This window comes from Hemiscyllium ocellatum, chromosome 11 (assembly GCF_020745735.1).
Source record: "Hemiscyllium ocellatum isolate sHemOce1 chromosome 11, sHemOce1.pat.X.cur, whole genome shotgun sequence".
Taxonomy (NCBI): domain Eukaryota; kingdom Metazoa; phylum Chordata; class Chondrichthyes; order Orectolobiformes; family Hemiscylliidae; genus Hemiscyllium; species Hemiscyllium ocellatum.
In genome coordinates this window covers 71,629,473-71,701,561 of record NC_083411.1, presented here as the reverse complement: position 1 = coordinate 71,701,561, position 72,089 = coordinate 71,629,473, and the positions used below count along the sequence as shown (strand labels likewise).

General features: G+C 43.6%; 1 protein-coding gene and 1 long non-coding RNA gene across 2 annotated transcripts; both read right to left on the bottom strand.

The window, feature by feature from the left end:
- Positions 1-21,115: 21,115 nt before the first annotated feature.
- On the bottom strand, positions 21,116-24,817 carry LOC132820207 (uncharacterized). The gene is made up of 2 exons (XR_009645181.1): positions 24,776-24,817; positions 21,116-21,713 (listed from the first exon to the last, which is right to left on the bottom strand). It is a non-coding gene; the product is annotated as an uncharacterized LOC132820207 (long non-coding RNA).
- Positions 24,818-34,364: 9,547 nt separating this feature from the next.
- chmp1b (charged multivesicular body protein 1B) lies at positions 34,365-62,155 on the bottom strand. The gene is made up of 8 exons (XM_060832606.1): positions 62,047-62,155; positions 58,904-59,001; positions 56,311-56,457; positions 52,243-52,311; positions 48,702-48,809; positions 47,245-47,288; positions 39,644-39,716; positions 34,365-35,173 (listed from the first exon to the last, which is right to left on the bottom strand). The coding sequence occupies exons 1-8, from the start codon at positions 62,063-62,065 to the stop codon at positions 35,129-35,131; spliced, it is 603 nt and encodes a 200-aa protein (XP_060688589.1). The 5' UTR covers positions 62,066-62,155; the 3' UTR covers positions 34,365-35,128.
- Between the last annotated feature and the right edge of the window lie 9,934 nt (positions 62,156-72,089).

Here is a 72,089-nt window from a genome sequence, read left to right as displayed (position 1 = left end):
ACTGTTTCCTAGGTTAGTTCACATTCCATATACCACAGAGAGTCAAGTTCTCCTTGAGTAAAAAATGAGGTCTGCAGATGCTGGAGATCACAGCTGAAAATGTGTTGCTGGTCAAAGCACAGCAGGTCAGGCAGCATCTCAGGAATAGGGAATTCGATGTTTCGAGCATAAGCCCTTCATCAGGAAGTTTATTAATAACTATTTGCATGGCTGCCATATCCTAGATGTACACACATAGTCGCGGCTTTTGATGTTATTGTATTTTACTTATGCACAGCTGACTGACTACCCTGTTTCCATTATATACAGAATGTGACTGAAGGCAAGGCAGGTACCAAAACATCACATGTCATGATGTCATATCTTAAAGGTCCAGTTCCTGTGTATCCGCAGTGTATGCCATAATCAAACAGTCTATGGGACTCATGCATTCCAATTATTCATTTGTGAGCTTTAATAAGTGTTAACAAGCATTTTGATTGTAGAACATTTCATAAGAATCCTTTATCCCATCCTTAACCGGAAGTTGCCACTCAACTTAAATGCCCATTCAATTTCAATGATAGTTACAGAGTCATAGAGTCATAGAAATGTACAGCATGGAAACAGACTCCTCGATCAAACTCATCCATGCTGATTAGATATCCTAAATTAATCTAGTTTCATTTGGCCTCTATCTCTTCTAAACCCTTCCTAATCATATACCCATCCAGATGCCTTTTAAATGTTGTCATTGTACCTGCCTCTACTACTTCCTCTGGCAGCTCATTCTATACATGCATTATCCTCTGCGTGAAAAAGTTGCCGCTTAGGTCCCTTTTAAAGTTTTCCCCCCTCACCTTAAATCTAGGTTTTGGACTCCCCTACCCTGGGGAAAAGATCTTGCCTATTCACCCCATCCATTTCTCTCATGATTTTATAAACCTCTATAGGGTCACCTCAGCCTTCAATGCACCAAGGAAAATAGCCCCAGCTTCTCCCTATATCTCAAACCCTTCAAACCCGGCAACATCCTTGTGAATCTTTTCTGAACCCTTTCAAGTTTCACAACATCTTTCCTACAGCAGGGAGACCAGAATTGAATGCAAAATCCAAAAGTGGCCTAACCAATGTCCTGTACAGCCACAACATGATCTCTGACCTCCTATACTCAATGCACTGAACAATAAAGGCAAGTGTACTAAACACTTTCTTCATAATGTTTGTCTATCTGCGACTCCACTTTCAAGGAACTATGAACCTGCACTTGAAGGTCTCTTTGTTCAGCAACACCCCCCCCAGGACCCTACCATTAAGTGTATAAGTCCTGCCCTGATTTGCCTTTCCAAAATGCAGCACCTCACATTTATCAAAATTAAACTCCATCTGCCATTCCTCAGCCCATCTTATCAAAATCCAATAGTACTTCAAGGTTGCTGGGCATTATGGAGTAACAAGGTTCTGCCAACTGTTCCCCTTTGTCAGCAAAGAACCACTTTTGATGCTGTTACCTTCTGAGATTTATACCACAAATAAAGAATTAAAATTAGCTGTTTCCTGATCTGATAGTTGAGCAACATGCCTCTTAAAATCCTCTTGCCCAATGGAAACATTTGACAATCATTTTGTTTTGAATACAGCACTCACTTTTCAGTGGAGTACAATTTAAGATTTCACACGAGCTTAACTCTTCCAGGTTCAGCAGGTAATAATTCAATTTTCAGTCAAAGACTAAGTCTAAGTAAAAGCAGTAGACGTAATACACTCTCCGGTAGTTTTTTTGGTCTCATTACAAATCAATTTCTAATTTGATTTGAATAGTTAGTTAGATTATTAAAAGTAAATGGTCTAGCATTAAAGTTGATGCATAAGGCTGACAGGCAGCTAGCCCTTTACACTTATGCCAAAAAACAATGGTACAATTGGCACATCAAATTGGTTACAGATTGCAGAGATGGGTCTTTTCCTCTATTGAAATGGTAATGACAGGAAGGTATGCAAGTGAAGAGAGTTGCTTCCGACACAGGTGAGACTTTTGACCTCCTGCATATTTTATTGAAAATATTTTGGTCACAAACAGCTTCAGCATGGCAACATCCTGACATACCAAGAAATCCCCAGCATAATCTTAAATCTATTATTTTTACCCAAAGTCATTTTACATAAAGGTATGGAGGATGAAATCTATGATATTGGGAACTCAAGTGAAATGAAATTTTCAATAACTTTGTCACCAACTACAGCAGATTGCACCGGGAAAATGGTGACTGGTGTTATTGAAAGGAAGTTATTTTGCACCACAGTAGTTTGGACAGAATGAGTTTACTCTTGGCAAATTTTGACAATTAAAATGAGCTTCAGCCCTCTGTAATCAGTTGAAGAGATTTGCAATAATTGCAGTTCACTTTACCTTGCTGTCCAGCTGCTCAGGATTCCTGAAAGATAAACCTTCAAATCACAGCTGACAGCATGAAGTGGACAAATGAGTAACTGACTTGTGCCACATTCCACTTTCCATTATTCTATCACAGAAATGAAGCTGCCTATGTTAAACAGTTAAATGCACCACTGAATTGAGCACATAATAATAAACAGTTTAAGTTACCATCCACAAATATCCCAAAAATATTAACATGTGGTATGGAATACTGGTCTATGGAAATCAGTTCAGAATAATGATGTGTGACATATCTTGCTTATTCATTTTAAAATAGTCAATGGCTCCAAATATATTCTTTGCAAATATAATTGTTTGCAGTTTGCCATTTTTTTTAACATAAGATTCCAGTAATTAGCAAAAGAACATTGTTAAGATATAAAATGCCTGAAAGACCAGGAAAAGGAGACTCAACAGTAACTTTCAAAAGATAGTTAACAGAAAAGGGTAAGGTCAGTGCGGAGCTGTGGAATGGGACTAATTGGATAACTCCATCAAAACATCAGCACAAACATAATGAGCTGAATAACAACCTCTGTGATGTCAAATTGCATGAATGAATAATTCAGAACCCATTAACTATCAACATGCACTCTGACTCCAACTTTAACATACTAACTGCTGAAACATTGACCATAAAATGTATCAAGTGTAAAACACATATAGAATGGGCGGCAGTACGGTGGCTCAGTGGTTAGCACTGCAGTCTCACAGCACTAGGGTCCCATATTTGATTCCAGCCTCAGGCGACTGTCCATGTGGAGTTTGCACATTCTCCCCGAGTCTGCGTGGGTTTCCTCCAGTTTCCTCCTATACCCCAAAGATGGGCAGGTTAGGTGAATTAGCCATGCTAAATTGCCAGTAGTGTTAGGTGCATTAGTCAGGGTAAATGGAGGGAATGGGTCGGGGTGGGTAACTCTTCCGAGGGTCGGTGTGGACTTGTTGGGCCAAAGGGCCTGTTTCCACACGTAGGGAATCTAATCTAAAAAAAATTGTTAATAAAGGAAACAATATTTGAAATTAATACATTGTTTGCAACTTATTGTTATAGAAATCAGAAGTACTAAGATTACCAAACTGGGAGACAAAACAAACAGTTGGGATTTCTTTGACACTGATCTTTATTTTTGTTAGTGTTTTATATGTCTTGAAAATGAAAAAAAATCCAATTAGCAATTAGAATCATAAGTCATAGAGATGAACAGCATGGAAACAGACCTTTCAGTCCAACCTGTCCATGCCGACCAGATATCCCAACCCAATCTAGTCCCACCTGCCTGCACCCAGCCCATATCCCTCCAAACCCTTCCTATTCACATACCCATCCAAATGCCTTTTAAATGTTGCAATTGTACTAACCTCGACCACTTTCTCTGGCAGCTCATTCCATATACATAGCACCCTCTGTGTGAAACAATTGCCCCTGAGGTCTCTTTTATATCTTTCCCCTCTCACCCTAAACCTATGCTCTCTAGTTCTGGAACTCCCCAACCCCAGGGAAAAGACTTTGCCTATTTACCCTATCCATGCCCCTCATAACTTTGTAAACCTCTGTAAGGTCACCCCTCAGCCTCCGACACTCCAAGGAAAGCAGCCCCAGCCTTTTCAACATGTCCCTGTAGCTCAAATCCTCCAATATTCTTATAAATCTTTTTTTTGAACCCTTTCAAGTTTCACAACATCCTTCTGAAATAATTAAGAGCTTTCTGCAATCAACACCCTTCAGATTTTGAGATCCTGCACATGAGTTAAACATTATTTCCTGTAATGTTACTTATACTTTTAGGTACTACTATCTATCTTCAGTATTGTAAACGTTGGCTATTCCAAAATAAAAATAAAGCAATCCAAACGGTGCAATAATAATGAAACCAAATAAAAAGTTTAAAATCCTCTTGTGGTGCAGTGGTAATGTCCTTACCTTTGAGACAGAGGGCCTGGGTTCAAGAAGTATGTTAAAGCAACTCTGAACAGGTTGATTTAAAGTATTTGGAAACAGGATGGCTGAGTGCTTTAAAGTGCCAAGCTCAAGGAATTTCATTCCTTGATGACTGTTGAATTTGCTTTTCTTTTAGGGCTGCACATTTAAATCAAACATCTAGTGGCATTGACTCCAGCTCGAGACATGAAGGTCTGGTTTATCGTCCTTCCTGCCCTGGGGATGTGTTTTAATTTCTGTGAACAAACTGATGAATAATTTTTGAAAGATGATCATTGCAGGATTCAAACCTGCAATCTTCTGAAAACATTATAATCGACACCAAAGACCTTGTCCATTGGATTCAAACCCGCCTGAACCTTGCTTATAGCAAATGGTTTTAATGATTCCATTTACAGCGGCCAATAGGTTTGCTGGAAATCTGTCCTACCACTTAAAAAGAATTGATCTGGTTTGATTTGATACAATGGTAGAATTCAGCGTGTGGGTAATTGGAACTGCAGAATGAATTAAGTGTAATGTGTGAATTGTTTCCTGATACAATAGTTCATCATTTCCACACACAGTGTTACAGTGCACCGGGTGCAAGGGCACATATGGAACTGAGGTTATGAGTTTACATTAGCAATCAAGAGGTTCATATACTGAATTTGTTTGGGGAAAAATCTGAAATTTTCCTTTTAATTTCAGTGGTAGTGCCTTCTAGAATTATTGTACGGTGTATAGAATCCCTACAGTGTGAAAAAAGGCCTTCAGTCCAACAAATCCACACCAACCCTCCAAAGAGTAACCCACCCAGAGCCGTTCCCCCTATCCTATATTTACCTCTGACTAATGCACCTAACCTACACATCCTTAAATACCATGGACAATTTAGCATAGCCAATTCACCTAACCTGCATTTCTTTGGACTGTGGGAGGAAACCCATGCAGACAGGGGTAGAACATGCAAACTCCTCACAGACAGTTGCCCGAAGCTGGAATCAAACCGAGTCTCTGGTGCTGTGAGGCAGCAATGCTAACCACTGAGTCACTGTGCCACCCACCCCAGGTTGTAGCAGTCTGGGCTCAGTTGGTAGCACTCTCCCTTCTAGGGTTTAGATTCAAGTCCCCACTCTGAAGCCCAAGTATCGAATCTGTGATGAAATCTTCCAGTCAATTTCCTTTGTCTTTGTCCTGAGCAAGCCCATCTTCTTTGTGAGATGAAACTCTCCAGAGTACTCTCAGTTCCAAAAGTTGCCAAATGGCCACAATCAATTCCACTCAGCAGTCGTGGACACGTCCTTTGCAAGGCATTCAATTGGTCACTTAGGAAGCACTGGCAAGCAGTTCCATGGTTACGGTTAGTTAGAGAAAGAGCCAGCAACAGGAACAGTCTCTATATGAGGAGTGCAAACATTTAGCTGTGCTGCAGAGAAGGCAATTGAAACAGTGGGTCTGTGTAGGAAATTCAGTAAAAAAACGTTAAAGCAGGTGAGTATTCCTGTGCTGTTGAAATGAACATCAATAAGTGGTGAGAAGCACAGAGAGTAGTCTCAATGGTATAAATGCAGATTTTGAACGGTTTTTGCAGGGAAGACAACTGAACTAAAAAAAAGATTCTGGGTAATTCAAGATGGAGGGTGGGAAAAATTTCTGGTTGTGAGAGCTGCTCCTTTTTTTGAGGTATTTAGGTGTTGGAGGTGATTTCCTCGAATTCCAGGAGCAGCGATTACTGTTTTATGTGCGGTTGCGCTGTTTTGGAACTTTGGAAAAAAAAAGTCAAAACAACAGCAGTTTTAAAAGGGAGAAGAGCAGACAAAGGAAGCACATGGTGAGGACAGTGCAGGAGAGAAAGAGAGAGAGAGAGAGAAAGAAAATGAAAGAGAAAGAAAATGAGAATCTGCACAGTTACTGGCTTTGCTGTTTGAATTTGTGTATCGCTGGACCTCGGAGTGCATCTGGGAAAATTACCAAACAGTGAATTTCACAACTAATCTTGAAGGAACTGTTGGGCGAAGTTCACAGCACAGAATCAGATAAATTAATTGTTATTTTAAGTCTGTCCAAGAGAAAGGCTGCAGTAGTGGGTATAGTGGATTCTTTCTTGATTATATGTTTTTGGAGATAAGTCTCTTGATTAAATTTAAAATGTAAGCCATAACTCTTAATTTAACCTGGGGCAGTGTTTGTCGAGGAATAAGACGGTGTTATTTTCTGGGTCTGTAGATTGTGAAGGAGCAAAAATGGCCTTTGCAGTGATATGTACTTCTTGTCAGATGTGGGAGTTTAAGGAGAGTTTAAGGGTTACTGCGGATTATATCTGTCATAAATGCTGTTGGATGTGAATCTTATCAGATCGAATGGATCGGTTGGAGAGACAGTTAGAAGCAATGAGGAATTTGCAACAGCAACTGTATGTGATGGATGGCAGTTATAGGAAGGGGGGAAAGTCTCAGATACAGTCACATAGATGGGTTAACTCCAGGAAGAGTAAGAGAGGTAGGCAGCTAGTGCAGGAGTCTTTTGTGGATATACCCATTTCAAACAGTTATGCTGTTTTGGAAAATGTAGGGGCTGATGGATTCTCAGGGGCTGATGGATTCTCAGGGGAATGTAGCACAAACAGCCAAGTTTCTGGTATTGAGACTGGCTCTAATGCAACGAGGGGTACGTCGGCTTCCAAGAGATCAAATGTGTTAGGGGATTCTGTAGTCAGAGGTACAGATAGACGTTTCTGTGGCCAGCAGAGAAAAAGCAGAATGATGTGTTGTTTCCCTGGTGCCATATCAAGGATATCTCAGAGGGGGTGCAGAATGTTCTCACGAGGGAGAGGGGACAGCAGGAGGTCATTGTCCACATTGGAACCAATGACATTGGAAGGGAAAAGGTTGAGACTCTGAAGGGGGATTACAGAGAGTCAGGCAGAAATTTAAAAAGGAGGTCCTCAAAGGTAGTAGTATCTGGATTACTCCCAGTGCTATGAGCTAGTGAGCGCAGGAATAGGAGGATAGAGTAAATGAATGCATGGCTGAGGAGCTGGTGTATGGGAGAAGGACTCACATTTTTGGATCATTGGAATCTCTTTTGGGGTAGAAGTGACCTGTACAAGAAGGACAGATTGCACCTAAATTGGAAGGGAACTAATATACTGGTAGGGAATTTTGCTAGAAGTGCTTGGGAGGATTTAAACTAGTAAGGTGTGAGGGTGGGACCCAGGGAGATAGTGAGGAAAGAGATCGATCTGAGAGGGGTACAGCTGAGAACAGAAGTGAGTCAAACAGTCAGGGCAGGCAGGGACAAGGTAGGACTAATAAATTAAACTGCATTTATTTCAATGCAAGGGGCCTAATAGGCAAGGCAGATGAACTCAGGGCATGGTTAGGAATATGGGACTGGGATATCATAGCAATTACGGAAACATGGCTCAGGTATGGACTGGACTGGCAGCTTAATGGAGGTGGGGGTGGGGTGGGGGGGTTGGCATTTTTGATAAGGAATAGCATTACAGCTGTGCTGAGGGAGGACTGAGGGAGGATATTCCTGGAAATACATCCAGGGAAGTTATTTGGGTGGAACTGAGAAATAAGAAAGGGATGACAACTTATTGGGATTGTTATAGACCCCCCAATAGTCAGAGGGAAATTGAGAAACAAACTTGTAAGGAGATCTCAACCATCTGTAAGAATAATAGGGTAGTTATGGTAGGGGATTTTAACTTTCCAAACATTGACTGGGACTGCCATAGTGTTAAAGATTTAGATGGAGAGGAATTTCTTAAGTGTGTACGAAACAATTTTCTGATTCAGTATGTGGATGTACCTACTAGAGAAGGTGCAAAACTTGACCTACTCTTGGGAAATAAGGCAGGCGGGTGACTTAGGTGTCAGTGGGGGAGCACTTTGGGGCCAGTGACTATAATTCTATTAGATTTAAAATAGTGATGGAAAAAGATAGGCCAGATCTAAAAGTTGAATTTCTAAATTGAAGAAAGGCCAATTTTGATGGATTGAGGCAAGAACTTTCAAAAACTGATTAGAGGAAGATGTTCGCAGGTAAAGGGACGGCTGGAAAATGGGAAGCCTTCAGAAATGAGATAACAAGAATCCAGAGAAAGTATATTCCTGTCAGGGTGAAAGGGAAGGCTGGTAAGTATAGGGAATGCTGGATAACTAAAGAAATTGAGGGTTTGGTTAAAAAAAAGGAAGCATATGTCAGGATAGATCGAGTGAATACTTAGAAGAGTATAAAGAAAGTAGGAGTATACTTAAGAGGGAATTCAGGAGGGAAAAACGGGGACATGAGATAGCTTTGGCAAATAGAATTAAGGAGAATCCAAAGGGTTTTTACAAATATATTAAGGACAAAAGGGTAACTAGGGAGAGAATAGGACCCCTCAAAGATCAGCAAGGTGGCCTTTGTGTGGAGCCACAGAAAATGTGCAGATACTAAATGAATATTTTGCATAAGTATTTACTGTGGAAAAGGATATGGAAGATATAGACTGTAGGGAACTAGATGGTGACATCTTGCAAAATGTTCAGATTACAGAGGAGGAAGTGCTAGATGTCTTGAAACGGTTAAAGGTGGATAAATCCCCAGGACCCTATCAGGTGTACCCGAGAACTCTGTGGGAAGCTAGAGAAGTGATTGCTGGGCCTCTTGCTGAGATATTTGCACCATCGATAGCCACAGGTGAGGTGCCGAAGACTGGAGGTTGGCAAACGAGGTACTACTGTTTAAGAAGGGCAGTAAAGCCAAGCCAGGGAATTATAGACCAGTGAGCCTGACCTCAGTGGTGGGCAAGTTGTTGGAAGGAATCCTGAGGGACAGGATGTACATGTATTTGGAAAGGCAAGGACTGGTTTGGGATAGTCAATATGACTTTGTGCATGGGAAATCATGTCTCACAAACTTGATTGAGTTTTTTTAAGAAGTAACAAAGATGATTGATGAGGACAGAGCAGTAGATGTGATCGAAATGGACTTTAGTAAGGCATTTGACAAGGTTCCCCATGGGAGACTGATTAGCAAGGTTAGATCTCATAGAATACAGGGAGAACTAGCCATTTGGATACAGAACTGGCTCAAAGGTAGAAGAAAGAGGGTGGTGGTGGTGGAGGGTTGTTTTTCAGACTGGAGGCCTGTGACCAGTGGTCCTCTACTTTTTGTTCATTTACATAAATTTGGATGCGAGCATAAGAGCTACAGTTAGTAAGTTTGCAGATTACACCAAAATTGGAGGTGTAGTGGACGGCGAAGAGGGTTACCTCAGATTACAACAGGATCTGGACCAGATGGGCCAATGGGCTGAGAAGTGGCAGATGGAGTTTAATTCACATAAATGCGAGGTGCTGCATTTTGGGAAAGCAAATCTTAGCAGGACTTATACATTTAATGGTAAGGTCCTAGGGAGTGTTGCTGAACAAAGAGACCTTGGAGCGCAGGTTCATAGCTCCTTGAAAGTGGAGTCGCAGGTAGATAGGATAGTGAAGAAGGCATTTGCTTTGCTTTCTTTTATTGGTCAGAGTATTGAGTACAGGAGTTGGTAGATCATGTTGCAGCTGTACAAGACATTGGTTAGGCCACTGTTGGAATATTGAGTGCAATTCTAGTCTCCTTCCTATTGGAAAGATGCTGTAAAACTTGAAAGGGTTCAGAAAAGATTTACAAGGATGTTCCAGGGTTGGAGGATCTAAGCAACAGCTGAACGGGCTGGGGCTGTTTTCCCTGGAGCGTCGGAGGCTTAGGGGTGACCTTATAGAGGTTTACAAAATTATCAGGGACATGGATAGGATAAATAGACAAAGTCTTTTCCCTGGGGTCGGGGAGTCCAGAACTAGAGGGCAGAGGTTTAGGGTGAGAGGGGAAAGTTATAAAAGAGACCTAAGCGACAATGTTTTCACACAGAGGGTGGTACGTGTATGGAATGAGCTGCCAGAGGATGTGGTGGAGGCTGGTACAATTGCAACATTTAAGAGGCATTTGGATGGGTATGTGAATAGAAAGGGTTTGGAGGGATATGGGCAAGTGCTGGCAGGTGGGACTAGATTGGGTTGGGATATCTGGTCAGCATGAATGAGTTGGACTGAAGGGTCTGTTTCCATGTTGTACATCTCTATGATTCTATGACTCTATAACTACATGGATTCTGTATAGTAAAATAAGTCCCAACAGCAGTTGGATATCTCTTTGATGTTAGAACTCAGCAAAGTTATAGACAACAAGGTGTTCTAGGTGAGCAATTTTAAAGCTCAGGGAAAACACAGGAAAAATCTAGTTTGGTGAAGCTTGCTGTCTGCGAAAATCTGGAGTAATGCCTGTTTTCAGGACAGTTTTCAGAGTATAGAGGAGCAAGGGCCCAGGAAGGGATGGTGATTGCCATAATAGGTGAAGTCATTGACATATTCCATGACAGATTGTATATTAAGAGAGAACTTCAAGGCTACACTAGTAAATGTGAAAAATTGTGATTCTTCGTGACATTTAATGAGATTTGATGATTCACTCTGACATTAATATCTCAGGCTGTTGCTGAGAAATCTGTCAGACCAACACTAATCACATCTGCTTTTGCACAATATTCATTTTAACATTTGATCATAGTGTAGTACCCTTGCTTACTATATTTATTCTGGTGTTAGATCATGGACTGCATGAACATAGAATAGGATTACTATTCTACTTGGTAAAGTATTCTTGTTTGTAAAATTATTTAATTCACGTGGCTTTATTATTTTAGTAAGTCCTCTAGATTGCATCTTTTATCTACTTTAAAAACAAAGGTAACTGCTTCATAACAGATCACAAGATAATCTAGTGATTTCATCCAGGATCATAATATAATATTAGAAATCTCATTTGGGCTCATAACATAATTTGGAGGCTCGTTCAGGCTCATAGAGTCATCCAGTCATAAAGCACGGAAACAGACCCTTCTGTACAACTTGCGCATGTGAACCAAATATCCTAAACAGATCTAGTTTCATTTGCCAGCATTTGGCCCATATCCCTAAAACCCTTCCTATTCATATACCCATCCCGATGCCTTTTAAATGTTCTAATTGTACCCACCTACACCACTTCTTCTAACAGCTTGCTCCACACAAGCACCACTGTGTTTCCTGAAAACGTTCCCCTTTAGGTCCCTTTTAAATCTTTCTCCTCTCACCTTAAACCTACCTTCTCTAGCTTTGAACTCCTCTATGATAGGAGAAAGACCTTGACTATTCACCATATCCATGCTCCTCATGATTTTATAAACCTCTATAAAGTTCAGCCTCAGTCTCCAGTGCTCCAGGGAAGAAAGCCCCAGCTTATTCAGCTTCTCTCTATAGCTAACAATAAATTTGACAGCATTTTCTGGGACTGTAACCTATCTGAAGCTCCAGTTCACTCTGATGGGAGGTCTTGTCATTTGTTGCCCTCTCAGCCAGGCATGAAGGGCCACTTGCACGATTTTAAAGAAGATGCGTGAGTTATCTCTTATTTGACATCAATAAAATGTCGATTTAGTCATCATTACATTACTGCCTGTAAGACCTGGCTGCTGTGTTTCCTTCCTGTTCGGTTCCCAAAACGGGAACATCACGTGATGGGGCACGCCAGATTTTCCGAGGAGTCTTCAAAATAATGGAGCTGAAAGTGGACTTGATGCAAGTTTGGGGCTGGAGTAAAGTGTGGGTTTAAAACACGTGAAACATAGAGTGGGCTAGTTATCTCATCTCGGCACACATGGAGCAGTGCCGATAGCAGCAAGAGCATAGAGCTGCATTTGTGAATCAGTCTGACAATACAACAATAATTATAATTCATGGCTGTAAATTGTTTCAGGGCACATAGTGGTTGCAAAAGATACAATAGAAATATGGATTTTTTTTCCCTCTCTGTGACAAACAGGCCATTTGTAGGGTTTCAGGACACTCTCCACCTCCTTTGTACCCATGTGGTCAAAGATAGTCAATGCATCATAATCTCAAGTTACTCAGTTTTAAGGAATCTCATAATAGCTGATTAGGAATATTGGTACTTTCTATTATCTGCCACTCAAACAATTTCCTAGCCACATCAGTAATTTGCTTTCAGTTCTGTGGGCTTCTAGCTTAGAGAACATTCTCATATGTGGGACTTTGTCACCTGGATGTCCAAATAAACAACATCCGTAGACATTCCCCTGTCAACGCTTCTTCAGAAAATTTCATGAATTTTGTCAGGTGTGACCTACTTGTCATGACTCCTTGCTGGCTCTCCTTGATTAACTGAAAATTTAGTTATCCAATCCTTGATTGTAGACTCCAACAGTTTTTCCACGACAGGCCTGTAATTCCCTGCTTGTCGTCTTTTGTCCTTCTTAAAAAGTGGCATGACAGCTGCAATTATCCATTCCAGAGGGATGACTCTTGTATCTAGGGAACTCTGAGAAATTATAGTTGGAGATATTTACAATGTGTACCCCTAGTCCTGTTCACACCCTTGGATAGAAACTGTCAGGTCCTGGGGAATTGTCCCTCCTCATTTCCATTAAATTCCTCTTTTTCAAAGTTTTACTTGCATTAATTTAATCAGCCTGTTCTCAATACACTGTAATTTCCTTGAGATCTCTGGCACATTCTCCTCCTTTTCTACTGTAAATACTGAGGGAAACTAACTATTCAATATGTCTGCCATTTCCCCATACAATCCCTACAGTGTGGTCGCAAACAATTTGGCCCACCAAATCAACACCGACCCTCTGAACAAGTGCCACCCAGACCCAACCCCTTCCCGTAACCCTGCATTCCCCATGGCTAATCCACTGACCCTGCACACTATGGAACAATTTAGAAAACAAAAGAACTGCGAATGCTGTAAATCAGAAACAAAAACAGAAGTTGCTGGAAAAGCTCAGCTGGTCTCTCTGGCAGCATCTGTGAAGAGAAATCAGAGTTAACATTCTGAGGAAGGATCACCAGACCTGAAACATTAACTCTGATTCTTCTTCACAGATGCTGCTAGACCTGCAGGGCTTTTCCAGCAAACTCTGTTTTTGTTATGGAATAACTTGGCTTGGCTGATCCATCTAACCGGCACTTCTTTGGACTGAGAGAAACAAACCAGAGTACGCAGAGGAAACGCACACAGACATGGGAAGAATGTGCAAACCCAGACAGTCACCAGAGCGTGGAATCAAACCCAGGCCCAAGGCGCCATGAGGCAGCAGTGCTAACCACTGAGCCACCATGCCGCCCTTAGTCACTGGCAATATTTCCAATTTCAGTCTTTAGTGAATCAACATTACTCCTGACCACCCACTTTCCCTTTACGCAACTATAACATTTCTTATTGATTTTGACATCCCTGGCAAGTTTCCTTTCCTAATCCCTTTTAGTAGCTCTTGTGGACTGCTTTGTGGTCCTTTGCAGGGTCTTTATAGCTTTCCCATTCAGCAGGATCTGTGCTGCTTTTTTTCGTATTTTTCGGAGCCCTTTTTTATAGTTTGATGCTGTCCCTTATCCCCTTAGTTGTTTCTTTCTTTCTGCAAAGTGAAAATTTTCTCTCTCCGGGCATAAACGGATTCGGTGTTGCATTAAATATTTCTTTAAACATATTCATTGTTTTTTCCCAGTTTACTGTGGACAGTTTGTCTCATCATATCAAAGTCGGGCTTTCCTAAATCTAAACACTAGTAGCTAATCAGAGATTGATTTGTGATTCTGATAAAATATTCACCTGAGGAGCTGCGCTGAGGTTGACTATTCAAAACTTGGTGACATCCATTTAAAGGGACACCACTCAAAATTTGTAACAGATCCTTTATTCACCAACAGTGTTGATTAATGTTATTAACACAACTTTTACATGAATTGACACAATGTACGTTTTGCCAGTATTATCTGTCCATAAATCTGCAGCCTGTGTATTTTTATAATGTTTGAAAAAGATCACTTTTCATGTAACTAACTCAAGTCAGCATGTTTTCTTCAGTAAAATAAATAAACCCTCTTCGTCTTCAAAATTTCCTATGTTTTCAGATAAATCTGATCCTAGCAATGATGTGAAAAAAATATCCATGACCCTGTATTAAAATAAAGCAACTCATTATAACCTTGGAACCATAGAAAAAGTTTCATTTGTGTAACGCCTTATAATATGCCACTGTTTTCTCTCCACTACCTTAGCCTCATTCTATCTGCTACTATACCCTTTTGAGAAATATAGCAAAACACTTCATATAAAATGAAAACTGCTCGTAAAGGAAGAACATTCATTCCTAGGTCACCTTTCACACACCAGGGCTCTTTGCACTCACTGAGGTCTTTGAGACACATTCACTGCTGTAAATTAGAGAATGTGTCAGGCACATTACGGACAATCCCATAATCAGTAATGCAATAACTACTGGACATTCCATTTCAGTGATATTTGCTAGGACTCAGAGAGGAGGGGTGAATCGACTCAATCTAGTCAGGTGATCTCAGCAGTCTCAGGTATTTAGAATCAGAAGATGGGAGCAGCATAGCAATAGTCGAGATGTATTGTTATCGTAACAAGTTGAGGGATGAAAGTTCACCAGGAGAACATAGTTACTCTCTAATCAGGGGAGATGATGGTCTACCGCTATTATCATTAGACCTATTAGCTTAGAGACATGGGTAATGACCTGGGGATTGGAGTTCAAATTCTGCCATGGTGGAATTTGATTTAATGTTTATAAAAATCTTGAATTAAAGAGTTGATTGTTGGAAAAAACCCATCTGGTTCACTAATGTCATTTACAGAAGGAAACTGCCATCCTTACCTGGTCTGGCCTACATGTGACTCCAGACCCACAGCAATGTGGTTGACTCTTAATCTAACCTCTGAGCAATTCGGGAGGGGCAATAAATGCTGGCCTAGCCAGTGCTGCCCTCATCCTGTGAATTAATAAAAGAAAAATCTCATCATCTGTTCTTTGATTATACTTACAGAATCTTCCAGAATGAAGGGACAGTCATTCTCTTAATTTACCATTACACTCAAAAGACATCTCTTGATATCTCTTGCATTGCTACTGCATCAGAATACCAGATAGTTTTCATGTTCAAATCCCTGAAGGATATCTTGGACTCACACAGTGCTGAAACCAGAATGCTACTACTGAGGCAGAGCTGAGTGGCTCAGATTTAGCACACTGTCTAATAAAACAATCATAATGTAACGGATTACCATTTCGAATCAGTGACAAGATGTTGGCCAGAATACTGGTACAACTCTTGCATCTCCAAATATTGCCATGAAAGGAAAGAGATAATGGACAATTATATACAGTCACACATTTTACAATTTCAGGATGATTTTAAGCATTATACAACCAATGAAGTCATTTTGATGAGTAGTCCCTTGGGGTAGAATCTTAGAAAGATTTGAGCAATGTGGTCTATGGTGGGATTTGTGGAAGAATCGGACAGGAAGTTCGGCCATGCCGAACTTGACTTTCAGATCATCTTGTTTCATAATTTTTAGAAGTGGTGTGACAAAATGTTTACTGGGTAACAGAGTGAAGCCAATTACTGAGGATTGATGCTTGTTACTGCCACAGCTCACACCATTCATTTTCAGCTTCTCAACTTTAGATTTAGATTTATTTAATATTGTCAACTGTAGCTAGATATAATGAAAAGTGTATAATGTTGCTGCATCACTGATGGATCACCAACCCTCCCAAATAAGCTAAACATTGGGAAGACTCAACAAGGAAATCAGAGCAGGAACCTGGTGGATTCAGCTTTTTGTTTGTTACAAACCATCTCCATATTGGAAGCCAGGCACCAACATCTCAGGACACATCCCATGGGCACAGGCCACACATATCCCATGCTCATGTACACTGGCATCCCACATGTGTCAACCTCTAAGAACCCTCTTGGCGCATCGTCATTCACTTAACACGATGCTTCTGCACTTCAATGTTGTACCTCGGTCTGCCCTGGTAATTGTCATTGTAACACTGCAGCCAGGATACTGTGTGGTCAGAGACACACACCCAGCTTACGGACTGGACAAGGCTTCATCTCCGGGCTCTTTGTTTGCTTCCTTAGTGCTCACTTACTCTGAGCCTGCCTGGATTCTCACAGCATCACTGCTTTGCATTGTCTTAGATTAGATTAGATTAGATTAGATTAGGTTAGATTAGATTACTTACAGTGTGGAAACAGGCCCTTCGGCCCAACAAGTCCACACCGACCCACCGAAGCGCAACCCACCCATAACCCTACATTTACCCCTTACCTAACACTACAGGCAATTTAGCATGGCCAATTCATTATGGGCGGCACGGTGGCACAGTGGTTAGCACTGCTGCCTCACAGTGCCTGAGACCCGGGTTCAATTCCCGACTCAGGCGACTGACTGTGTGGAGTTTGCACGTTCTCCCTGTGTCTGCGTGGGTTTCCTCCGGGTGCTCCGGTTTCCTCCCACAGTCCAAAGATGTGCGGGTCAGGTGAATTGGCCATGCTAAATTGCCCGTAGAGTTAGGTAAGGGGTAAATGTAGGGGTATGGGTGGGTTGTGCTTCGGCGGGTCAGTGTGGACTTGTTGGGCCGAAGGGCCTGTTTCCACACTGTAAATAATCTAATCTAATCTGACCCGCACATCTTTGGACTGCAGTTCCTTTTTTTGCTTTGCCCCCTCATACAGAGATACTGGGCTCTTACTATTGTCATGCTACTTAGCACAGACACAACGTCAGGAATCTTGATGTAGCTGTCAACAGACCTCAATCGAGTGAAGAGTATAGCCTTCACCCAGATTTTCCTTCACAGTGAGTCAAGGCCTGCTGCACTATCAGTCCAGGCGCTGCTCGCGGTAGTCAAAATCAAGATGCTCTCCTCATTAGACATGAGGAGCCCAATGATCAGCTATCCTGACTCTTTCATTGTGAGCTGGGAGTGGGCGAGTGTCCCATGTGGAAGAGGAAGCAGTGCAGAGGGCATGCATTGCTAATGGGTTAGGGCGGGCAAGAGTGAGTAGGGAAGACATTGCAGGTATTACAGACAGTGGTAGAGCATGAGTCTTGGCAGCAGGTGGGTATGGTAGCAGAGATGGAGTGAGGGGGTGAGGTGACGGATTGAAGATGGTGGCACTTACACTGGCGAAACAGAGAATGTCATTGACCATCTTCCGACAGCGTTGGGTATTCCTGGAGATGGCTGGGTCTGCTTTAACCTGGATGGCATTGGGCAATCCCACATCAGCTCCCTGCAGCCAGCAGAACCTCTTATTCTCTTTCTGGAAATCAGGGAGCCAATTGATCGCTGTCTGTCTGCTATGTCTCGAGCAGTAAACTCTGGCAAACCATGGCAAAAGTTGAAGGATTCCTACTAGTAAAGGTTTAAGTGTAGCAATAATATTAACAGTAATGTTGACTTCTGTAGGAGATGTCTCTGAAAGGTAAGTATTGATAGTTGCATTATTTAGAGCATAATAGTTTCTCATGCAATAATTGTAGCTGCTGCAGAGCTAGTTGGTGTGTATATTTTAAAATTTCAGTGACTTAGCGTTTTGGACATAGACTTCTTCAAAATCATCTTTCATTCAAAACAGCAACATAAGTACAACTAAACATCCCACTTTGACATTCAACAGCATTACAATCACTGTAACTCCCTCCCCCATCCCAAACACTATTAACACACTGCCATTGGCCAGAAACAAATTTGAAACAGCCATGTAAATGCAATGACTTGTGACAATGCAGGAACACAGAAGAACACATTAGGACAAGTGACCAAATGCTTTGTCAAAGAGGATAGTTTTAAGCAAAGCGCAAGATGTGAAGATGCAGTGTACTTTAGGAAGGGAATTCCAAAGTTTGGGGCCCAGATGAAGGTCAGGTAGCCAATGATGAGATGAAGGAAAGACAGAGATGGAGATGTGGCAGAGGTGAGAGTTAGAGGAATGCAGAGCTCTCAGAGAACGTTACACTAATAGGATTTTGTGAAGCTACGGAAGGTTTGTACAAGGATAAGAATTTTACAACTGATGCATTTAGAAATGGGAGCCAGTGTAGGATGGCAATACAAGTTAGGGTGGGTAAATTGGCATGGCCTTGTGTTAGGATATGATGAGCAGAGTTCTGGATGAGCTCAAGTTAATGGAACAATTTGAGGCAAAAACAACACTATCAGAGTTATATTTCTCCACTGCTGGCAATTCTATGCATAGAATGGACATACTTTTTGAGCAAATGTTAAGACCTGGCCTGTCCACTGACAACTACCTCATTGAAGGTTATGTCTCCTGCCCAGGACCATTCATACAGGGCTTACAAGAAAAACCCAAGGAGCTGGGAACTGCATGTTTTGTTGCATTATAATAAACAAAGAGAAATCCAGGGTATCTGCTATTTACATATCACTCAACAATATTGTGGCTAAAATATGACCATAGCAGATGATGGAAATAAATTCAGCTCATACAAATAGTTCCTTAATAGGGTAGGACTTGAATAATGCTGAAAAAACACATATTTTGTTATGAAGTCATAGAGTTGTACAGCATGGAAACAGATCCTTTAGTTCAACTCGTCCATGTCAACCAGATCCTAATTTGATTCAGTCCTATTTGGCCCATATCCCTCTAAACCCTTCCTATTCATATATCCATCCAGGTGCCTTTTAAAGGTTGTAATTGTACCAGCATCCATCACTTTCTCTGGCAGCTCATTTCATACACAAACCACTCTCTGCATTAAAATGTTGCCCCTTAGTTCCCTTTTATATCTTTCTCCTCTCACTCTAAATCTATACCCTCTAGTTCTGGACTCCCCCACCCTGGAAAAATACTTTGTCTATTCACCCTATCCAAATCTCTTATGATTTTATAAACATCCATAACAGCACCCCTTAGCCTCTGGTGTGACACGGAAAATAGCCCCAGTCTATTCAGTCTCTCCCTATAGTTCAAACCCTCCAACCCTGGCAACATCCTTGTAAATCTTTTTGAACCCCTTTCAAGTTTCACAACATCCTTCTGATAGGAGGGAGACCAGAATTGTACGCCTAATCAATTCCCTGTCCAGCTACAACATGACCTCCTAACTCCTATACTCAATGCTCTGACTAATAAAGGCAAGTGTACCAAAGGTCTTCTTCACTATCCTATCTACCTCCGGCTCCATTTTCAAACTTGCACTGAGAAATGAACCAATGTCTGACAGTCACCTGTTTTGTTGGTTTGATAAAGGGTCATTGCATGTACATGTCCTTTATATCTGTGAAGAACACAGCCCTATTCCACTACATGCAAGTGTGCTATATGTCTGTTCAACAGTTCTAAATTTGTTGTCAGTGCAGTTCTTTGCACACTGACGATCATCCAGCAAATGTAGTCCAACTGTGAGAATCTGCAGTCCATTGTCAATCAATCAGCACTGTCCTCTCACATAGTTTCTATATTGGTGTTTCCTCAAAACTGATATGCCTGCAGATTGATCCTGAAGAATGAAAGATGAAAAGCTTCCATAACCTCTCTCTCTTTTTCAGCAGTAATAATAAGATCTGGAATTGAAAGCTCGAATTAACATTTATTGTCAATATAATAAACATCTGGTTCACTCATGTGAATTATGGAAGGAGATCTGCCATCCTTATCAGGTCAGGCCTGTTTATGATTTTACATCCACAACAATTTGGTTGACTCTAAACTTTTCTCTGCAATGGCTGAGCAAATCACACCATTCATGGGCAATAAGGGATAGGGAACAATTGCTGGTGTCTTTCAATATTGCATTTCATTTCACTTGATAAACTACTGTATATTTTTGTCTGTGAAGCAGCAGTAGTTAGTTTACCTTATATGTTTATGTTTGCCTTTACAGATTCTTTCAAAGTTATTCATTAATCTGGCACAATTACTTAAGCCTTTTCCAGTACGGTGCTTAAAAAAATGTTGCTTTGGTTATTAGGTATTATTTCCAGGAACGATTGTCAGATGGAGCTATGATTATGTAACAAAAAGGCTTAATTGCACCAAATCTTTCCCCAGCTCTGTAACCATCCTGAATAAAAATATGTTTCCATGACTGGCTTGTTAAGAAGGCAAAGCTACCTTGGTGTGTATACAGGGTTTACATCCAATCTAAAGCAGAAGGGAGAACATGAAAGAAGGAAGGGAACAAACTAGGGATAGAGGGAGGACAGGAAGAGGAAAGGAAGAATAGGAGAGAGAGAAAGAGAGGAAAGGAGGAGGGAAAGGAAATAATGAATAATTTATACCATCTCATCTCATTTTTCAGGGCATTCCAAAGGTAATAACTTAATTTTGAAACACAATGATAAAGATTAAAAATAAAGTATTTGTCCACAACAAGATTTCCACACAGCGTTGAGATGAGTCACTGGTTAATCCTTTCCTGCATGACTGACCAGCACATATATGGCTGGATTACTTTAAATTACTGAACTGTTTTTAGTATCAACACAATATATTAATGTTTCTTAACTGTCATTCCTACCATTCCTTTAAAGCCATTCATGCCAATAAGGAACTTCTTGTCAAATGGTAATTTGTCAACCACTGAATAACTATTGAAAGGTCACCCTGCAGCTTCATCTTTATATTTTGACAACTGGTATCTGAATTTTCGATCTAACTGTCACACAGGGTTGGTGCATGTATCAAGTAAATAGAACATATTTACACTTCATTACTCTGATGCACTTGGCTTTGTGTGTGTCAAAAGAGGGGTGTTGTTTTTCCATAAACATTTGGCATAGCTCGTTAAAATGTCCTTTAAAAGATAATGGCTGACATGAACTATAAATGTGAAGCTTGAAGCACAGGCATTTTACTTTTTCATTAACAGTCAGGACGGAATACAAACAAGACAGATCAGCTGGAATGACCATGACCATGACTTCTAACTTGGTGTGTGAATAGCAAATAAATAAATGAATCAACACCAACACATCAACTTGTCTGCATTCTCAACTTCAAACCAACATATTCATTTGCAAATACACATGATCCAAAACTCTGGCGATATAATGAGTCCCACTGTCTGGTCAGTGTGAGCATTAATGAAAGGTGGCAATTGGCCTGGTAGAATCTCAATATCAATTAAATCACAATCTTTATATCCAATTTTTTACAATCACAACACACATTTCAAACTTTTCTGAATGGTCAGGTCTTTAGTCTTCAGATGAGGCCTCAGTATCTCTTGACCACTTCATGATTTTTCAGATTCATATGATAGATTAGCATCTTCAAATTTCTCCTGGACAGATTAACTTTTCAGTTTGTGAGCTCTTGTTGTATCAGCTCATGTAAGAGAGGAGTAGACAATAGGTCCCTCCTTCCTGCTCCCTTCTTCAAGATGATCACGGAGGATTTCCTGTCAGCTTCACAAGCACCTTGATTCCTTGAGAGAGCAAAGTACCATTTATCTCAATCTGCAGGACCATTTATCTCAGTCTGCAGGACACTCTGTGATGGAACACTGACAGCACCCCAAAGGTTAATCAAGATCAAAGATTCACAACCATTTGAAAGAAAATCTCATCATCTCAATCCTGAATATTGACCCTTATCCTCAGAATATGCCCCTGTACTCTGGATTTCTCAACCAAGGGAAAAACTTCAGAGTGTCCACACTTTAAAACTTCCTATGTTTCAATTAGATAATCTCTTCTTTACCTAAAATCAAAAATTATAATCCCAATGTACTCATTTTCTTAGCATAGCAAACCCATCCATCCCGAGTAAATCTAGCCTTTGCTACATAGCTTCCATGCTAAATAAATCATTTAAAAATAAGTGCTCCAAGTGTGCTCTCGTTAAAGCCCTCTGCAATTGCTGCTAGACTTTGTTATTCTTGCTTTCTAAGCTGCTTGTAAAAAGGCCAACATGCAATTTGCCTTCCTGAGGTTCTATATGTGAATGCTAACTTTCCAAGTTCCTTGAGTGAGTTCACCCAAGTCTCTCTCAAATTCCATAATTAAAAAAATAATAAACACAAAGAACTCTGGATGCTGGAGGTCGGAAACAAAAACAGGAAGTGCTGAAGAAACGAACCCATCTGGCTGCATTTGGTCAGAGACAAACAGAGTTAACTTTTCAAGTCCATTGACCCTTCATCGAAACTCTGTGTTTCTCCAGGGCTCTATGCTATTGTTTAAAAAGGTTTGTACCTAATACTCTGCATTTCTATTCTTACTTTCCAAGCAAAAGCATACAAATATGTGGATTAAGAGGAGTGTTTGTCATTCTATTCCTTTTTCGCCATTCAGTAAGATCATAGCTGATTTGATTATTTCATATTCCCACCTATGTATGATTTGGAGATGCCGGTGTTGGACTGAGGTGTACAAAGTTAAAAATCACACAACACCAGGTTATAGCCCAACAGGTTTATTTGGAAGCACTAGCTTGGGAGTGCTGCTCCTTCATCAGGTGGTTGTGGATTATCAGATCATAAGATGTGTGATGTAACTGAAATTATATATTGAAAAAGAAATTATATATTGTTTGTTAAGTCTCTCATCTTTTAGAATGACATTTTGGTTTCTGTTCTTTCAATGCAAATCGCAGAACGTTTTTTTAAAGAAACAGTCTCAAGTGAACTTTAACAATTGGTGTCATGTCAGCCCAAATAGTGCATTTAAGGTGTGAGGTCCCTGGGTGAGACTGTGCCACAATGTTCAGATTGATTCTAATCTAAAAAACAGACTTACAGAGTCTTACGTGGATTCATGCAGTTTTTGAGCAAAATAAAAATGTAATTCTGCAAGTGCAAATTTACCCCACAAGCTTATATGTGTTTGTGTGTGGGATGGGGGATATGAATACCTGTGAGAGAGTGTGTGCATGTGTGAGAGTGTGAGTGGAAAGGGGTATAAGTCTGTGAATACTTCAGTGGTCCAGGACATTCAACCTTGGACCTTCAGGTGACTATCCTCCAAGGCGGAATTCAGGACAGGCAGCAACGCAAATTGGCCAAGCAAACCAGGCAGCATGTTGGCACAGTTGCCTCACAGCGCCAGGAACCCGGGTTCAATTCCCACCTCAGGTGACTCTGTGTGGAATTTGCACATTCTCCCTGTGACTGCATTGGGGCGCTCCGGTTTCCTCCCACAGTCCAAAATGCGCAGGTTAGGTGAATTGGCCTTGCTAAATTGCCCATAGTGTTAGGTGAAGGGGTAAATGTAGGGGAATGGGTCTGGGTGGGTTGCGCTTCAGCGGGTTGGTTGGACTTGTTGGGCCGAAGGGCCTGTTTCCACACTAAGTAATCTAATCTAGAAAGCTGATAGCTAAGTTCGGTACCCATGGAATGGCCTCAACTGATATCTTGGGTTCATGTCACATTACAGGTAACCGCACTACACAACACAGACACACATACACAAGACAGCTGTGTGCACACACAGACACAGACACTCTTACAGACACACACGTGCAGACCTTTTATACACAAGCTCTCTCTCATATGCTCACACATACAATCCTACACTCACATGCACCCTCTCACAGACCTATACCCCTTTATACACACACACACACTCTCACAGACATTCGTTAACCACCCTTCCCCTCCCCCAAACACAAACACCCACAAGCACACATACACATAAGTTTGTGGGGTGAATTTGCACTTGCAGAATTACATTTTATTTTACTCAAAAACTGCTTGAATCCATGTAAGATTCTGTAAATTCATTTTTTAGATTAAACTCAGTCTGAACATGGTGGCACAGAGTCTCACACAGGACACCTCACACCTTAATTGCATTATCTTGGATGACATGACATCTATATTTAAAGTTCACTTGAGAATGTAACTTTAAAAAAGTTCTGTGACTTACATATGAAAGAAAGGGAATCTAACAAACAATCCAGGTTTTTTCAATATGTAATTTCAGTTACATCACCCTGTCAACTTTTGCTATAAATTTTGTGTCTTATGATATTATACTCCACAACCACCTGATGAAGGAGCAACACTCCGAAAGTTAGTGCTTCCAAATAAACCTGTTGGACCAAACCTGGTGTTGTGATTTTTAATTTTGCAAAAGTGAGGACTGCAGATACTGGAGACTTTGTTGCTGGAAAAGCACAGCAGGTCAGGCAGCATCCAAAGAGCAGGAAAATCGACGTTTCAGGCAGGAACCTTTCATCAGGAATGAGGCTGGGAGCTGAGGGGGTGGAGAGATAAATGGGAGGGGTGGGTGGGGCTGGGGGGAAGGTAGCTGAGAGTGCAATAGGTGGATGGAGATGGGGGTAAAGGTGATTGGTAGGATGGGAGGGTGGAGCGGACAGATGGGACAGGTCATGAGTGCTGAGCTGGAAGGTTGGATCTGTGATAAGGTGGGGGGAGGGGAAATGAGGAAACTGGTGATTTTGTCCACCTATATGGTCATCTTTCACTCTAGATTTAACAAGAACTTATTTATCTCTCACTTAAAAATATTTAAAGACTCTACTTACACTGTCTTTTGTGGGAAAGAGTTCCAAAGACTCATGGCCACTCTGACAAAGAAAAAATTCATCTTTTAAATGACAGATTTGATTTCATTTATTATTTGTGCATGTACCTAGTTACAGTGAAACATTTTGTTTTGCATGCAGTACAGGCAGAACATACCACACAAAGTGCATTACGGTAATAGAACAGAGTGATGAATTCAATGTTACGGCTGCAGAGAAGGTGCATAAAGAGATCAATATTAACTTTAAAATTTGAGAGACGCGTTCAGACGTCTAATAACAACGGGGGAGATGCTGTTCTTGAATCTGTTGGTACAGGTATTTACGCATTTGTAACTTCTGCTCAATGGAAGAGAATATAACTTGGGTGGGAGCGATCTTAAATTACATTGGCTGCCTTCTTGAATAGCCCCTAATTCTAAATACTCCCACAAAAGGAAACATCCTCTCTACAGCCACCCGGTCAACACCTCTTTGGGTTTTATACATTTCAATCAAGTCATTTCTTATTTTTCTAAACTCTAGTGGATACTAGCCAAATATTTCCAACTATTCCTCACAGGAATGCCTGCTTCCAGATTTTTTATTTTATTCATTCAAGTGATGTGGGCATTTCTAGATCAAAACAACATTTTCTCTCTGGCCTAATTGTCCTCGAGGAGGAGTTGGTGAGAAGCCCCTTTCTGAGCTGCAGCTATCTGAGTAGTGTAGGGAAAACCACAGTAGTGACAAGAGGGAGATCAGGGTTTTTTGACCCAGTGACAGTAAAGGAATATTAGTGTAGTTCCAAGTCAGAATGATGTGTGTCTTGAAGATGCTGGTGGTCCCATGTACCCGATGCCCTTGTTTGTCAGATGATAGTGGGTATGGGTTTGGAAGGTGTTGTCAAAAGAACCTGGGTGAGCTGTAGCAGTGGTAAATGGTACCTCTGAGCATTGGTGTTGCAATGTGAACGTTAAATGTGTTGGATGGAGCACCAATCAAATGGGCTATTTTATCCAGGTTGGTGTTGAGCTTTTTGTTGGTTACTGGAACTGCGCATGTCAGGCAAGTATTCCCCATGCTCCTGACTTGTTTCTTTTATATGGTAGACAGCGTTTAAAGAGTTGGGAAGGTGAGACAGTTGCTGCAAAATTCCCAGCCTCTGTCCTGCATAATATTTCCATAGCTAGTCAAGTTGTGTTTCTGTTGAAAATGTGTTGCTGATTAAAGCACAGCAGGTCAGGCAGCATCCAAGGAATAGGAAATTCGACGTTTCGGGCATAAGCCCTTCATCAGGATGAAGGGTTTATGCCCGAAACGTCGAATTTCCTATTCCTTGGATGCTGCCTGACCTGCTGTGCTTTAACTAGCAACACATTTTCAACTGTGTTCTCCAGCATCTGCAGACCTCATTTTTTACTCGAAGTTGTGTTTCTGGTCAATGGTAACTAGCAAAATGCTGATAGGAGGAACACTCATAGATGGTAGTGCCATTGAACATCAAGGGGTAGTGTTAAGATTCTTCTAGGAGAAAGTGAGGACTGCAGATGCTGGAGATCAGAGCTGAAAATGTGTTGCTGGAAAAGCACAGCAGGTCAGGCAGCAGTCAAGGAGTTCAGCAATTCCTGAAGAAGGGCTCATGCCTGAAACGTCGACTCTCTTGCTCCTTGGATGCTGCCTGACCTGCTGCGCTTTTCCAGCAACACATTTTCAGTGGTATTTAGATTCTCCTGTTGGAGCTGGCCATTGACTCACCCATCTGTGACACAAACGTTCCTTGCCCCTTATCAGCCTAAGCCTGGATATTGCTGCAAAAACTGTTTCAGGACTAAAGAGGAGTAAAGGATGCTGATGCTGAACATGGCTGCTGATCATCGCACACATTCTCCTGGACGTTTGTCACAACTCACATGAAAATCAAGGCCTATTATTCCTGGTGTCGCCAAAAATGTGAAGTTTTAAAGCAACTTTTTTTTGAAAAAAAATCACAATTTACCTCTGACTGACAGACACATTCAGCAGAAAACCAAACCACACCAAGTTTCTTCAGTAACAACAACAAAAAAAATCTGTTTATTGTAACATTCTCAGCTTTAACAAGAACAGCAATGGAACAGGAATTCTAATATATTATGTTTTAATTTTTTATCACTTTTAATACTCACCCCTCACTCCCACCCCACACAACAAAAAACAATAGTCAAAATAATATAGTTCCAAATTACCAGTTCAAGTAATCAAACTAAAAAGTTGATTACATCACCTTTTTGATCCTTTGACAATGATCATTACATTGTGAATAATATCGAGTAAATCTTTAGTTCACTGACCACTTAGCTGGACCCAAGGTCTTGTTGCCTTTGGTTTTTAGAATTATGCTTTTTCTGCATCTCTAAATGTGTTTCTTTCTCTTATAACTGAAGACTGGAGATAGCAACTTTACAGGGAAAGGGGAGAGAACGATAGGCGGACCCAGCTTATGGAGGTCAACATGCTTTGCTTGGTTTCACTCCTTTCAAAAAAAAGTCTCTGTTAAACTACAACCTGACCAGAGGGTTGTTGCTGCTCTGCTGAGCTCTCCTGAAACTATCACAAATGGTGGCAATTTGTTTGGACTCAATGTCCCAAAAAAAAATCACTTCATACACATCAGTTAGCTTCACTTGTTTCTTCAAGCTGCATTTTCACATTTTCGGTCTATAGTCTGAAAAAAAAATGTGCTCCCCTACTCCTTGGAGAAAGATATTGATGAAGCACCTAAAATGGTTGGTCCTGGGACACGATTCTGCATTGACCATCTGTGGCTGAGATGAATGACCCCAACAACAAATCCTTCTCACAATTAACTATATTACTTTTCTTAACTGTGGCAGAGAGAATTAAAAAAAAGCATATTATCTGTGTGGCAAGTGATTGTAGAGCTCTGAATGTTCTTGTGCACTAAATGTTAATATGCAGGTACAGCAAGCAATTAGGAAAACTAGTTAAAAACTAATATTCATTGAGCAAGGAAAATAAATCCAACAGTGGAGAAATTATGCTTTTGCTGCACAGGGCATTGGAGAGTGCCAATCTGGAGTATTGGGTAGGTGGTGAGAAATGGACAACCTGTCAGAGGCAACAAATGCATCTCCTGTGGAGTCAAGTCCAATCTGAGGTCAGTACCTCAGCAAGTTTAGAAAGAGTGCAGAAATGGTGTAACATTCTGGGAGCTTTCCTCAGCACTGATCCAAAAATGCAAGACAGCACTTGAGGCTTGATGGCATCAATGAGAGTTGCCAGGGAAGTTGTAAGACCCATCAGATCATGGAGATGAACTGTGTTGAACAACCCAGTCTCCATGCTCTTTGTGAAGCCAAAGATTAGGTTCCTCTAACTATCAAACTTGCTGGCACAGAGCGCTGCCATTTTATGTTGTGTCCTATCAGATTTCCTCAGTAGCCTGAGGTATTGAGCATAGCATCTGGATTCTCTGCAGTAGAACTAGTGTGTGATATCACCTTGGGCATCCTTTCACCCTGGCCAGCCACCTACATACTTCCAGATGATGATTCACTGAATTCACTCTCCTCTAACTTTACAATTCTGGCGTCAGTCTCAAAGTTCAATTTTACCACAGTCAAAACAAGGGATAGCTTTTGAAATCAGCTGCTAAAAGGTGCTGCTACTTGCCATACAGGATGTTATAGAAGTGTAAAAGATGTGAACAAAATCCATGCAAGGCCTCCTCTGTGTGGGTGTTCCTTAATTTCACATTCAGAGCTCAAAACACAAAGCTGGAGTTAAATATAGGCAACATTTTTCAATGTCTTTCTCATTTACAGAAAGAACTTTTATCCTGACCTTTAATCACCAAGATATTTGCTCAACGATAATCAATCCCTCCAAACAAAAACACAGGATTGTACACAACCACAAAATGTTGCACCTTTGTTCTCTCCCTCTAAGCTTAGAGATTTGACTCCTGAAATTTATCATACATTTCAAGTCTCTAATTGTTATTTGCTATAACATATAGCTGAAGAGTTTTACTTATACTAGTTTTTTTACTGCTGCAGGACAATGTTTCTGGCCATACATGATCGAAGATAAGGAGGAAAAATTGGGTGAATTCAGTACTCCCAGTGAAGATCTTAATGATGGACCATTAATGTTCAATCTCAAACTCTAACTTAGTCTTCTATCAACTGGCTTCCCACAGGCATTCAGGACTTTACCTAAATGTTTTATCACACTTAAATTATGTTTCTTAACATCAATTCACTACTTTTGTCATAGCCTACTCTTTCAAGACTAACATTAATTTTTGCCTTAAAGACAGTTGTTACATGAAAAGTAAAATTTATAACCTGAAAGCTTGACGGTATCCTTCCAATGCTCACTGAATGACAGTGTTCTAAGTTTGTAGTCAGAGAACCATCAGTGAAAGCAAGACTGTGAGCACATAAATTACATTGTCCTTTCATACTGAACAAAGTATACGTTTTATAGAATAAGGTTACACCTTTTCGCCAACTTATCTGTGGGTTCAGATAAGGTTTACAAACTGCTTGAGCGTCAGCATGATGTTTACACCATCAAAACTCCCACTCTTGTCCACATCATATTCAACAGCTTAAGGAGTCCACAGTCAAAAGGAAATGTGATGTTTGGAAAGATTTCACAATTGCCTAATAATAATGGAATTTGGAGTTTTGAAACGAAACCGTGTAAATTTATAATGCTGAAAAACAAAGTTTAAGATTCTTCAATGGGAGCGCAACATGTGGTGAAGGAATATTGTTACAGGCTTCAACAGGTTAATTGGCTCATTTCCATCTAAATAGCTAAGCAAAGCAAAACCTACCTTTTAAGCGATTCCATGTTGTAATTTGTAAATTTCTATCAAACTATAACTTTTAAGAATAAAACATACAAGATGCAAGTATGCAGACTTTGTGTAGTAATGTATTGACAGTGTTATGAAATGCAATGTTCAGGCTGCTAAATATATATATTCAAGGCTTGAAATAAATGTTTAAGGGAATTTTGCATCAGATGTTCAAAAAGGCTTTGCATTTGTTTTTGATGTAGTTTGAATCTTTGAAAAATGAAGTAATACATATCAGAAACTGCCAGGAGCAGAAAAACTGCTTCTTCTAGCCATCTGGTGAACATATTCTTAAGGAGAGCTACAGCACAAAGATTATAAATGTCATTTAATCTGTAGCCTCAGGATGTGGATCATGTCTTCCATTGGAATGAAAGGCTTTATTTATTGCCAACCTATCAGTACCTACTGTTCACACAAACAGGAACCTCCAAAAAAAATGCACTTGGGTCTGGGATTGTGTTGACATTGATGAACAATTGTCTCAAGATGTCATAAACTATCCAATATAGTGGTGGTGGTTTGGGGGTTGGGGGCAGAAAGGGACTGAGAAGTAGAGCCATAAACCAGAGACAAAATGTATTCAGAATTAATTTAGTAGTCCAATTTCAAAATAATTTTGACTTCAAAACAATTTTTTTTTGAGTACTACACACTAAAAAAAAATACAAGTCTGGTACCTGAACACTTCTACTCTTAACATTTAAGTTGTTCATGGATTGATTTGCAAGGTTGTGCAAACTTACAGAATTTCCTATTTAACCATATTCTTTAGAGATCTATCTTTAAATCTAACAACATTACCACAATAAATACAGGCTTGTCCAATCTTCAACAACATTAAAGATATGCTGACATGTGGGCAATTAATGTATAGTTTTATCGACCGTGCACAAACCTCAAATTAAGGCTTCTATATAAATTCAACCAAACTCCATACATAGATATCTACATGAGAGGGATAATGGGCCGGGTGCTGGCAGGTGGGACTAGATTGGGTTGGGATATCTGGTCGGCATGGACAGGTGGGACCGAAGGTTCTGTTTCTATGCTGTACATCTCTATGACCATGTAAATAGAACCAGCCATCTATTTTAGGGCAGTAACAATTTCAGGTTACGGATTTGTTTTTGTGGTTTTTGATGTTATTGGACACCTAGGCTTAGATTACTGATATACAGTCACCCTCTCTCATTAAAATCTATCTTCCTTAGAAAAACCTGCTGCATAGATCAGATAAAATTGGAACCTTTTCCTGTGACTGTACAGTAAATGACAAACCAATTCAGTAAAGTAAAATTTAGCATCGCAACTCCAGCTCAATAAGACAATATTAATCCTAAATATTTTCCAAACTTGCTCAATTATAATTTCCCAAATTCAACAGCAAACATCAAAAGGTCTGGCCCACAGAGTAGGTTCAGTATCTTTCACCTTCCAAACTATTGAGGTGAAAGTTTGCAACTATCACTGCAAGCCTGGCTTACGCAAACTTAAATTGATCAGAATTGGCTTAACCTACTACCTTGCAAGTGGAAGTTTCAACAGAAAGCTGCAACAATGAATACATTTCACTCAGCTCTCAGCTTGTTGCAGCAAGTGTGCTCATTCACCTATTGGCTTGGATTTTGCTCTGGTTGGATATTTACTGCTGGGTTAGATGGACTTGTTCATGGCCAATTAGCTGATTAAGTAGGGCAAGTAACTGCATTCTCGTGAAATCAACAGCAAAGGACTGCAAAGAGTGAATTTAAACTCGTGGATTTAATGTCAAATATGGTACAGAAAGAGTAAAATGAAAGAAAGGAAGACTGGAATGAGAAAAACAAGTTACATTTTCAAATTGGTTTTAAGATCACTGGCAATAAATTAATTTTTGGAGCCAGAGATATTGATTGGCAGCAGTTAGTGAACAAGTACTTAAACTTAACTCTGGAGCATTTACCTTTTATCTACTGGGTAGAATATGAATTTTAATATTCAATGCATGCTGTTGGCAGGGCAGACTGTAAGATGCAGTCATTATAAAGTTCATTGCATCATACACAGCAAGATCTATTTCTTTAACTTTAACCACTTTACTAGTCCTCGCTTGAAGCTACTGGACCAGTTAACAGCATGTGCCATTGGTGTAACATCTCTCAATCTTGACAGCTACAGCACTATTGCTTGCATCAGACAGTTGTAGGTTCACAATGGACTCCAAGGACTTGATTACACAATCCAAGATGACAACTCCATGATAACTGCTCCAGAAGGGACATCAGAGGCCTTGACTGCACTTCTAAGAGGAGCAGAGGGGCTGTTCCATCAGTCTCCTACCCAATATCTATCAATCAATCTTGATTATCTTATAACCTGTTAGAAATTATCAAGATGATGTTTGTGAGACTTTGCAGTAAGTTGACAGCTGTATAGCGGCAACACATCAAAACTACTATTTTGTCTATAAAGCACTTTGGCATATTGTGCAGTCATGAAAGGCACAATGAACAAGCAACTTTGTCCTTTCAAAGCATTTTTAACTTAGTGAATAAGGGTACAGTGTCAAGAGCAAGGAGATGAGTTTAAATTTCCACAGTACAATGGTTAAGCCACCAGTAAGTGGTGCAGTTTTGGACATCCATTGCAGAAAGTAAAATGAAAAGCATTGGACTCCACACAGGATTATTCAGGATGGTGCCACAGATGGAAAACAACAGAAATGGAGAGAGGCTGGGATTACTTTCAGTGAAAGGGAGACTTGAGATCTGTTTTGAGTTTTTTTTAAAAACTGGATGACAAGCGAAAGACGATTTCCCTCCTTCTAAGGATGAGAAAGGTCGGCAATTTAAAAAGAGTTGACAGAAATTTCTTCGCGATGAAAATTACTGGGAATATGGAAATAAGAGCAATTGGGATAAAGAGAATTGACATTCTTTTTAAAAATGAGGAGGAACAATCAACTGAATAAATATTTGAAGCAGAAATCAGAAATAATGAGAGTCTGGAATTTCTCTACAAAAACAATTATACATACAATAGTTAAATGCTATCCAGTATTGCTGGAAATACCTAAGCAAAACAGTGGGAGAAATTTTGGCCTCATCTGTAACTCTAGGACATGGGGGCAGGGGCAAGAGCTCTCCATTTCTGCGCAAACATATTAATGGAACATTGGTTTGCTATCTTCTAGTTATCAGCAAGATTTACAGAAGTTTGTTCTTTCCAATTGAAATGATTGGTGGATAGCAAAGTTGAAAATATTTCATTAATTGAAAAGTTTTATTCAACGTTTTCTCAGGTACAATTTCAAATGTTCTCCAGTTAGCTTCAAAACAGCATTTCCTCATGGATTTCAATTGCAGAATCACCTACAGGCTGAATGACAAACCCACTAGCAACAATTGATTAAAGCCAAGTCAAGCCATGAGGTTAGAGCGACATTCTGGAGTAAACTGGACTTCACAATATTGCAGACCATGTAAATTATGCTGAGTAAAACAAAGCTGCTTTTTAAACGTCAGTTTATAGTTGATAAAACATTATTTAGTCTAATATTCCAGGCAATTTGTGCCTCACTTTAATGAATTACAAATCAAACAAAAGCACAGGTTTTAAATTACTGCAGATAAATGTCTCAACAAAACGCAGAAGCTTTGATCTCGAGTATTGCATGAATAAAAATTAACCTTCATAAAAAGGATTACTGCACTTACATATGCTCAAAATGAATTTACACTGATCTGCATGTTGTTACAAGTGAAGATTAGGAAAGGAAGAGCTGGTTCCTTGTGTAAATTAAAATTGGAAACACATGCTGCCGTAATTGTACGCAAGTGATGACAGAAGTGCACGTGCAATTAGCCAGGAAACAATTCCACATCTTAAAGCCAGATCTAAGACAAGCAAGAAGCATGCCACCACCCCCCCCCCCCCACCCCCCCCCACTTCAATGCCTTTGTTGGTAACGGCACTGCCCTGAGTAGACCAGACCCATACAGATCAGAGTTTCAAGTTCAATCCTCAGTACTGTTCAGGTAATTCATTCCAGTCGAGGCACTGGTTAAGGTCCTACACTTGATCTTACTGCCCTATGCTGTAATTGGTGATAGTGGTTGGGGGGAGGGAGGGACAGGCATTTGGTGGCGGTGGTTATGGGGAAGTGAGCTTAAGTTTCCGCTTCCAATTGCTTTCCAGTGAACCCTGCTGCAAAGTGCACAGATGTTGACATCAGACAAGGAAGCTATGATGCCTCCCACAAACATACACAGTCTGCCAGTGCACACAGCATGTGTGAAGAAAGCTTATTGGGGCTAAAAGCAATAGAACTGTATTCCAGGTTTGTAGAGAGAAGTTAGTAAATGCGCAGCGATGTCCTTCAGGTTAAGGAGAAAACAGTACAGCAAGGGCAAAAAAAGAGTCAGTAGTCCATGCAATATCTACCCGTAAAAGCACCACAAATTTCATTTCAGTTTCTAATCACAAGGGTGGTTATATCAATCTGCATGTGGTCTTATTTTGCAGCAAACAACCAGAAAATGACAGATATAAAGTTAAACAAAACCTAATTTACATTGCATTCTCTTTTACAATGCCAGGTTTAATACCACTGCTGTTAGTTTGTTTTACAAAATGAAGCAGGTCATTGGCCCTCAGGTTAAGAAAATTAGCCTTGCAATTTGAATGAATGGCTGCTGGCAGAGAAGGATATAGAACTAGGATCGAGAACAATTTCAATTCACAGTAATGCACACATTTTGGCTCAACGAACCTTTAATTGTGGGGTCAGAGTACAACGGAAGAAACCCAACATTAAAAAAAAACGAAAAGACTTGAACATCCCAAGCAGACACACGAGTTCTGCAATTAGAATTTGATCATCTGGAGCTTTAATACAATAGTGCTCATTTATACCCTCCCCCCGCCCCAATTCAGGTTACATCTTACAAAAATGAACAGTTGAGTTCAGACTCCTTAAATAGATTGAATTTTACAATTTCAAAAGGTCCATTCTAGCAACTATGGGAACAGCTGTCCAGGGGTTAAAAGCAAGACATTTTCAGTGTGGTGAAATTAAGATTAAACACACCATGCTACAAAAAATATTTCAATCATCTTTCAACACATACTTCTTGTTTTGCTCATGATGTTTTCTGAAGATACATTTTTAAATAGCAAAATTATAATAAATTTTAAGAGAGAAAAACTGCTTCAATTACAGAATGTGGATAGGTTCTTCCAGATAGAAAAGTAAATCGGAATTCTTTTTCCCCCAAAAGAGCAAGGTTGGATTCCCTGTTTACATTGGGAAATGTGCTGTACAATAGATGGTGGAGGAAACTATGGAGGAATAATGTATTAACCACCTTGTTAGTTTACTCTGAACACTATCACTGTTGGTGACAGTGTACCAGCAACTGTACTATATAAAGAAAATCTAAATATACTTTCAACATTACAATAGATGATAAAAAAGGAAATTATTCCTAGAGTAAGGCAGACAATGGGTTTCTTCACCTTTACACCTGATCTCGGAGTCGCGAAAGCCTTTGGGAAAGGTCATCCTGCATAAAGGAACAGAATTGAATTAATTCAGCAATTCATTAGTTTTTTTTCATAGCTATAACACATTTAAACTTTCAAACCTTTGAACAGCACAGTGGTGCGGTTATGCTTGTGCCTCAATAAACAGAGGCATGGACTAGTCATTCAGAGAATGTAAGTTCAAATGCCACCTAGGGCTGTTTAACAAGTTGAATGACTTCTTTTTCCCCAAATTAAACATCAAGGAAGCTACCCGATTATCATAAACATCCAGCCGGGAAGGGAACCTGTCTTTGGTTGGAGTCCCACACAGATCAGACTGGGCAATGTGGCTGCTTCTCAGCTGTTCTCTGAAGTGGTCATTCACTTGTGTCACAACCTGTAAGGGTATGGACTGCTGCAGGTAGTCTCAGGGCAACTAGAGGTGTACTATATAGTGTCAGCCAGTGGCAACTATTTCTATTATATTTATTTGAACAGAAAATAGAAATCTGAATTTTGGTGAGCATCACGACAATTTCTTCATTACAGTAAAATAATTTTGTGCTGTAATCTTACACTACATTTATCCAGTACACTCTGCACTGCCCAACTCAATCACCATCGCTCTCTCAATGCAATTAATTTCCATTACACTGAAAGGAACAATATTTTGGCCTTTCCTACTCTACCATACCATCTAGTGGCTGAAGTTAGTAGTTCCGTTTTAAAATACTGCTCATTAGCACTTTAGTCCTGAAACAAGCTTCTTGACCTGAAACAGTAACACTCTTTCTAGACATTTCCAGCACGTTCTGTTTGTATCAAGCATGAGCAACATTGTTTGTTACTGTAATACCAGCTGACACTCAACCACAAGAGCAACAGTTAAGGACACTGGGATGTAAACACCCTCAAGACAATCCTACCCACACACTGCTGTGTAGCTGTGATGTCTCTGCACAGATGGGAACTGTCTGTAATTGACCCTTTGCTGATCCAAAGCACTCAGTGGTTGACTTCCATCCTCCTGTCAATGGGAACAGTTTTTTCCTCTATCTGCTCTGTCAGTGATTAACTTAAGTACCTCTATCAAATCTCCTCCCAACCTTCTCTTTTATCCCGATTTCACCATCTATGAAGTGAAGTTCTTCAACCTGAAACCATTTCTTGTGAATGTATTCTGCATCCTCTATAATTTGCTCTGAAAATCTCGTGGCCAGAACTGGACACAGTACTATCATCTGACACCGAGCAAGTGTTTTATATAGGTTTAACACCACTTCCTTATTTTTGTACTTTATGCTCCTCTTAATGTCATATCTTTTATGAAATTGCAATCTCAACCTCTCCTTAACAACTTACGCATATATGCCTCCAATTCGTATCCTTCTGGAGCTGCTTTGGAATTGTATCCTTTCTTATCTATCCATATTCTTCCTAGCAAGAATGAATCAGATCCCATTTCTCCACAGTAAATTTAATCAGCTAATTGCCCACCCATTCCACCGTCAATCTTATTTTGAAGTCCTCACAGTTCACAATATTCCCAAGTTTCGTATTGTGTGCAAACTTTGAAGTTGGGTCGTGTAAATGTTAGAGTCAGAGTTTGTGTCATACAAGGAAAATAGACTCTTCAGTCCAACTAGTCCACGCCGACCAGACTTCCCAAACTAAACTAGCTGCATTTGGACCATTATCCCTCTAAACTTTACCTGTTTATGTACTTGTCCAAATGTCTTTTGAATGTTGTAATTGGACCTGCATCTACCACTTCCTCTGGCAGTTCATTCCACATACAAGTCATTCTCTGCATGTAAAGGTTGCCCCTCGGGTCCCTTTTAAATATTCCTTCTCTTATTTTAAAATTATGTCCTCTAGTTTTGAACTCCCCTACACTAGGGAAAAGACCTTTGCTAGTCACCTTATCTATAGTCCTCATGATTTTATAAACCTCTATAAGTTCATCCCTCTACCCACTATGCTTCAGTGAAAATTGTCCCAGCCAATCCTGCCTCTTCCAATAGCTCAAAACTCCAGTCCTGGTAACATCCTGGTAAATGTTTTCTGCTCCCTCTTAAATTTAATAATATCCTTCTTATAGCGGGACGACCAGAACTGTATACAGTTCTCCAAATGTGGCCTAACCAATGTCCGGTACAACAGCAGCATGACATCCTACACTCAATGGGCTGAGCAGTGAAGGCAAGTGTGCCAAATGCCTGCTTTACCACTTTACCTGTGATGCAACTTAAGGAACAGCGTACTTGAACGCCTAGGTTTCAGTTTGATAATATTAAGATTAGGTCATTAATATTGGGAAAAGCAGGGGTCCTAACTCTAACCTCTGGGGGAATTCCACTGTAAACCTTCCACCAGAATGAAAAACCACCTTTCACCAGAATGAAAAACCACCTTTCACCAATACTCTTTATATTCTGCAATCCTTTTTACTCCACAGTCCCCAACACTACTCAGAAATCTGTTGAACCTTCACCAACCTATGAAACAAAACTGAAGCGAGTGTAACACTGACAGTGGCCTCTGTACTAGGCCAGGTGATCAGAAACTATCTGACGATTTCATTTCCATCTGAGCTGCATCTAAAATACGTTGAACCACAAATTTCTTACACCAGTACATCTTCCTTCCACTTCCTCTATAAACTACTTTTGTGGTCTTTGAGAGCCAGCTGATTTTTGTCAGATTATAAGAAGCTGCAGGCTTTTATTATTTCAAGAAATAAATGGAGGATACCTCATCCTGTTTTACATGAATCACATTGATAACATACCCAAAAAGTTTTAATCTTACACTCGTAGCTGGGTTAAACCTAAGCTCCAGGGACAGAAAGTCAACTGGCAATTCATTGCATCACATGAGAAGTTATCAATCTGAGGCAATGAAGTGAGCGAGCTAAAAATGACAGGCAACTGTCCGAAAAAAAATTATCGGTGGGCGGACGGTGGCTAGCACTGCTGCCTCGCAGCACCAGAGATCCGGGTTCAATTCCTGCATCAGACATCTGTCTGTGTGGAGCTTGCACGTTCTCCCTGTGTCTGCGTGGGTTTCCTCCGGGCGCTCCGGTTTCCTCCCACAGTCCAAAAACGTGCAGGTTAGGTGAATTGGCCATACTAAATTGCCCGTAGTGTTAGGTGAAGGGGTAAATGTAGGGGAATGGGTCTGGGTGGGCTGCTCTTCGGAGGGTCGGTGTGGACTTGTTGGGCCAAAGGGCCTATTTCCACACTAAGTAATCTAATCACTAATCAAACCAAACTGGAGAAAGTTTTGAACTCCTCAGTTCTAAGACCATAAGACATACGAGTAGAAATTAGGCCATTCAACCCATCGAGTCTGCTCTGCCATTCAATCATGGCTGACAGGTTTCTCAACCCCATTTTCCCGCTTTCTCCCCATAACCTTTGATCCTCATGGCAACCAAGAACCCATCTCTGATTTAAATATACTCAATGACCTGGCCCCCACAGCCTTCGGTGGCAATAAATTCCACAGATTCACCAGTATCTGGCAAAAGTAGTTTCTCCTTATCTCCATTTTAAGGTCTTCCCTTTACTTGAAAGCTGTGCCCTCGAGTCCTCACATCTCCTGCCAACGGAAACATCTTCCCAACGTCCACTCTGTCCAGTCTTCTGAAAGTTTCAATCAGATCCCCCCTCATCCTTCTAAACTCCATGGAGTATAATCCCGGAGTGTACAAATGTTCCTCATATGTTAAGCCCTTCATTCCTGGGACCATTCTCATGAACTTCCTCTGGACCTGCTCCATGGCCAATCCATCTTTGCTGAGGTATGAGGCTCAAAATTGCTCACTACATTCTAAATGTGGTCTGACCAGAGCCCTACAAAGCCTCAGAGGTACATCCCTGCTCTTATAGTCTAGTCCGCTCAAGATGAATGACAACATTGTATTTGCCTTCCTAACTACCAATGCAACCTGCAAGTTTACCTTAACAGAAACATGGACTAGGATTCCAAAGTCCCTTTGCACTTCAGATTTCTGAATTTCCTTCCCATTTAGAAATAAGTCCATATAAAGTATGACTTATTTTTTATTTGTTCATTGGATATGGCCATTGCTGGGAGGTTAGTGTTTGATGCCCATCGGTACTTGCCCAGAGGCCAGCGACGACATTGCTGTGGGTTGGGCGTCCCATGTAGTTTAGACCAGGCAAGGATGGCAGATTTCACCACCCAGACATTAAAACACCAGATAGGATTTTTTTTTTGTTTTACAATCGACAATGGTTATATTGTCACTAATAGGCTGGTTTTAAATTCCAGATTTTAAAATAGAAACTAAACTTCACCCCCTGCCACAGTGAGATTGAAATTCGTGTCCCTGGAACATGGGCCTATGGTGGGATTACTAATCCAGTGACATAAGCAGACTTTCTGTGGTGCTGTAGTGGTAAAATACACAAAAATCTTTTTGATACTGTGATTTCTTTTTTCTGAAATAGCAAATCTTTAAAGATTGTTTAGGATTTTACCTGTTCTGCTGATGCCACACTGGCACCAACCGATCCCATTTGACCTTCAGGAAGCTGCATGTTCAAATCAAGACTATAAAACAAAGAAAAAAGAACCATGCATTAGACTTTGATCAGCATCTTCATTGCAGAAGTGGCTGTACCATTGGAAATTTACTTCAAAGGGTATTCCAGCTTTACTTTGGAACTGTAAAACCACATTGGAAACATCCAACACCTCAGTCGAAATATCAGATGTGGGTTCATAATTGAAATTTCTCCTGACACCTTTCTTACCAAGATGAAAGGAACATTGCAATATTAAAGGAAACAAGAATGCATGGAGCTCCTAAATACAGACAATTCTATAAATTTGAAAACTGTGCCCGACAAGACAAAAGCACAAAATTTCATTCAAAGCTTTGGTGTGCTTCACACATCACATGCATGCACTCAAGTGAAATGCATTGCCTGCTTTTACACTCTACAGCAGTTGCAGGACTTGTCATGAGGTGACCAATACAGGAGATGGCACTCTCTGAAAGCTAGGTCAATCTACAACATTTTACTTCAGTGCTAGATTACTGACATGGTAGCTATGCCACTTGCTGAATATAATCAGCTAATGCTCGAATCAAAGGTCTCAGCCATTTTATAACCAGCTGTTTTGTTCATTGAGAATCATGAATTGTATAACCAAAAGGACAAAACTGTCTTAGTAGTTCTGTTGTTAGATTAAAGAGAATAAAATGAACAAACCCAGGAAGCAAATCTTTTTGCAAGATAACAATACGACTTCCAAACTATTATTTGTTTGCAATTAAATGAAGTGCATTGTACTCTGGCCCTGAAAAGTAATTTAACAGTAGTTTGACAAAATTTACAATTTGAAATAGATCTGACATAAATGTAGAATCCCTGACAAGCTGGTGGAAGCAGAGAGTCATTGAATATTTTTACAGCAGAGGTAGTTAGGTTCTTATTGAACAAATGGAAGGTTATCGGAGATGGTAGGAATGTGGTTTTTAGATAATATCAGCTTTAACTTTACTGAATAGCCAAATAGGCTCTAGTGGGTTGAATGCCTATGTTTGCTCCTAATCTGTATGTCTAAATGTAACTTGTAAAAAGAAACTAAAAAGGCAGCACATTATAATTTTCATTTTTTTTTCTGAATGCTGCAATGAAATCGGTTTAATAAATTTCAATTAGTGACTTTAAGCCTACTTAATGAGACAGTGACAATAAGTCTCCCATTATGCCAAAATTTCACTAAAACTGCCACTATTTGTGGCTGGACAGAGAGCAAGTATTTCTACAGTTTATTACTGCATATTTATCCAGCTAGCAGTGATTCATATCACTGCCCTGTCAGATTATCCAGTGAATTAATCATAAATAAATCAGAAATTGCCATATTATACTGATCTGGTTACAATATTCCATCAGAAAAGCTGTCTGAAATAGATCGGTGACACTGAAAATGCTACTCAGTTCAGGTATCATACTTACAGTCACAGGGTCTAGAGATGTACAGCATGGAAACAGACCCTTCGGTCCAACCCGTCCATGCCAACCAGATATCCCAACCCAATCTAGTCCCACTTGCCAGCACCCGCCCATATCCCTCCAAACCCTTCCTGTTCATATACCCATTCAAATGCCTCTTAAATGTTGCAATTGTACCAGCCTCCACCACATTCTCTGGCAGCTCATCCATACATGTACCACCCTCTGCGTGAAAAAGTTGCCCCTTAGGTCTCTTTTATATCTTTCCCCTCTCACCCTAAACCTATGCCCTCTAGTTCTGGACTCCCGAACCCCAGGGAAAAGACTTTGCTTATTTATCGTATCCATGACCCTCAATTTTGTAAACCTCTACAAGATCACCCCTCAGCCTCCGACGCTCCAGGGAAAACAGCCCCAGTCTGTTCAGCCTCTCCCTGTAGCTCAGATCTTCCAACCCTGGCAACATCCTAGTAAATCTTTTCTGAGCCCTTTCAAGTTTCACAACATCTTTCCGATAAGGAGACCAGAATTGCACGCAATATTCCAACAGTGGCCTAACCAATGTCCTGTACAGCCGCAACATGACCTCACAACTCCTGTACTCAATACTCTGACTAATAAAGGAAAGCATGCCAAATGCCTTCTTCACTATCCTATCTACTTGCGACTCCACTTTTAAGGAGCTATGAACCTGCACTCCAAGGTCTCTTTGTTCAGCAACACTCCCTAGGGCCTTACCATTAAGTGTATAAGTCCTGCTAAGATGTGCTTTCCCAAAATGCAGCACCTCGCATTTATCTGAATTAAACTCCATCTGCCACTTCTCAGCCCATTGGCCCATCTGGTCCAGACCCTGGTCTAATCTGAGGTAACCCTCTTCGCTGTCCACTATACCTTCAATTTTGGTGTCATCTGCAAACTTACTAACTGTACCTCTTATGCTCGCATCCAAATCATGTATGTAAATGAACAAAACGTAGACAGCTCAGCAACGATCCTTGTGGCACTCCACTGGTCACAGGTCTCCACCGCCACCCTCAGTCTTCTACCTTTGAGCCAGTTCTGTACCCAAATGGCAAGTTCTCCCTGTATTCCATGAGATCTAACCTTGCTAATCAGTCTCCCATGGGGAACCTTGTCGAACGCCTTACTGAAGTCCATATAGATCACATCTACTACTCTGCCCTCATCAATCTTCGTTGTTATTTCTTCAAATAACTCAATCAAGTTTGTGAGACATGATTTCCCACACACAAAGTCATGCTGACTATCCCTAATCAGTCCTTGCCTTTCCAAATACATGTACATCCTGTCCCTCAGGATTCCCTCCAACAACTTGCCCACTGGTCTATAGTTCCCTGGATTGTCTTTACCGCCCTTCTTAAACAGTGGCACCTCGTTTGCCAACCTCCAGTCTTTCGGCACCTCACCTGTGACTATTGGTGATACAAGTATCTTAGCCAGAGGCCCAGCAATCACTTCTCTAGCTTCCCAGAGTTCTCGGGTACACCTGATCAGGTCCTGGGGATTTATCCCCTTTTATATATTTCAAGGCATCCAGCACTTCCTCCTCTGTAATATGGACATTTAGCAAGATGTCCCCATCTATTTCCCTACAGTCTACACCTTCCATATCCTTTTGCATCAGTAAATACTGATGCAAAATATTAATTTAGTATCTCCCCCATTTTCTGCGGCTCCACACAAAGGCCACCTTGCTGATCTTTGAGGGGCCCTATTCTCTCCCTAGTTACCCTTTTGTCCTTACTATATTTGTAAAAACCCTTTGGATTCTCCTTAATTCTATTTGCCAAAGCTATCTCATGTCCCCTTTTGGCCCTCCTGATTTCCCTCTTAAGTATACTCCTACTTTCTTTACTCTCTTCTAAGGAGTCACTCGATCTTATCCTGTCTATACCTGGCATATGCTTCCTTCTTTTTCTTAACCAAACCCTCAATTTCTTTAGTCATCCAGCGTTCCCTATACCTACCAGCCTTCGCTTTCAACCTGACGGGAATATACTTTCTCTGGAGTCTCGTTATCTCATTTCTGAAGGCTTCCCATTTTCCAGCCATCCCTTTACCTGCGAACATCTACCTCCAATCAGCTTTCGAAAGTTCTTGCCTAATTAGCCTTTCTCCAATTTAAAACTTCAACTTTTAGATCTGGTCTATCCTTTTCCATCACTATTTTAAATCTAATAGAATTATGGTTGCTGGCCCCAAAGTGCTCCCCCACTGACACCTCAGTCACCTGCCCTGCCTTATTTCCCAAGAGTAGGTCAGGTTATGCACCTTCTCTAGTAGGTACATCCACATACTGAATCAGAAAATTGTCTTGTACGCACATGAGAAATTCCTCTCCATCTAAACCTTTAACACTATGGCGGCCCCAGTCGATGTTTGGAAAGTTAAAATCCCCTACCATAACCACCCTATTATTCTCACAGATAGCTGAGATCTCCTTACAAGTTTGTTTCTCAATTTCCCTCTGACTATTAGGGGGTCTATAATACAATCCCATAAGGTGATCATCCCTTTCTTATTTCTCAGTTCCACCTAAATAACTTCCCTGGATGTATTTCCGGGAATATCCTCCCTCAGCATAGCTGTACTGCTCTCCCTTATCAAAAATGCCACTCCCCCCCTTTCTTGCCTCCCTCTCTATCCTTCCTGTAGCATTTGTATCATTAAGCTGCCAGTCCTGCCCATCCCGGAGACATGTTTCCATAATTGTTATGATATCCCAGTCCCATGTTACTAACCATGCCCTGAGTTCATCTGCCTTCCCTGTTAGGCCCCTTGCATTGAAATAAATGCAGTTTAATTTATTAGTCCTACCTTGTCCCTGCCTGCTCTGACTGTTTGACTCACTTCTGTTCTCAGCTGTACCCATCTCAGATTGATCACCATCCTCACTATCTCCCTGGGTCCCACCCTCACATCTTAGTTCAAATCCTCCCAAGCAGTTCTAGCAAATCTCCCTGCCAGTATATTAGTCCCCTTCCAATATAGGTGCAATCTGTCCTTCCTGTACAGATCACATCTACCCCAAAAGAGATTCCAATGATCCAAAAACGTGAATCCTTCTCCCATACACCAGCTCCTCAGTCATGCATTCATCTGCTCTATCCTCCTATTCATGCCCTCACTAGCTCGTAGCACTGGGAGTAATCCAGATACTACTACCCTTGAGGACCTCTTTTTAAATTTATGACTGACTCTCTGTAATCTCCCTTCAGAGTCTCAACCTTTTCCCTTCCTATATCGTTGGTTCCAATGTGGACAATGACCTCCTGCTGGCCCCTAACACAATTGATCTCTTGGAACCCGATGTACCCCTCACTGCATTAGAGCCAGTCTCAATACCAGAAACTTTGCTTTTCGTGCTACATTCCCCAGAGAATCCATCACCCCCTACATTTTCCAAAACACATACCTGTTTGAAATGGCTATAGCCACAAAAGACTCCTGCCCTAGGTGCCAACCTCTCTTACCCTTCCTGGAGTTAACCCATCCATGTGACTGTATCTGAGACCTTCCCCCCCTTCCTATAACTGCCATCCATCACATACTGTTGCTGTTGCAAATTCCTCATCACTTCTATCTGTCTCTCCAACTGATCCACTCGATCTGATAAGATTCGCATCCAAACAGCATTTATGGCAGATATAATTCGCAGTAACCCTTAAACTCTCCTTAAATTCCCACATCTGACAAGAAGTACATATCACTGCAAAGGCCATTTTTGCTTCTTCACAATCTACAGACCCAGAAAATAACACACGTTATTCCTCAACAAACATTGCCCCAGGTTAAATTAATAGCTATGGCTTATATTTTAAGTTTAATCAAGAGACTTATCTCCAAAAACATATAATCAAGAAAGAATCCACTGTACTCACTAATGCAGCCTTTCTATTGGACAGACTTAAAACAACAATTAACTTATCTGATTCTGTGCTGTGAACTTCGCCCAACAGTTCCTCCAAAATTAGTTGTGAATTTCACTGTTTGTTAATTTTCCCAGGCGCACTCCGATGTCCAGTGATACACGAATTCAAATAGCAAAGGCGGTAACTGTGCAGGTTCTCTCGCTCTCTCTCTCTCTCTCCTGCACTGTCCTCACCATGTGCTTCCTTTGTCTGCTCTTCTCCCTTTTAAACTGCTGTTGTTTTGACTTTTTTTTCCAAAGTTCCAAAACAATGCAACTACATATGAAACAGTAATTACTGCTCCTGGAATTTGAGGAAATCATCTCCAACACCTAAAAAAAACCTCAAAAAGGAGCAGCTCTTACAGCCAGAAATCCTTCCCATCCTCCATCCTAACCTTCAACAGTAACTGTGTAATGAAACGGAAATCAATGTAAAACTGGATCACAAATCACTGGAATTCCACATGGGTTGAAGAGTCAGGGGAATGTACAGTAAATTAAAAATACAAAGACTATTCCCATTGGGTGATAGTAAGTCAAACGTTAACCATCTTCACTAACTTATATTTTTTAAACTCAGGTTTATAATTCCAGCCGCACAGTTTGTTGAAATGATATACATAATTCATTCTTCAAATGACACCATAAACATATGCAAGTACTTGCACTTGAAGTTGCAATAATTATCAAAACAGTGTTAGATACAATAGGCTCTTCAGACCAGGCTCGAAGAACCCAGCCATTCAGTAAGAGCTATTTTAAATGTTCTAATTAAATTGTGCCAACATTTGTTACAATAAAATCACCCATGTACAAGTGGAAGAAATCAAATTTATCCTGATGATCTTGCACTGAATATTAACCACAGAAAACATTTCAAAAACTCAAATAAATTTGAATTATTTCTGGATGTTTCTTAACACTTTATACCTATTCAAGAACCAGAGAGAGCAATATGTGAAATAAGCAGTTCGTCTGTCTTTCGTGATATTCATTCAGGGATAAATGTTGCCCAAGTCAGGGCAGCATGGAGGCACGGTGGCACAGTGGTTAGCACTGCTGCCTCACAGCGCCTGAGACCCGGGTTCAATTCCCGACTCAGGCGACAGACTGTGTGGAGTTTGCACGTTCTCCCCGTGTCTGCGTGGGTTTCCTCCGGGTGCTCTGGTTTCCTCCCACAGTCCAAAGATGTGCGGGTCAGGTGAATTGGCCATGCTAAATTGCCCGTAGTGTTAGGTAAGGGGTAAATGTAGGGGTATGGGTGGGTTGCGCTTCGGCGGGTCGGTGTGGACTTGTTGGGCCGAAGGGCCTGTTTCCACACTGTAAGTCTAATCTAATCTAAATCTAATCTAATCTAATCTAATCTAGCACCAGAGAACTGGATTTCACCCTCAGGCAATTGAGCAAATTCCACACAGACACTCTCCCTGTGTCTGTGTGGGGTTCCACTGGATTCTCTGGTTTCCTCCCAATGACGTGCAGGTTAGGTGCATTTGCCATGGGAATTGCAGGGATGGGATGGAGGCAGTGTGGTGGGTCTAGGTGGGATGTTCTTCAGAGGGTAGGCATGGATTCAATAGGCCAAATGGCCTGTCTCTGCATAGTAGGGATTATTGGATTCTCAAACATTAACAAAACTTCTCTGCTCTACACACAATAGAAAAGGTTGAAAGGACTGCAATGTGAGGCCTCATCTGAATGATGTTGCCTTTAATCACGTGCTTCCCTCAGAGTGACAGAAATCTCAGCCGAGATTCAGTGCACAAGGCTCTGAAGGGGACCACTCAGAGGGTGGTGCATGCACGAACTTGGTTAGAGACAAAAAAAAACTACAGGGGCCAGAATTCGTGGTAGATAAGGAGACTGGAAGAGCACAGCAAGCCAGGCAGCATCAGGTGAAAAAGTCAACATTTCAAGTGTAACCCTTTTTCAGGACTATTAATATTCCTGATGAAGGGTTACACCCAAAACATTGACTTCTCCACCTCCTGATGCTGCCTGGCTTGCTGTGTTCTTCCAGTCTCCTGCTTGTCAACCTGAGTACATGTATTAAAGCAGACAGAGGAGCTTGAGAAATAAATCAGTTAAAATGTAAGTTAGACATTTAACAAGAAGGCAGTACTAAAGAAAGAGCTCAACATCAAAACCCTTGAGGAAAACATGCGTCCATACTAACCCAGCTTCATCAGCCATTTCATGTAGCAGTGAATCTACTTCATTCTGGAAGAAGAAAAAAAATATAAACTTTAATATATGCCGCTTAAAAAAGGAATGTGCATTTATATGGTGCAAAGTATGTCCCCAAGGGCTTACATTAATTACTGTTGGAAAAAATTACTCGTGAGGTTTCTTCAAACGAAGCAACCAGTTTACACTTTGATCTGATAAACAACAAGCAGGATATATGTGAAACTGCTCAGATTTTTGCTTTGACTATGCTGATGGATTTTTTTTACATCCACCTTAACGAGAGGTCAGTAACTCCGTTTGCTGTCTGATTGAAGTATCAGCCTACACTGAGATGGTAAGCTGCCAGAATCAAGTCTGGGTTCCCAATGTTCTGAGCGAGCAAATACATCAGAGTGCGACAAGCTGACACAAATGATGTATTCTCAGACCTTTAAAAACAGACCAAGAAAACAAAAGTGGTGTGCATACTTATAGCGACAAACTCATCCACAGATGTTCTTGCAGGATTATTGAACTTAATTAAATAGAAAGAAAATTTTTTTACAAAATTCGATGACGACATTTAGACCGCTATAGTAACGAGGCTACTGCTGTTTTTACTGAGACATATCTACTCTTTGTCCAATAACATTCCGTCTTGCCTCTCTTCCTCCTGTCATTTACACCTTGCATTCTATCAAACATTGCGTGTTTAATTGATTTCTCCTTTGTTCTATGCGCAGTACTGTGCTAAACATTCTCAACAATGACAGTCTATATTTTTAAACCATTTTGGAGATGCTTATATCCTTACAATATTGTCATATTTACTGTCCAGTGCATCAGTAAACCATATGAGTCTAAGAGCATGAATTATTGGTATTTACCTGCACATGTACATTTTAGAACAGATGGGGCATACATTCACTTGTTTTGAATACTCTAATAAGTCTAAGGTAAGACCCTTCTATTTGAAATCACAAACGGCAGATACCCCATATTTGTGAAAGCGATCATGGCAAGATTGCTGCCATTTTGCCGATTCTATGTTAGCATCAGGTGTAAATCAGCATTGCCACGAGTGTATTGGAAGAACATGTACTACACCAAGGCGCCAATGCGGCCATTACTCTCTAAGTGATTACATGAATGTAGCCAAATTACCACTTCCACAAAGTAGTTACAGAATAAATTTCCAAACTCGGAGTCAAGTTTCTCATAAGTCATACCTTACACATAGTTTGTGATTAGAAGCTTTTGGTCTCTTTGTAATCTAGAATAATCAAAACTACAAGATAAATATAGGCTACAAAGCTAAGCTTTCTCCATATTTTTGGAATAGCAATGAGAACCTTGTTTTTTTTAAATAGCCCAAAGATCCCCAAAGGAGGACATGCATTATTTGTAACATAGAACATTACTTGGTCAACTTATCAGCAAATGCCAATGATAACTGCCTCTTACCTGTGGTGTGGTTAGTGTCGTTGTGCTGCTCATTGTGTCCTCCATTTGCTGGGTTTGTACATCTAACGTCTCAAATTGATGCTCAAATTTATCCATTAGAGCAGAAATCTGCATGAAAGAGAAAGCGTGGAACATTGCTCTACACCTGTCCAGACCTTCATTAGCACAAATTAAAGGCACTGAGGAGGGCGATTTTATAAATTATTGCGGAAAAGATCTGGCACATCTATTTACTGATGTACATCTTATAAATTCTCATTTTATTTTCAATTATTGCAGTTCCTGTCTTCAACAGAGTGTACCTATTCACTGCTACAGCACAAAATTATATCTTATGGGCCTGGCATTTGTTTTTCTTTAATTTATACAGGGGATATGAAGGTGGGATGGGGGGAAACAGGGGTTCAATTGCAAGGCCAGAACTTTATGCCCATTCTTAATCTCTCTTCTGAAATTGGCCTTAGTGCTGAACTGCATTCCAGGACTACTATAATAGATTAGAAATAAAGAATACACACATTCTTTGTAGTTCCAGGTGTTTGACCCAGTGACAATGAAAGAATGTTTGATATAGTTCCAAATGAGGATGATGTGTGGCTTGGAGGGGGTGTGCCAGTTTTCTTCTAGATGGCAGAAGTCACAAGAATGGAAGGCGCTGTCAAAGGAACAATGGTGAATTGCTGCAGTGTGTCCTGTAGATGGTACACAATGCTTTCCATGATGTTTCTGTGGTGAAGGGAGTGAATGCTGAAGGTGATGGATGGGGAACCAATCAAATGGATTTTCTTCTTGATGATAAGGAGGCTGAGTTTTGTTGGAACTGAACACATCCAGGGAGTATCCAATCACACTCCTGATTTGAGACTCATAGGTGGTGAACCAGTATGGGGGAGTCGAAAGTGAGCTACTTGCCAAAGATAACACATTCACTACGTTCCAACAAGAAAGAGAAGTTCCACGGGGAGGAGGACCATTTCTCTGGTGATTGCGATTTTCTTGAGAGCCTCCCTACTTTCCATTTCCCTGATTTGCAGCTATTTCTGGGATATACTTTATATCCTCTATTCTAGTACTGTGTGCAGTTCTGGTCACCAAACTAAAAGGAAGGATGTGATTACATTAGAGTGTGTGCAGAGGAGATTCACTAGGATGTTGCCTGGGTTGGAGCATTTTAGCTATGAGGCATGCTAGCTAGGCATGAGACATTTTCTTTAGAGCAGAGATTGGCTGAGGGGATCCTTATAGAGTTGTATATGAAAGGCATAGACAGGGCACACAGGGAGCAGCTGTTCTCCTTAGTTGATGGGTCAATAGTGAGGGGGCACAATTTTAAGACGAAGGGAGGAAGTTTAAAAGGAATTTGAAGTGTTTTCTACACAGGATGGTGGGAATCTAGAATAGATCGTTTAGGATGGTGAGAGAGACAGGAAACCTTACAACCCTTAAAACATATGTGGATAACAATTTGAAACATCATAGCATTCAAGGTTATGCACCAAGTATTGGAAAGTGGGAGTGTAGATAAATTGGTACAGATTCGATGGGTCAAAACGTAATATCTGTGCTGTATGACTCTATGAACCATCTTTAGCAGCTACCTAAGTAAAACTTAAAGATAGTACCACACAAAGCATATAATTGTGCAAAAGATAGTGGCAAGTCAGAACATTTGACAGAATATGAAACCTGGCAAAAGTGAGGACTGCAGATGTTGGAAACCAGAATTTAGATCAGAGTGCTGCTGGAAAAGCACAGCAGGCCAGGCAGTATCCGAGGAGCAGGCAAATCAATGTTTTGTGCAAAAGCCCTTCGTCAGAAATAGAGGCAGGGTGCCTGCAGAATGGAGAGATAAATTGGGGGGGGCCACTGGGGAGAAGGTAGCAAAGAGTACAATAGGGGTGAATAGGGGTGGGGATGGAGGTGATAGGTCAGAGGGAAAGGTGGAGTGGATAGGTGGGAAGGGAGATTGGCCGGTAGGACAGGTCATGAGGATGGTGCTGAGCTGGAAGTTTGGAACTGGAGTGAAGTGGGGGGAGGGGAAATGAGGAAACTGGTGAAGTCCGCATTGATGTCCTGGGGTTGAAGTGTTCCGAGGTGGAAGATGAGGCATTCTTCCTCCTGGCGTCGGGTGGTGAGGGAGTGGTGGTGAAGGTGGTCCAGGACCTGCATGTCCTCGGCAGAGTGGGAGGGGGAGTTGAAATGCTGGGCCACGGGGTTGATTCGTGCGGGTGTCCCGAAGGTGTTCCCTGAAGCGCTCTGCGAGGAGGTGTCCAGATTCCCCAACGTAGAGGAAACCGCATCGTGAGCAACAGATACAATGAATGACATTGGTGGATGTGCAAGTAAAACTATGATGAATGTGGAAGGCTCCTTTGAAGCCTTGGATGGTGGTGAGGGAGAAAGGTTGTTAAGGATAAGTGGAAACATGATTAATCAGATCGGCCATAACCTTACTGAATAAAGGAACAGACTCAATTTGAGGAGCCAAGGGACTTGCATCTGCTCGTAATTTGCAGTTTTGCACGAGATCCTAGTTTCTGACATGCTGTTGTTGCAACATTAACATGGCTTGTCTAGACCAAATCGTTGTCAGTCACACACCAAAACGTTAATATTTGGGGGATTCGGTGATGGTAATGCTACTGAATGTCAAGGAACATTCTGCTCTGTAGGTTCATAAGATGGTCGCATTTGTTCTTTTTGAAGTATTCACTTCCATATGCAACTTTATATCACAAAAGAAATTTGCTTCTCATCCCTGTTGTACACAAAAATCTGCTTGTTTGTTTAACAGATATAGTAACCACATTGTCTTTAAGAAACAAAGATGGATAATATTTTAAATTGTGTTCCCTGGTCAGAATTTCTGAATATTAAAATTCTCTAATGCTTTCTCCATCACAATTTTAAAAATTCTATTGTATGAATGCCATTCACTTGAGAGGTATAAAGTGAACCGATCAGAAAAGCAATGAAACATTTTAAAGGTTCAGTCACAATAGACTGAGAAGTCAAAGTCAGTAAAGTTTTGCTTCTTTGACAGCTTTATTATTAGCTGGCAAGTGCTCGGAACTTCATTCCTGATCTCAATCAAATTTGCACGTGGCAATGAATTATATTGCTGCTATTTTCAGGCAAATTAGATCAAAACCATCTCTTAAGTATTCTCTTTCTTGTAGGAGTATATTGTGGGCTTTGTGAACAATCATCATGGCTGATGCAACACAGATTTTCTTTCGATGGAATGGGTCAGAATCGAATGACAAACAGTCACAATAAAAAGTCAAATTCTGGGATCCAATAAGCCCCAAATTTCAGGAGCTGATCAAATGAAAGGGGACATTGTTCTACACAGTCTCATATTAATGAACTTCTGTAAAATTACACTGCACAAAAATGATACATACACAAAAAACGCAGAAACCATTACAAATCCACACTAAATTACTAAAGAACGCTAGCCTTCACTGAGACATACAGCCATAATGATGGGAAAGGAGATGTTACATATTGAACTAATGCCATCTAAATTAAGTGATACCTTTTCTAGGTTCATGCTTTTCAAGGTGATGTCCATGGATTTGACAACGCCTGCCATGGATTTGGTTACCTGAAACAAAAAAATGTAATAATTTCAATAAATACAGAAAATAACTCAGTCATAATCAATCAATCTGTACAACAAACTGCTACTCAATAGATTATTTATAATGAACAAACACAATATCAGGGATTAATTTGTCATAATTACAAGGTAAAGACACTTAATTTGCAAGTGGCATTGTTAGCCTGACATAATAGCTTCTTGTTATTCGAGATGATACAATACGAAGCACCAACATTCCTGATGTCAAACTTGCAGTATAAGAACAAAAGCAGAACTTCTAAGGAAGCATCACTGGACTCAAAATGTTAACTCTGATTTCTCTTTAGAGATGTTGCCAGATCTGATAAGCTTTTCCAACAATTTCTGCTTTTGCTTCTGATTCACAGCATTCGCGGCTCTTAGTGTTTTGTAGTTTAGGAGATTGTAGGAATACGTAGATGCTGATAACATTAATGGTAGGGTGGAGTTGTTGGCTTCGATTTTGCTCATGTCCCATGAGCAAAATCATAAGTGATTTTGGCAGTCATTTGACATGCAGCCCAAGGACAGTTGACTTTTTGACTTGCACAGTTTATATGCAACATGATGGTGGTATGATTTCTGGTTGACACTTCTTCAGTTATGATAAGAATGATTGCAAAACATAATTCAAATAGTTTGGTCTCCTGACAAGATAGTTAGGGTCAGGTTCTTGTTCATACTCTAGAATAAATCCTGCAACAAAAACAGAATGCAAATAACCTATTGCTCCGACCACATGCTGGGAAAAGGTAAAGAGAAACAACTTGTACCTTTAATGTAGCCATGATGTGGAGGTGCCCATGTCGGACTGGGGTAGACAAAGTTGAAAATCACACAACACCACATTATAGTCAACAGGTTTAATTAGAATTAAGTTTTTGCTGCGCTGCTCCATGAAAGTTACCTGACGAAGGAGTAGCACTCCGAAAGCTTGTACTTTCAAATAAACCTGTTGAACTATAATCTGGTATTGTGAGATTTTTAATGTTTAATGTAGACTAATGTTTAATGACAACCGCAGGAAATGTAAAACTTGCGCCCACACCTCCACACTCACTTCCCTCCAAGGCCCCAAGGGATCCTTCCATATCCGCCACAAGTTCACCTGTACCTCCACACACATCATCTATTGCATCCGCTGCACCCGATGTGGCCTCCTCTATATTGGTGAGACAGGCCGCTTACTTGCGGAACGCTTCAGAGAACACCTCTGGGCCGCCCGAACCAACCAACCCAATCACCCCGTGGCTCAACACTTTAACTCCCCCTCCCACTCCACCGAGGACATGCAGGTCCTTGGACTCCTCCACCGGCAGAACACAACTACACGACGGCTGGAGGAGGAGCGCCTCATCTTCCGCCTGGGAACCCTCCAACCACAAGGTATGAATTCAGATTTCTCCAGCTTCCTCATTCCCCCTCCCCCCACCTTGTCTCAGTCGGTTCCCTCAACTCAGCACCGCCCTCCTAACCTGCAATCCTCTTCCTGACCTCTCCGCCCCCACCCCACTCCGGCCTATCACCCTCACTTTGACCTCCTTCCACCTATCCCACCTCCATCGCCCCTCCCCCTAGTCCCTCCTCCCTACCTTTTATCTCAGCCTGCTTGGCTCTCTCTCTCTTATTCCTGATGAAGGGCTTATGCTCGAAACGTCGAATTCTCTATTCCTGAGATGCTGCCTAACCTGCTGTGCTTTGACCAGCAACACATTTGCAGCTGTGATCTCCAGCATCTGCAGACCTCATTTTTTACTCGTTTAATGTAGACTAACCTCTTCTAGTTCCTCAGAGGAAAAATACAAAAGTAATGCTGGACTTTTAATGGGTCATTAGGAAAGGACACTAAAGGTTTGCTTAAAGAGTGAGTTTTAAGCAACAAGTTTTAGATACATTGTGCCTTGAACATTGTAAAACATCCCAAACATGCACTAATACCAAGATTTTCAACCAGGCCAATGGCCCAGCATTAAGGTGCTGACTGCCCTGGGCTGGGAACGTCGTCCTCATTACCAACACAAGACCCCCAGCCCTGAAACGGCATGTGAGCCCCAGGTGGACAGAGGAAGCGCTTCAGGGAAACCCTCAAGGCCTCAATGGTAAAGTGTGACATTTCCACAGACACCTGGGAATCACTGGCACAAGACCATCCAAAATGGAGTAGTAGTATCCTGGAACGTACCGAGCACCTTGAAACTTGCCATCGGAAAATAGCAGAAACCAGGCAGAAATGTACTGCCACATCAATGCCCCTCCTACTCCTTCCCACAACCACTTTCTGCCCCAAGTGAAACCAAGCTAGCAGCAGCTATATTGGTCTGTACAGTCACCTACGGACTCTCACAGAGTGGGAGAGAGTCATCCTCACCTGTGAGGGACTGCCAATGATGCAGTAAAAAAATCGTGAGATCAACCAGCCATGGAAGGATTTGAAGATTGATGACAAGAAACTTGGCCGAAAGGTGAATATCTTCAACTCAAAATTGGGAAAACAGATGTCAATGCAGAGAGGCTTAAGGAGGGAATTCACCACTTTGGGCTAAATGCATGCTGGCATTGTTGAAAATAAATTGGGGATGTCAGAAAAGGAGCAGTAAGATTTTGGGACTGGAGGAGGAAACATGACTATTATATCACTAGAAGCTATGGAGTCATTTGAAGGCGTGGATGACCATTTTAAAACCGATGCATTATCAAACCAGAAGTCAATGCAGTGAGTTAGCAGAGGGTTATTGGTACAAAAACAGGAGAAGTGGGTACACAGACAAAAGATGTTTAGGGATTGAATTCAAGAAAAGCTGGAAATGGGTACAAAAATATTGTTGGCATGAAGCAAAATGAGTAAAGTTGGACGAGGGGCCGGAGTGAGAAGAACAAAGAATTTGAAGATGTTGCAGAGTCAGAAGTATTTACTGAAATAGAGATGTGAATGACTGTGAAGCGAATTATCACAGGGATGAGAATGTTAAATGTGAGGCGCCGAAGAATCGGTTGCCGATTTAGGTAAGCAATACCCAAATGATGAGCGAGTGGGATTTGATCAGGAAAGAGGTACCAGCAACACACAGTTTTGAACTAGTTGAAGGAAGATCACAATAGGCAAAGAATGATGGGCCAGTCAAGAGTAATTGCAATGGTTCAAGCTGAAAGTGACATAGGCACAAATGAAGAGCTCTGGCAGGCATCATATGAAGGTAGAAGCAGCAAGTCTTGGTGATGGGAAGGATACAGCACTGATTCAAATAGAAAAACCATTTAAAAATAAAAATTGTTTCAGCCTGACACACGGATAAGGGAGATGATTAGGAGCAAGGGCATAATGTTCGCAATAGGGGACAGTATACAAAAGCTACAGTTATCCTGCAGATATTGAACTTGTAACAACTGTGCCTCATTCAAGAAAGGGAGTTGGTAAAGAAATCTAACAATGTGTCATAAAAAGACAATATACAAATGAGAAAATAAAAATAGTACACAATAGATTCCTAAAAGATGTCAGAGGTAGCATGCAGAGCAAGGAAGAGAAACTCCTGCTGGAGAAGCTCTGGCCACGAGTCGACAGGCAGGAGTGGTAGCACGCACGAGCAGTCCCGTTAAGATGAAGAATGGTGCAGAGGTGCTGTACGAAGCTGATGTGGTCAAACATGTCACAAGTTGAACTGTTGCACTTGTTGCAAGGTGACAGTGCATCAGTGTTGCAGAGGATGTGATGTAACTTTTCTTAGAGCACTTTAACATTTGTGAAACCTGATTGGAGTGAGTTACAGGGATCGCTCCAGTTTCAAAGTGCACACAGATTTACAAGGTAGCAAAGCATATAGGGTTATTCATTATTAAAAAAAGCTACTTTTCAGTAAATCATAAATAGAAGTGTTATGGCTTAAGTCCTTATATTGACAAATAAAGTGAACATGCCAAGTTAAGTATGGCTTTTTAATACATGGAAATGTTTTTCTATTTGATATGAAGAAGAAGAACCATTACCTTGCCCATCGTAACTGCACTCTGCACACGTGCTGCAACAGCATCCACTCTGGCACTCATACGCAAAAAGTTAATGGACTGGTTCTTCTGTCGGATTGCATTTTCCGCATGTATTTTTGCTATTTCCATATTACCTTTCTGAATTGCCTGTAAACACAAACAAATCAGATGATGTGAAAACACAGACAATTCAATTTGGATAAGTTACACTTTGTATCTGAAAGTCACACTGGGGCAAGAATAATCGATGTGTTTATTTCACAATAAATCTGATGCCTTTCCTTTCAATCCTTCCAAAATGGTTGTTTGTTAGTGCAGTAAAAATTACATTGATGGGCCTCTCTGTTCAAAAACTTACCATCTTCCACCAAATGCCATGTCAATCAACTTCTTTTTCAATGTCGTGAAAAATTGTATGTTGCAAATCTTACATCGGTATGCTATCCTGACTACAAAATAAAACTTACAGCTGCAAACTTTCACCACACAAAATTCTTACTTTCCGTTACATTTTTGAACTGGATGACAAACCTATTCCTCAACCTTCATTTAAAATTAATTTATGTTATAAAAATGCCAGCCAGAGATCTCAGAATGCCAGACAGTTGTGACAAAGTGGAGCAAATCAATAGGTTTTCCTCAACTATTCCTCAAGTAATCTCTTAAAGCTACGAGGATTTACTCGTGCTATTTACAGTTGCACACTTTACTCTCCCTTATCAAAATCTGTTTTTTTTCCTCTTTGAAATGTATCAAAGTTTGTGGTTTGCTAGGGATGGATTTGCTTTCAAGTGTAAACTGGCACTACCCTCTCCCATTTACCTAAAGAAGGAAAAGTTTGACACTAATACTCGTTAGTCAATGACAAACGGTCTTGCCTAGTGAGATTAAAGGTGAGAAATAAAAATGTAAAGTAAACAGCCAATAAGTGGTGTTATGCATGTTTACATTACTTTTTGCACAGTTGCACAATGTAGTTTTACAAAAACTTATATGGGAACTTTTGAAAGCCTAATGCCCTGATCAAACCAAAGTTTTCCCACTAAACTCTTAGCAGTTGTATAGATGCCTTTGTCTCCTCTCCACAAAAAAGAAAATGACAGCACGGTACAGTCAACATCTCAAGTGCTGGCCCCTGAAGAATTCCATACCCTGGACAAGTGAATCATATGGAATTGCAGCCTCAAAAATTCTACTGCTTATACATTTTCAGCCTTTACTTGACAAAAATATAACAATCCTGCAAGTGAGCCCTTGCTCCCTACAACTGAAATTAAGAAACACATCTACAACATTGTCCACTGATTGAACAAACCCATTAAATTGCCATCTGGAAGTAATACCAGCCTCACGTTCTTAAAGTCTAATGAAAGAATAAGCATACCATTAGTTTAGGCAAATGACCAGACTGGGTAACAGTTAACATTATACAGTAGCATAAAAGTCACTGTAGCTGCTGTAGCAACACCACCACATGGTTTTAAAAATAAAGTGAATTGGTGTTGTGGCAAGTATGCTGCCTGTGGACTGAATGCTACTTCTACAAAATTTTATTAATTGAACTTCAAACGAACTTCTATTCCTCATGCTCGTTTGAGAAAATGAGTAAAATATTGGTTTGAAGTATTTGATACATTAGCTTATTATTGTGCAACAAATTTGGCCCTTTGATCAGACATGACACAATACAATTAAAGAACAATACATCTCTCTGGCTTTGAAAGACAAGTAATTGACAATGCATTTTTAAAAAAAGTGATTCAAGGATTCTCCTTTATCATAGAATCCTTACAATGTGGAAACAGACCATTTGGCCCAACAAGGCCACACCAACCCTCCAGTAACCCATCCAGACCCATTCTTCTACATTTCCCCTGACTAATGCACCTAACCCATACATTCCTGAACACTATGGGCAATTTGGCACGGCCAATTCACCTAACCTGAACATCTTTGGATTGTGGGAGGAAACCAGAGAACCCAGATGAAACCCACACAGACACGGGGAGAACATGCAAACTCCTCACAGACCGTTGCCAGAGGCTGGAGTTGAATCCAGGTCCCTGGCACTGCATGGCAGCAGTTTTAACCACTGAGCCACTGAGACATGCCTAAAACAGAGGGCATTTCTGTGCATTAAACTGAAACATAGCTCATCCATGCAAAGGAACAGCGCGACTGAGCACCAGCACAGGTGGCAGCGGTGGGATTCTGATGATACAAAAATCCACCAACCGCAAACCAATAGCAGACAGCTCTTGACAGAACTTTTAAGCAATTCCTTTAATGTGGTTAACACCGGGGAGCTGCTTTCACCCAATTTCACTTATTCCCGAGAGTCAAAGTTGAGGTCATCTGATGTAATGCACAGGATTTTACACTTTGATTTGCTGAAGATGCAACCCCTGGTGATGATGATAATGAGCAACTGAAGTAGAACATATCGTACGAAGAGAGAATTGTGCCAGAAGGCAAAGTACAAGCTAAGGTTAGTGTTTCAGTGACACAGTTATCCAGCTAGAAACATGTCTGGCTCAGGAACAACCATCTTTCCTCACCCACCAGTGATGAAAAAATAGAGGACATAAATTACCTTTTTGATTTTAGCTTTCTCGGTTTTTTCTTCTTTATCACATTTCTTGGCACTTCTCGAAAGCTCCTTTGCAGCAAACTTAAGGTTGAACAAGTGTTCTGGGAAGAAATGTTAAGGATGCACAGCCCAGCATGTTCACTGCTATTCACACAGTGTGCAATAGCCCTAGAGTAGTAACGTGGAAAAAAACTTTGCCCTGACTTAACGTTTATTGTAGCTGGGATAGACCAAGTGACACAAGGTTATCTAATAAATTCCAATATCAAAATATTAACAGTGTAATTTAATATAAATTAATTTCAACCCAAGTATAGATATTAAAATACAAGTAAATGCTCTTATTGCTTCCTTAATATCCACAATAAACAAATTTAAAGGCACTAAATGACTTACTACATAAGGAGCAAATTACAGTGGATGCTGGAACATGTTCTGAAAACAAAAAAAAATGCTGGAAGTCACATCAGGTCAGACAGCATCCGTAGAAAGACAAGCAAACTAATATTTCTTCACCATCAGCTCTGAAGAGTCATCTAGACTCAATATGTTAGCTTGCTCGTTATCCACTGATGCTGTCTGACCTGGTGTGATTTCCAGCATTGTGTGTCTTCAGGACTTACTAATCAACTTGCTTTTCTTCTTTCAGTGATTGCTCAAAAATCTACCAGGCTGACCAAGACTTTGGGCATCTGCCATAACATCTCCTTCTGCAGCTTGGTGTTATATGTTATAATTGCTCCTCTGTAGTGAATACACACCAACTAAATCGCATATGTTTCTTAAAACTTGAAAAACAGTTTGATTAGGTATATAAACCTATTTTTCCTTTTAGGTGGATATGAGGAGCAAAATCATCACAGGAATGATACCAGTGATTGCTATGCAGCGAAAGTATGGCAAGAGTCAGACAAGAGTTGACTGGATATCTGAATGTGAGTACCAGGAAATAACCTCCCTGAAGTATTTCAATGACATCAGAAAATATGAGGGAGAGGCTTGAGCAATTCATTAGTCACATGATTCCCAAAGCAAGCTTGTTGTTACAATCTCTCTGAGTCACTGATAGCTATTTTTATTAATTCACACCAGAAGTTTTCAGGTCAACAGAAGTCCAATTTAAGTGCCACAAACACAAGGAAAACTGTGTGTTAAAACAAAATATTCTTACAGCAGGGTCAACAATTCTGATCCAATTTGACAACCGACAAGTTCCAAAGGTATAGTGAACATGCAACTTAGTGAACAAGCCAGTTTCCTGAAGGGCTGCTCAAATGTCAAGCATTTACAAAACATGATACATAATTTTTTTGCAATAGTATGTGCCTCAGAACTCAAATAGATTTGAGTCATTTGAAATATAAACTGGATATCTGAAGGAAATTAAGGGTGGGCAATAATTGCTGTCCTTGCCAATACCTATCACATGAACAAAAAATAGTAAGGTTCTATATGCATATTTGCCAAATGGCTTTTATTTTAATCACATGCAGAATTAAACTGAATAGCAGGTCAAAGTAGTGAATTTAGACAAACTGGAATTGCAAATATCACTTATTTATGATGCAGAATAACCAAATGTTTAATTATGCACAATTAATGATGACAGTACCCTGAACTGATTTACATATTCAGTGCTTGGGTTCAGCAAATCTTATCATAGTCTAATTTTCAACTTTATTTGTCAGAATGAGATGTCATGAAAACATCAGAGACACAGTGTCCAGGGCACACTAGCAGTGACAAGCAGCAACACATACATAGAGTTGGGGAAATGCCAGAAAAGGCATTTGTTAGGGGTAGATTCTTCACACAGCGGGTTGTGAGTTCATGGAATGCCCTGCCCGTATCAGTGGTGAACTCTCCTTCTTTATGGTCATTTAAGCGGGCATTGGATAGGCATTTGGAAGTTATTGGGCTAGTATAGGTTAGGTAGGACTCGGTCGGCGCAACATCGAGGGCCGAAGGGCCTGTACTGCGCTGTATCCTTCTATGTTCTATGTTCTATGTAAAAGAAGATAGAAGTTAACAATTGTCAACAGCAGAAAAAAAACTGAACTTCAACTCTCGATCTCAGCAAGAGTCAAATTCAACTGGGAAAGCCTGGTGCATAATATTTGACAACCAAGAAACACTGTAGATTATTTCAGCATATACTTTGCAAGTTGTGATGGAATTCATATTAGTTTGGTCAGAAACAGCTCAGGCACTAATATAACTTTAAAAATATTCACCAAATGGTGAGCGTTCACACATAGTTGTTGGCTTGCGGAAGAATGAAATGTGACATTTGTTTTGTTTTGTGCGAACGAGTAGTTTGCTGAATTGCACATCTCAAGGCTGGGCTTTCTGTCACAGAGACAAAATGTATACAAAAAAAAAGCAATTAAAAAAAAGTGAAAAATGCTACAGACAGAACAATGGCTAGCAGTTTAAAGCTAGAGTATATTAGTATATTCATGGATCCAAATATAACTCCTCAGAAAATACAATTTAATTTCGAAGGAATTTCCATTACTATCATAACCAACTTGCACCAATCACATTTTTCCTATGAATTCACGTATGGAAGAAGCGAAAACATTGCAAAAACAATACCAAGAAGAGCTTTAAACGGGTTGACAGAAGGAATGGAACGTCAACATGTACGTACACAGGAAAATACTCAAATGTATCCAAACAAATCTGAGAAGAAAACATACCATTCCCTTGGCACTCGTCTGAACCACAGTTGGGTGTGATTAGAAAACAAAACCTTCTCACCTAGAGCCACAGGTCACACTTGGTTTGTATCCAAAAAAGGAGGCAGACTCATTAGAAATCAAGATTCTGGACTAAATCAGCAACTCATTGTACCTGCCAGACCCAGGGGAGCACCTCTCCCCAGGTACAGTACAGTACAGGGGGTGACAATCTGTGAGGACAGGCCGAACCTGGGGCCAACTCCACCCGGGGCCACTGTCAAGCTCCTCCTGCCCGGCCCGGCCCAGCCCGGCCCGGCCCAGCTAGCTCCCCCTACCCCGGTAGACTCGCTCCCTGAACCGGTATCGCCTCCGGAAGAAGGCCAAGGCCTGCCGTGTTACTGTCCTCCCCTCTCCCGCGGGCCATGGGGGTGAGGGGGTGAGGGGGTGGGGGGTTAAGGATACTCTCAAGGCTGGACGACATCTTCAAGACCCCGGGCACGTCTCCAGCTGATCAACAGCGCGACCGGCCATCAACAACCAACACCACTTCCGCTTCCTGCTGCGGCGCCGTGACGTCACAGAGGGAAACCCGACTGGCGTAACGCGTCATCAAGGTCAGCAATTAACCCATTCCCTGCCCACACCATCCACCCCCCAAACACCCTCCCACACTCTCACTGACCCCATCCCCCCCAAACACCCTCCCACACTCTCACTGACCCCACACCCCCCAAACACCCCCCACACTCTCACTGACCCCATCCCCCCCAACCCATCCACACTCTCACTGACCCCATCCCCCCCAACCCATCCACACTCTCACTGACCCCATCCCCCCCAAACCCACCCACCACACTCTCACTGACCCCATCCCCCCCGCAAACACCCTCCCACACTCTCACTGACCCCATCCCCCCCAAACACCCTCCCACACTCTCACTGACCCCATCCCCCCCAAACCCACCCACCACACTCTCACTGACCCCACACCCCCCCAAACACCCCCCACACTCTCACTGACCCCATCCCCCCCAACACCCCCCACACTCTCACTGACCCCATCCCCCCCAACCCATCCACACTCTCACTGACCCCATCCCCCCCAACCCATCCACACTCTCACTGACCCCATCCCCCCCAAACCCACCCACCACACTCTCACTGACCCCATCCCCCCCGCAAACACCCTCCCACACTCTCACTGACCCCATCCCCCCCGCAAACACCCTCCCACACTCTCACTGACCCCATCCCCCCCAAACCCACCCACCACACTCTCACTGACCCCACACCCCCCCAAACACCCCCCACACTCTCACTGACTCCATCCCCCCCAAACACCCCCCACACTCTCACTGACCCCATCCCCCCCAACCCATCCACACTCTCACTGACCCCATCCCCCCCGCAAACACCCTCCCACACTCTCACTGACCCCATCCCCCCCGCAAACACCCTCCCACACTCTCACTGACCCCATCCCCCCCAAACCCACCCACCACACTCTCACTGACCCCATCCCCCCCCAAACACCCTCCCACACTCTCACTGACCCCATCCCCCCCAACCCATCCACACTCTCACTGACCCCCTCCCCCCCAAACCCACCCACACTCTCACTGACCCCATCCCCCCCGCAAACACCCTCCCACACTCTCACTGACCCCATCCCCCCCAAACCCACCCACCACACTCTCACTGACCCCATCCCCCCCAAACCCACCCACCGCACTCTCACTGACCCCATCCCCCCCCAAACACCCTCCCACACTCTCACTGACCCCATCCCCCCCAACCCATCCACACTCTCACTGACCCCATCCCCCCAAACCCACCCACCACACTCTCACTGACCCCATCCCCCCCCCAAACACCCTCCCACACTCTCACTGACCCCATCCCCCCCAACCCATCCACACTCTCACTGACCCCCTCCCCCCCAAACCCACCCACACTCTCACTGACCCCATCCCCCCCACACCCCCCCACCACACTCTCACCGACCCCACCCCCCTCCACACCCACCACACTCTCACCGACCCCATCCCCCTCCACACCCACCCACTCTCTCACTGACCCCATCCCCACCCAAACCCACCCACACTCTCACTGACCACATCCCTCCCACACCCACTCTCACTCTCACTGACACCATCCACTCCCACACCCATCCATAATCTCACTGACCCCATCGCCCCCACACACCCACCCACACTCTCACAGACACCATCCCCCCACACTCTCACTGACCCCATCACCCCCTAAACCCACCCACACTTTCACTGACCCCATCCCCCCCACCCATCCACACTCTCACTGACCCCATCCCTCGCACACACACACACACACACTCACTGACCTCATCCCCCCCCAAACCCACCCACACTCTCACTGATGCCATCCCCCCCAACCCACCCACACTCTCACAGACCCCCTCCCCCATACCCTCCCACACTCTCACTGACCCTATCACCCCCACACCCTCCCACACTCTCACTGACCCCATCACCCCACACCCCCCCACCACACTCTCACCGACCCCACCCCCCTCCACACCCACCACACTCTCACCGACCCCATCCCCCTCCACACCCATCCACTCTCTCACTGACCCCATCCCCACCCACACCCACCCACACTCTCACTGACCACATCCCTCCCACACCCACTCTCACTGACACCATCCACCCCCACACCCATCCATAATCTCACTGACCCCATCGCCCCCCCACCCCACCCACACTCTCACAGACACCATCCCCCCACACTCTCACTAACCCCATCACCCCCTAAACCCACCCACACTCTCACTGACCCCATCACCCCCTAAACCCACCCACACTTTCACTGACCCCATCCCCCCCAACCCATCCACACTCTCACTGACCCCATCCCTCGCACACACACACCCACACACTCACTGACCTCATCCCCCCCCAAACCCACCCACACTCTCACTGATGCCATCCCCCCCAACCCACCCACACTCTCACAGACCCCCTCCCCCCATGCCCTCCCACACTCTCACTGACCCTATCACCCCCACACCCTCCCACACTCTCACTGACCTCATCCCCCCCACACGCATCCACACTCTCACTGACCCCATCATCCCCACACCCCCCACCACACTCTCACCGACCCCATCCCCTCCACACCCACCCACTCTCTCACTGACCCCATCCCCACCCACACCCACCCACACGCTCACTGACCACATCCCCCCCACACCCACTCTCACTCTCACTGACACCATCCACCCCCACACCCATCCATAATCTCACTGACCCCATCGCCCCCCCACACCCACCCACACTCTCACTGACCCCATCGCCCCCACACCCACCCACACTTTCACTGACCCCATCGCCCCCACACCCACCCACACTTTCACTGACCCCATCCCCCCCAACCCATCCACACTCTCACTGACCCCATCCCTCGCACACACACACCCACACACTCACTGACCTCATCTCCCCCAAACCCACCCACATTCTCACTGATGCCATCCCCCCCAAACCCACCCACACTCTCACAAACTTCCTCCCCCCCATACCCTCCCACACTCTCACTGACCCTATCACCCCCACACCCTCCCACACTCTCACTGACCCCATCACCCCCACACACACCCACACTCTCACTGACCTCATCCCCCCCACACGCATCCACACTCTCACTGACCCCATCATCCCCACACCCCCCCACCACACTCTCACCGACCCCACCCCCCTCCACACCCACCACACTCTCACCGACCCCATGCCCCTCCACACCCACCCACTCTCTCACTGACCCCATCCCCACCCACACCCACCCATACTCTCACTGACCACATCCCTCCCACACCCACTCTCACTCTCACTGACACCATCCACCCTCACACCCATCCATAATCTCACTGACCCCATCGCCCCCCCACACCCACCCACACTCTCACAGACACCATCCCCCCACACTCTCACTGACCCCATCACCCCCTAAACCCACCCACACTCTCACTGACCCCATCGCCCGCACACCCACCCACACTTTCACTGACCCCATCCCCCCCAACCCATCCACACTCTCACTGACCCCATCCCTCGCACACACACCCACACACTCACTGACCTCATCCCCCCCAAACCCACCCACACTCTCACTGATGCCATCCCCCCCCAAACCCACCCACACTCTCACAGACCCCCTCCCCCCATACCCTCCCACACTCTCACTGACCCTATCACCCCCACACCCTCCCACACTCTCACTGACCCCATCACCACCACACACACCCACACTCTCACTGACCTCATCCCCCCCACACGCATCCACACTCTCACTGACCCCATCACCCCCACAGTCCCCCACCACACTCTCACCGACCCCATTCCCCTCCACACCCACCCACTCTCTCACTGACCCCACCCACACCCACCCACACTCTCACTGACACCATCCACCCCCACACCCATCCATAATCTCACTGACCCCATCGCCCCCCCACACCCACCCACACTCTCACAGACCTCATCTCCCCCCACACTCTCTCTGACCCCATCACCCCCAAAACCCACCCACACTCTCACTGACCCCATCGCCCCCACACCCACCCACACTTTCACTGACCCCATCCCCCCAACCCACCCACACTCTCACTGACCCCATCCGCCCACACCCACCCACACACTCACTGACCTCATCACCCCCAAACCCACCCACACTCTCACTGACGCCATCCCCCCCAAACTCATCCACACTCTCACTGACCCCATTCCCTCCCACACCCTCCCACACTCTCACTGACCCCATCACCCCCACACCCTCCCACACTCTCACTGACCCCATCACCCCCACACACACCCACACTCTCACTGACCTCATCCCCCTCCACACCCATCGACACCCTCACTGACCCATCACCCCCACACACACCAACACTCTCACTGACCACAACCCCCCCACACCACCCACATTCTCACTGACCCCATCCCCTCCCAAACCCATCTACACTCTCCCTGACCCCATCCCTCCACACTCTCACTGACCCCATCCCCCCCACACCCACCCACACTCACTGATCCCATTCCGCCCCACACCCACCCACACTCTCACTGACCCCATTCACCCCAAACCCATCCACACTCTCACTGACCCCACCCCCCGATACCCACTCGCTCACTGACCACATCCCCCCAACCCCTTCAAAATTTTCACTGACCCCATCCCCCCCCACACACACCCTCAGTATCACTGATCCCATTCCCCCCCACACACCCAACCACACTCTCACTGACCCCATCCCCCCCCCCACACACACACACACACTCTCACTGACCCCATCAACCCCCCTACACCCACCCACACTCTCACTGACCCAATCAATCCCCCCAGACCCACCCACACTTTCACTGACCCCATCAACACCCCACACCCACCCAGACTCTCGTTGACCTCATCCCCCCCCAGACCCTCCACTCTCACATTGACCCCATCCACCCCGACACCATCCACACTCTCACTGACCCCATCCCCCTCACCCACACTCTCACTGACCCAACCCCGCATCACAAACAACCACACTCTAACTGACCCATCCCCCCACACACACACTCTCACTGACCCCATCAACCCCCCCCACACCCATCCACACTCTCAATGACTCCATCCCCCCGCCCACACCCACCCACACTCTCTCTGACTCCATCCGCCCCACACACACCCAGACTCTCACTGACCCCACCCCCCCACCATCATCCACACACTCACTGACCCCCATCCCCCCACACACCCACCCACACACTCACTGACCCCATCCCCCCCACATCATCCACACACTCACTGACCCCCACCCCCTGACACACCTACCCACACACTCACTAACCGCATCCCCCACCAAACCCATCCACACTCTCAATGACCCCATTCCCCCCACACCCATCCACACTCTCACTGCCCCATCCCCCAACACAACCCCCACACTCTCACTGACCCCACCCCCCCCAAACACATCCACACTCTCACTGACCCCATCCCCCCAAACCCATCCACACTCTCACTGACCCCATCCTCCCCAAACCCATCCACACTCTCACTGACCCCATCCCACCATACACCCCAACACTCTCACTGACCCCATTCCCCCCAAACCCATCCACACTCTCACTGGTCCCATCCAACGCCCCCCACACCCACACTCACACTTACCCCATTCACCCCATACAAATTCACAATCTCACTGACCCCATCAACCACCCTACACCCACCCACACTCTCACTGGCCCAATCAATCCCCCCAGACCCACGCACACTTTCACTGACCCCATCAACACCCCACACCCACCCAGACTCTCATTGACCTCATCCCCCCCCCAGACCCTCCACTCTCACATTGACCCCATCCACCCCGACACCATCCACACTCTCACTGACCCCATCCCCCTCACACCCACACTCTCACTGACCCAACCCCGCATCACAAACACCCACACTCTAACTGACCCATCCCCCCACACACACACTCTCACTGACCCCATCAACCCCCCCCACACCCATCCACACTCTCACTGACCCCATCACCCCCCCACACCCATCCACGCTCTCAATGACTCCATCCCCCCCCCACACCCACCCACACTCTGACTCCATCCGCCCCACACACACCCAGAATCTCACTGACCCCATAACCCCACACCCTCCACACACTCACTGACCCCATTCCCCCCAACACCATCCACGCTCAGACTGCCCTCATCCCCCAACACACACCCCACACTCTCACTGACCTACCCACACACTCACTAACCGCATCCCCCACCAAACCCATCCACACTCTCAATGACCCCATTCCCCCCACACCCATCCACACTCTCACTGCCCCATCCCCCAACACACCCCCCGACACTCTCACTGAACCCATCCCCCCCACACCACCCACACTCTCACTGACCCCATAACCCCACACCCTCCACACATTCACTGACCCCCATTCCCCCCAACACCATCCACGCTCAGACTGACCCCGTCGCCCCCCCCACCATCCACACTCTCACTGACCCCATCCCCCCCCACACCCATCCACACTCTCACTGACCCCTTCCCCCGCCACACACACACATACTCTCACTGACCCCATTCACCCCATACGAATCCACACTCACTGACCCCATCAACCCCCCTACACCCACCCACACTCTCACTGACCCCATCAACACCCCACACCCACCCAGACTCTCATTGACCTCATCCCCCCTTCAGACCCTCCACTCTCACATTGACCCCATCCACCCCGACACCATCCACACTCTCACTGACCCCATCCCCCTCACACCCACACTCTCACTGACCCCATCCCCCCCACACACCCATCCACACTCTCACTGACCCAATCAACCCCCCCCACACCCATCCACACTCTGACTGACCCCATCCCCCCCACACCCATCCACACTCTCACTGACCCTTCCCCCCCCACACCCATCCACACTCTCACTGACCCCATCCCCTCCCACACCCATCCACACTCTCACTGACCCCATCCCCCCCCACACCCATCCACACTCTCACTGACCCCTTCCCCCCCACACACACATACTCTCACTGACCCCATTCACCCCATACGAATCCACACTCTCACTGACCCCATCAACACCCCACACCCACCCAGACTCTCATTGACCTCATCCCCTCTCAGACCCTCCACTCTCACATTGACCCCATCCACCCCGACACCATACACACTCTCACTGACCCCATCCCCCCCACACACCCATCCACACTCTCACTGACCCAATCAACCCCCCCCACACCCACGCACACTCTCACTGACCCCATCCCCCCTCATACCCACCCACACACTCACTGACCCCATTCCCCCCCAACATCATCCACACTCTCAACGACTCCATCCCCCCCCACACCCACCCACACTCTCTCTGACTCCATCCGCCCCACTCACCCCCAGACTCTCACTGACCCCATCCCCCCGACCATTATCCACACACTCACTGACCCCCATCCCCCCACACACCCACCCACACACTCACTGACCCCATCCCACCCACCTCATCCACACACTCACTGACCCCCACCCACACACTCACTAACCGCATCCCCTACCAAACCCATCCACACTCTCACTGACCCCATCAACCCCCCTACACCCACCCACACTCTCACTGACCCAATCAACCCCCCAGACCCACACACACTCTCACTGACATCATCAACACCCTACACCCACCCAGATTCTCATTGACCCCACCCCCCAACCATCCACACTCTCACTGACCCCATCCCCCCACACACCACCCACACTCTCACTGACCCCATCCCCCCCACACCCATCCACACTCTCACTGACCCCATCCCCCCACACCCTCTACACACTCACTGACCCCATCCCCCCCACACCCATCCACACACTCACTGACCCCATTCCCCCCACACCCATCCACACTCTCACTGACCCCATCCCCCCCACACCACCCACACTCTCACTGACCCCATCCCCCCACACACCACCCACACTCTCACTGACCCCATCACCCCACACCCATCCACACTCTCACTGACCCCAGCCCCCTCTCACACCCACCCACACTCTCACTGACCCCATCCCCCCATAGCCTCCACACACTCACTGACCCCATTCCCCCCCACACCATCCACACTCTCATTGACCCCATCCCCCCCACACCCACACTCTCACTGACCCCATCCACTCCCCACACACCCACCCACACTCTCATGACCCCATCCCCCCACACACCACCCACACTCTCACTGACCCCCCCCACCCCGACACCATCCACACTCTCAATGACCCCATCCCCCCCACACCCACACTCTCACTGACCCCATCCATTCCCCACACACCCACACTCTCACTGACCCCACCCCCCCACACCCACACTCTCACTGACCCCATCCACTCCCCACACCCACACTCTCACTGATCCCATCCCCTCCCAAACACATCCACACTCTCACTGGCCCTATCCCCCCACATACCCCCACACTCTCACTGACCCCATTCCCCCCAAACCCACCCACACTCTCAATGACCCCATCCCCCCACACACCATCCACACTCTCACTGACCCCAGCCCCCCACACAACCCCCCACACTCTCACTGAACCCATCACCCCCACCCCACCCACTCTCTCACTGACCCCCCCCCCCAAACCCACCCACACTCTCACTGACCCCATCCTCCCCAAACCCATCCACATTCTCACTGACCCCATTCCCCCCCACACCCATCCACACTCTCACTGACCCCATCCCCCCAAACCCATCCACACTCTCACTGACCCCATCCCACCAGACCCCCCAACACTCTCACTGACCCCATTGCCCCCAAACCAACCCACACTCACTGACCCCATCCTCCCCACACCCACCCACACTCTCACTGACCCCATCCCCCCCCACACACGCACGCACACACACACACACACACACACTCTCACTGACCCCATTCACCCCATACGAATCCACACTCTCACTGACCCCATTAATCCCCCTACACCCAACCACACTCTCACTGACCCAATCAACCCCCCCAGACCCACACACACTCTCACTGACGCCATCAACACCCTACACCCACCCAGATTCTCATTGACCCCACCCCCCAACCATCCACACTCTCACTGACCCCATCCCCCCACACCCACCCACACTCTCACTGACCCCATCCCACCCCACACACACCCACACTCTCACTGACCCCATCCCCCCATACCCTCCACACACTCACTGACCCCATTCCCCCCGACACCATCCACACTCTCACTGACCCCATCCCCCCACACCCACACACTCACTGACCCCATTCCCCCCACACCCATCCACACTCTCATCAACCCCACCCCCTCGATACCCACTCGCTCACTGACCCCATCCCCCCCACCCTCCCACACTCTCACTGACCCCATCCCCCCCACTCCCATCCACACTCTCACTGACCCCATCCCCCCACACACACACCCCATACTCTCACTGACCCCATCCCCCCCACACCCACCCATACTATCACTGACCCCATCCTCCCCACACACCCACTCACTCACTGACACCATCCCCCCCAAACTCATCCATATTCTCACTGACCCCATCCACCCCACCCTCCCACTGACCCCATCCCCCCCAAACCCATCCATACTCTCACTGACCCCATCCCCCCAACACACCCACACATACTCTCACTGACCCCCCCCCCACACACACACCCACACTCTCACTGACCCCATCCCCCCCAATCCCATCCACACTCTCACTGACCCCATCCCCCCCCCACCCTCCACACACTCTCTGACCGCATTCCCCCGCACACCATCCACACTCTCACTGACCTCATCCCCCCCCACACCCATCCACACTCTCACTGACCTCATCCCCCCCCCACACCATCCACCCTCACACTGACCCCATCCCTCCCGACACCATCCACACTCTCACTGACCCCATTCCCCCACACCCATTCTCTCACTGACCCCATCCACTCCCCACACTC

What these genes read in the sequence shown, in the direction of transcription:
- chmp1b (XM_060832606.1), bottom strand. An exon ending in CGACACTAACCACACCACAG is followed by an intron (nt 47,289 to 48,701) that starts GTAAGAGGCAGT and finishes TTCTTCTTCCAG; the next exon opens with AATGAAGTAGATTCACTGCT. An exon ending in GAAATGGCTGATGAAGCTGG is followed by an intron (nt 39,717 to 47,244) that starts GTTAGTATGGAC and finishes TTTGTTTTATAG; the next exon opens with TCTTGATTTGAACATGCAGC.